Raw genomic sequence first — 68178 nt, forward strand, 5'->3', positions numbered from 1 at the left:
CGGGGACAGGCCCCAGGGCGCTGGGCAGGAAGGCACAGGGAGCGGTTTGTCATCAGCCAGAGGAAGTAAGAATTCTCTCTGAGGGCCTTAGCGGAGGCGGGGGGGGGGGGGCAGGGGCCTTGTCTGTCACCTGCTCTAGAGGGGCAGAGCCAGGTATGCAGCGTGACACCACCCAGAAGCCCTTCCTGCGGAGCAGAGAGCCATGGAACAGTTAGGGACTCAGCCCATGGAGCAGAAGGGCCCAGGGGGGTCAGCTGGGGCTCGCAGTGGGCAAGCCTGGAAGAGAAGCCCCTGAGCATCCCCCTTCTCTGTAACCCCCCTCCGGGGGCTCCACCGGGCGTCAAGGAGTAGGTGCTTGTGACTGATGGGGACAGGTGGGCCCAGGGTCTCCACCTGAGTCCCGGCAGGGCTCTCTTCCCGGTCACACCTGTGGCCTCCGCAACTGTGGCCTCCGTCCTGGAAGCAGGGGATCCAGGAGGATTCTGTGAGGCCCCCAGCAGCAAGGCAGGAGGCCGCTCCCCCAGGGCTGGCATCCCGGCTTCCTCGCTCCGAGGAAGGGCCTAGGCAACCATAAGAGAAAGGATACAAAGTTGAGAGGGGGTCAGGCACAGCAGATGCCAAGCGAAGAAGACACCAAGTGTTCCAAGTGCTCCTGGGACACTGGTCCCAGCTCGGGGTGTTGGGGAGCGATGAGGGGTGCAGAAGCAAGCCCCAACCCCCTCCCCAACACAGCAGGCAGGACTACCACTGCCGGCCCCATGCTCCCAGCACAGCTCGAGCCTCTGGGGGATGCACAGCTCTCAGGGGACCTGTAACTAGACCTCGGGGCTCACAGCATCACTGATGGCCCAGTTCAGCCGAGCCCAGGGCTCAGCCTCTGCCTGGGATCTGAGGGCTAACATGCATGGAGCCACCTGCACCCCAAGGGCTCTCACGGGCTCCAGGCGTGCACGGGGAGAGATGGGGAACCAGGCCCCACGCCAGGGAGGAGCCACACCAGTGTAATCAGTGCTTCCTCCCTCCCCTGTAGGCAGACGGGTGGCGGGGGAAGCTGTCATTGAAACTCAGGTCTGTTCGCTCAAACACAGCGTCCGTCAGACTCACGTGCCGCCAATCATGTGCTCATCGGGCAGGCGCTGGTTTCTGGCAGTGACGCGATGCTCGGAATGCCAGCCTGTGCTTACCAACTGGGTGGCCCAGGACCCATGACACCCTTGCCCCTCTGGGCTCTCTGCACCTCTTGGCGCAGCAGGATCAGCGGCCCAGGCACTCAGGCCAGTGTGGGCTGTGGCCACTCCTGCATGGCCACCTCTCCTCCCTGCGGTGTTTCCTGTCTCATGACCACAAGAAAGGAGTGGGCAAACAGGGCAAGTTGTCTAGCACAGGGATCCACCTGCCCCAGAGGGCTGCCTGACCCCCACTTTCACGTGTTTCTAAAACAGGAAGCACTTCTCCATTGGTCGAAGCATATGCCAATGAGGTAGTCCCCAGCAACCAATTGGGGACTGTCACTGCAGAAACCCGCTCTGCACAGAAGTGGCCAGTCAGGCCCCATCAGCAGGGGCATGGTCTCTGTTTTCCCCCCTCCCGCTCCACTCAGGGCTCCGTGGACTAAAAACGGAGCCCACCCTCCAGGTGTCGACAGCACCCGGGCAGGCAGTGTGGTCAGGAGACCCAAGACACAGCAAGGTTGAGGAGGGAAAGTGGGCAGGCATTCGGGCCGGCAGCAGGGGGAAAGGGAAGAGTCAGAGACCCCAGAGTCTGCAGCACCAACAGCAGGGCCACCGTGAGCCACCCCAGCGTGAGGGGCTTGGGGGGCCATGGCAGGGGAGCCTGGCCCCAGCATTGCACCCCACCACCTGTTTGTGAGCCCTGTGCACTGAACAGCTTGCACACATGTGCCCATGTGTGCACGCGTGTGCAGGATACAAGCCAACACAAGCACACGCCTAGTGCCCTAACAGAAAATGACAGCAGCCCTGCAGCTGTGGCCAAGTCCAGGACGCTCTGTTGACAGCAGCGCTTGGAATCTATGTGGATGGGGAGGAATACAGAGTCCTAGGCCGCGGGCCCCACAGCCGCCCCACTAGCACCCATCAACACCCGTGATGCCCAGGACAGACAGCAGCCTGGAGCTGGGCCTGGGACTTGGCGAGTGTAGGATCCCCGGGTCCCCCCCACCCCGGGAGGAACAGTGGCTCACAAACTGCAAACCCTTCCCAGCTGCTGTTGCCAAAAAAAAAAAAAAAGGGAAGAAGAAGAAGGAAAACAAAAGCCCTGTGCGTTCAAGGAGGCTGACGTGGTGCTGGGAAGGCGTGAGCAAGCAGACGCCTCCTCTCCGTGCCTGCAGCGCAGCCCACGGCCCGGATCTGTCACCCCGTGGATGTGAGAGCCCAGCTTCCGGGCCTGGCGCTGCTCCCCAGCCTGCCCGCCATCCTCTGGAGGGAAGTCCCCTTCCACGGCGCCTGGAGGCGGTGACACACAGAGGTTGCTGCAGGCGTGGGGGAGCTGGCAGGAGGGTGGCAATACTTAGGAGCAGAGAAGGGCACCCCACTCACCCCCCGGGGACCCTCAGGGAACTGGGCAGGGCTGGCTGTGACAGAGGAGCCTGGGACTGAAGCCCATCCTGCAGTAGCCCCTTGCACACTCCTGGCAAGCCAGGGGGATCCAGCAGCCCTGCAGTCTAGGGCACCCAGAGGAGCAGACCGTGCCCAAAGACATCAGGACTCTGGCCAGGGCCAGGTGGCCCTCAGGGATGTGGACCCTGGGCCTGCTGCCCTGCCCCCTGCCTGCCGCCAGTCTGCTACCTCCGTTCCCAAGCTGGAACACAGCAACATGAGGAGACCCACTCGCCAAGGGGCTGGCATATGCTCACCACCCTGCCAGCCTGGGACCAGCTGACTCACCCTGAGCCAGAGGACAAAGCAACATCACTGCAGGTCCTGTGCTGGTGGCACCATGCGTGGACCACCCCCCGCCAGCCCTCATCCATCCCCAAGAGCCCCATTCTCTCCCCAAGGCACGGGCCAGGGTTGGGGGATGGGGCTTCCAGCCTCTCTTCTTAATTCTATTTCTTAGTTCTGTTGACACTGAGTCCTCATGCCCATGGCACCCCAACAGCACTCAGCAATACAAGAGCCAAGGAAGCACTTGCAACAGCCCGGCCACTGGAGCCTAGAACAGGCCTTGGAGACTCCCGCTGGGGTCAGCACAGGTCAACAGGATCTGCAGGGCCCAGCTCCAACACACAGCTCCTGGCTTCACCATCCCGCCACGTGACACCTGACTCACGGCACCCCCATCTGGGGCTGCATCCTGCAGTCCAGGAGCCCAGCCCAGGGCTAGCAGCACCCACAGTTTCCCCCTCGGGCTGTAGGACTCGGCCTGGTCACCAGGACTGTGGCCACCGAGGAACCACTGCTGGCCACAGAGAGCTCTCCTGACTACTGCACTTTGGATTGGAAGTGACAGGTGGATCTGAGACTCACCAGCCGGCACTGGACACCTGTCATCCCCCTTAGGAAACGCCAGGCAGCCACAGCAGGGACATGGAGTAAAGTGTGTTGGTGACCGTGCCTGGCCCTTTGCCCGGGGCCTCTGCCTTGACACTGAGTCCTCATGCCCATAGCACCCCCACCTCATGGTCCTTCCAGCTAAGCTTGGGCATCGGCAGGAGGCCGGGTGCCCGCAGCAGCCCCATTAATCCTCCATCAGAAACTCCAGTAAGATCAATTTGGGGAGTAGGCCGAAAGCCTAACACGGTAATTAAGAACAACTTTCAACTCCTGGCTGCCTTTGAAGGTGGTGATTGCAATTAATTAAACATCCTCACTCCCCCAAGAAATGGGAGGCTGTGGACGTGGGTTGGGGGAGCGAGATGCTGACCCCTGCTCCCTGTGGCCCAGGAACTAAAGCGAGGGGTAGTTTTGCTGAAGGGTGTGAAGTTGCCAGGGGTACCCTGAATGAGGAGGAACCAGCTTCGCCACACCCAGGAGCCTCTGGCTGCCCAGGTACAGGGCCCTAGCAGCCGTGGGCTCAGCAGTGGCCATGCCCAGGCAGGCCAGCCCTCTGGGGCTGCTGCCCCAACACCTACCAACTGCAGTCCCCTGTAGAGCAGTGCACCCCGGGCTCAGGGGTCACAGGCAACCCAGGGGAAGGTGGGGGGCCCATGCAGCAGCCAAGAGCAGGTGCCAGGACGCTGGGGTGCTTCCGACTTCAGCACCCTCAGCTGCCCAGCCACGTCTTGCCCTGACATACCCACAGCTTCCGCTATGGCCCCCTGGGTATCCCATGGGCGCCAGGGCCTGATGTCACAGCCACAGAGCCTCCTCCTGCCCTATAACAGCCATGGCACTTCCGTGCAGGTCACAGGTCTCTGTCAGAGACCTAGCAGACATTTCGCAGACACAACAGGGCAGGGAGACATGGCCACCCAGAGCTCCAACCTCCCCAGCAAAGGGCTTTACTCCAATGTCCGAAACTTGGGCGAATCGCCCTCTTACAATCAGTCACAGGGCAGGAAACCCCAGGGGCGCAAGGGGCTTCAGGCTGTTGGACAAGGAGCGATACCCTCCAGGCGCTCTCACAGGGCCCTCACCTGGGGCCCCGCAGCTGGCCCAGACAGATGCTGAAAAAAGCAAATCTATTGCCGGTGGGTGGCACCTCACCCAGAGGGCTGGACGCCCACCTCTGGAGGGGCAGGCGGCTCCTGGCGGGGCCAGACCCTAGGGCTCACACACATGGCTCACAGTTTCCAGGACTCCCTTTCCTCCCCCAAGGTGGGCGTTGCTGCTACCATCCCTCACCCTGGGCACACCCGGTTCAGCCAACACCAGCCTGGGGTGAGCTGGGCAGGGCATGGAGGTCCCTGGGCCTTGGGGGCTGACTTGGGAACCAGCTGGGGACCCACAGGTTCCTCCAGGAAGTTTCCCCCTTCCCTACTTGCTCAGCCGGCTCAGGCCTTGCTCAGCCTTGGGGTCTGCACTGGCCCGGGCTGGGCCTGGAGCCCCTCCCCCACGGCCAGCGTCCCCCCTTCCACTCCTGGCTTCGTCCCAGCTTCTCCTCTGAGCCCCGGCCAGCCCCTCTGCTTCCTTCTCTCTGCTCGCTTCAGGTGCTGGAGCACCCCATTCCATGTGGGGGTGAGGGCCACGCCCTCTGCCTCTCATCTCCCACAGGAAGAAAACGAGATACCAAAAACTGCCAATGTGTGCGGCCTTCTCTGCAACCTTCAGATGACTCCGCTCGAGTGTCACAAAGCTGCCCGACGGTCACCCTCACCTGCCACTGGGTCTGGCCGATGCGTGCTCACGCCACCTACTCTGCCTGAGAATGCAGCTCCAGGTGGCCCCGCCCCAAGCTCAGGTGGCTGGCCCTGCAGCCTGCCTGGCTGTCCCCAGGGGGCCCTAGCCAGCTAGCCACCTGCTGCCCACAGTGCCAGGTGGGGAGGTCACTTTATGCCCTCCCTGATGTTGTCCCACAACCTCAGCCCCTGCCTGAATGAAAAGGACCACCCTCCCCCACCCACAGACATCCGAATCCTGCTGCTGGGGGCTCCAGCAGCGCACCCCCAGGGCCGTGTCCCCCATGAGGTCACCGCGGCAACACCCACAGAACTCAGCAACAAGACAGCCATGGAAGGAACCGGGCAGGGGCCGAGGCTCTCAGGAAGTCCTGGTGGCGACGGATGGCGCAGGGGAGGTTGCCCCCCTCCGCACCAGCACCCCTCACACAGTGCGCTCTTCAGCAGAGCCAAGGAGGGTTCGGGAAAACCCTTTCTCCCCGCCTGGGAAGCTATAAATAACTCGCGGATTAAAGGAATAAGAAGCTGCCGCCATCTGTACTTGAGCAAGCTGCAGGCAGCCTCCCAGCCCCCAGCTCCCTGCACACCTGGAACCCAAGTCAGCAAGCACAAGAGCCCACGCCCCCACAGACACCCCTACAGGTGTCTGGGGCTGGAGCAGGAAGTCCAGGGTCCCCAGGGTCCCCTGGCCGCCACAGGCCTCTGTGGAGAGGCCTGTCAGCAGTGGCCACCCCGGGCTCAGGCCAGTGGGGAGAGCAGCAGGCACCCCAGGCCCCCTGCTGTCCATCATCCTCGTCCCCCTTCCCCTTCTCGGGCCTCACCACCGCTCCCCTGCAGCCCCCATCCCAGGCCCCTTTGCCTCACAGGAAACAACTGAGCCTGGGCTGGGGGCACTGGTACCCACCATGGGTGGCCCCTGAGGACACAAGGCCACGCCACCCTGGCCTGGCCATCCGCTACACACTCAGGATCCACACGGCCAGGTCACCCCGTGGTCCTTGGCACCGGATCTCCACCGGGGGGAACACAGGGAAATAAAACGGGCAGGCAGTAAAAGACACTTTAGTTGCTGGGTCGCTCTGGCGCTAGCCCATCCCGGGGGCGCCCGGCACGCAGGCCTCCGGCCCAGCGGGCCCCGGGAAGGCCGCAGCGCTGGGCCCGGACGGCAGCAGCACCAGGCCGGGCCGCCGGCCGCCGGCGCCCGCGTAGCTCAGCGCCATCTGCTCCAGGCGCCGCTTGCGCAGGGCCGCCTGCGCCGTGGCGTGCAGGGGTCGCAGCAGCGCGGGCGGCGCGGCGCCCGGGCCCCGCAGCAGGAAGTCGAAGCCGGTGCGGTCGTGCGGGTCGTAGAAGAGAGGCCCGCGGGCCGGGTCAGGTCCCGGAGGCCAGGCGAACGGGAAGGGCAGCGTGAAGTCCTCGGTGAGCACGCGGATGGCGAAGTCCTCCTCCTTGCCCAGCACGCGGTAGGCGCGCCCGATGCCGCGGAAGTGCGCCTCCCACAGCCCCGCGTCGCCGCCGTAGATGTCCGGGAAGGGAGGCTCCTGCGGGGCCCCGGCACCTGCGGGATTGGGGCGGAGCGCGTGCTGGGTGAGCCGGCGAGCAGGGCGCGCCAGGGACCCCAGCCAGCCCAAGCAGGCCCCAGAGCAGGGAGCGCGCGAGTAGGGGCTTCGTGTTGGCTCAGGGAGGGCCTGGCCTGCCTCCCAGCTTTGGACGGAGAATTCTAGAAGGCACAGGTCCCGTGGCAGGTCATATCCTGGTGGCGGTGAGGTCGGGGGAGGGGTGGGGGAGGTGGTCCCTGTCTTGTAGCTGGAGGTGGGGAGGGGCGCAGCTAGAGGGGGCCATGGTTTGGCTACCATCAGGACACCACAGACGTCCATCACTGTCCGTGGAGGCAGCGCCAGCTGCTGCCTGGACACGAGACACTCCCTCATCCTTCCTCCCGTTCCTCACTGGGGGAGCACACAGACGTGAGCCAGCTGCATCTGGGCAAAGATTTGGCGGCTGGCGGGTGAGCTGCCTGCAAGGCCCCGGGGAGGACGAGGCTTCCAGTCTGTGACCGTGGACTCCCGGCCTTGTGAGGTGGCCAGCTCTACTAGCCGGGACGGGGTGTGCAGAGGTAGGAGGAGACCCGGAGGGCTTGGGCCTGGGCAGTGGCGATGGCGGCAGCGGGGGGTGGGCAGGTTGGGCTGGAGGGTGAGAGGTCTAACTATGGGCGGCTTGGTGTCTGTAGGTAGGTGAGGGAAGGGCAGAAGCCAGAGGGCCCTGACGGTCTGGGCAGGCGCACACGTGGGGAGACGGCTTCGAGGGCCACCGTGGGGATGATGTCCCCAAGGGAGCGAGGACAGAGGGAGAAGCGGCCAGAGCCCAGGCCCTCCTTCCAAAGCAGAGCAGGCAATGTACGGCAGGTGGAGGAGGTGCAGAACTGTGGGACACGCGGAGGGGTCCTGAGTGGGCAAGGCAGGAAGGTTGTCCGGGACCTTGTCCTGCTCACTGTGTGGAGTGGTGACCATGGAAGCTCTATCCGTGTGGAGGGGCCTGGGGCGGTGAGACAAGGCAGCTGTGTGTGTGTGTGTGTGTGTGTGTGTAAGCAGAATGTTCCGGAAGAGAGAGCAAGTGCTGAGACAAGGGGACCCAGGAGCAGGCAAGGTCCAACAGAGCCGCCACGGCAGCAGGCAGCTTGCTGTGTCCAGAACAGGACTGGCTTGCTGTGGAAAGCACACCGGTGCCCGCTGTGCCACTGCCATGTCCCCTGCCATGTGACTGCTTCCTGCTCCCCCCACCTGCTCCTTCCTGCCCCCGTCCCTGACCACGCCTCTCACCTGGCGTGGATGCTGGGGGTGGAGCGGCCAGACCTCCGGGGCTGGGGTCCCCACAGCATGGGGAAGACATATCACAGCCTTGGGTCAGGCGTCTGTTGACCTGGCTGCCGGGGAGAGTGGGGGAGGGGCCTCAGACCAGGAGAGAACCCAGCACTTAAAGGGGCCCCTGAATGGAACTGGGGCTGAGGGGGTGTGAGCAGGGTTGGCAGGCTCTGCCTTTGCCATCAGAAGCCCTGGGACACCCCAGCACCTGCTCCCTGGGGACACACCCCAGGCCCAGTCCAAACCTGATGCCCTCGTCTGCCCTGCTCAGGGACCGTGACCAGTCTCCTCTTCCAGGGTCAAGGCCACCGTAGCTGCTCATGGACAGCCACGGCTCAGGCCCAGGCTCAGCTTCACAGTGTGCCCCGACAGCAGGCGTACAGAGCCCCCACCCAGTGTCCCCACCTTCAGCAACTCCCATCGCCCCCAGAACCAGGTCAGATGCCACCATTGGCAGCCACATGAGACCCCGGCCACCTGGCCAGCTCGAGCGTTCAGTGGCCCGGGGCTCGCTCCACTGCTCAGCAGCCAGGAAGTGCTGGGGATGGGACCAGAATCCGGCTTGGGCCGCCAGCTGTGCAGTGGAGGTGGGCTTGGGTTCTCCCAGCCAAAATGATGGCACCCATTCGATGCCCTGTGGTGCTGCCAAGCTGAACAAGCACATGTGGTCAGTGCACCCCCGCACCACCTGCTCCCACATCACAGAAACCCCCGAGTACCCCTGTGCAGGCCCTGGCAACCGCTGCCCTGTGTCGGCTCCTACAAAGCCCAGCGGTGGGTGACGCCTGTGCAGCCGTCAGCAGGTGCTCATCCTTGTGCCACATCTGGGCAGTGGAAGATAGCAAAGCCCCACGCGCGGCCATGGGACTCCGCCTCTGGGATCCTGGGCTCACACTCATGGGGCGCCAGCCTTTCCCTGCCCAAGCCCTGCCCCGTGCCTGCTCGCTCATGCTCTTGTGCTGAACATCTCGCAGAGGGCACCAGCTGCTGGGGCTTTGGTCCCCCACCCAGCGGGCGATGGCAGGTGCTGCTGGCTGCCCACTGGCCCCTGACTATCCTCCTCAGGGCACCCCTCCCTGTCTTCCCCTGGGCTCCCCTGGGTTTCTGCTAGAGAGCTGTGGCAGCTCCCGCATGCTTGGAATGTCAGTCCGTTCTCTGAGAGGTTTGCGGTCTGCTTGTCCCGCCTGTAGGCCGCCTTTTCATTCTGTTGATCCTCTATTGAGAACACCTCACTGGAGCCTGCGCTCCGTGGAGTCCCGCGGCTCTATTTTTGCTGCCTTCGCCTGCACTTTCAGTTTCAAATCCAGAAAATCGTTGGCTCTTGGGTCTCCCTGGGCAGAGAAGGATCCTGGAAGAGGGAGACCCGGGCAGGACCCTGCTGGAGAGTACTGGTGTGCCTGGCTGACACCTCCCTCAGCACCGTAGCCTGCGCCATCCAATGGCAGACCAGCCAAGCGGGGCCACAGCCAGGGAGAAATAGCTCCGGAGCCCCAAGAAATCAGGGGCTGCTTTCTGGAAGCGGCATCCTGAGCTGGAGGCCTCCAGATCTAAGCATAAAAGTAGGGGTGAGAGCAGGTTCCAGGGGCATCCACAAGAGCCTGGTGACAGTGACGCAACCTCCACCCCATCCAACAGCCCCAGCAGGGAACAGGCCTGAGCTGAGGCCCTGCCGAGAGGCGGTAGCCAAGTCTGCAGCCCTAAGGGAGCAGGCCTCCCCATCCCTGCCTGCGTGCCCCTTCTGCAGGGAGGTGGGCCTGCAGGAGGCAGGCCCTGGGCCTCAGCCTGCACCAAGTCCCGACATCCGCAAGTAGTGCCTGAGCACCACCTGCCGGCCACTCGCAGAAGCGGCAGCTCCCCAGGCTGGGGACCAAGGGGCTGCGGCTGGTCCAGGGGCCCCCACTGACTGAGCTGGGGGTCCTGCTCCTCTCTAAGCGTGGATAGGCACAGCCTGCTCCCACGCTACCCTGGGAAGGAAGTGACCGCCCGCGTAGGGGACCGGGCTGGGAGAGTAGCCTGTGCCTGGTAGGGGGCAGCGCTCTCACAGGGCAAACAGGACACAGCATGATCCAGCCTGGAGCCCCGGAGCCCTGATACCCCGCTATTTCCAATGGATGAAGAGTGGGGGCCTAGAAGATCAGACTCCGGGTCTCAGAATGCATTGCAGATCCCCGAGTGGTGTGGGGAGCCTCTCCCTACCTCCAGCAACCCTAGTCTTGCAGAGAGGGACCCCTGGGAGCCCCCTGCCCGTGGTGATGGGCTGTAGGGAAGCTGGCCCCACAAGGGACTGGGTGGGGGTTGGGGGCGGAGGGACCAGAACCTTCGAAGTCCCAGGACACAGTGCCCTGGGCCTCAGCCTTGCTCCGTGCTGTCCAGAGTCCCCAGGGAGAGACTGAGCTCCTGTGGGTTTCCCACTTTCAACCCCAATTCAAATCCCCGGGGCCAGGCAGCTGGACCACCGCCCCATCCAGCCAACCTGAACACCTGGACCTGTGCCTGCTGCTGCCTGGAGCATGCTATGCCGTGCTGGCTCTGTGAGGCTCCATGTGGGCGCCTGTGGTGGGGGGAGGATGGCAGCCACCGGACAGGAACAGCAGGTGCAGGAGGCACAGGTGACACAGGTAGCCAGCAGGTGCACGCATGTGCCAGGGGAGGAAGCTCCGAGTCCACCGTGCCCACTGCCTTAGTGCCCCCTGTGGGCCACTTCTGGCCACTCCAAGTGTCTGGCCACACGCGGCTTCACTTGCGACAGTCCCGGGAACACAGGGGCCAGCCCTGATGGCCACGGAGCAGAACAGCCACCAGGGGCTGGCCTGTCGGGGGGAGCCAGGAATGACCTCCTTCCTGGAGCATGGCATGGGCTCTACCAGCCCCTCCACTCTGAGGGAGGATGGAGGGACACCAGGCTCAGGCCTCAGGGAACCAGTGTCGGCTTGGCCTGGTGAGGGGACTGCACAGCCGGGTGGCTAGGAGGCCACCCACATTGACATGTGATGCTTGGGGCCAGGGCCCAGGGATCCATGCCCAGGGAGAGCCGCCAGGTGTGGGCAGCGCTTCTGTTGGGGCGGCTCACTGGACAGTCTCCTGACCCATATTCTGGGCTGAATCCCACTCCAGCTGTGACTGAGGCATGCACACACGTGTGCCCTCCCCAGGAGACACACATTTGACCTGTTTGACACACGTGTACGCACATTACCTCCCACAGCACACATGTGACCTCCCACCTGCAATGTGTAACCTCCCCACATACGCACATGTGAATTCCCCACATGCATACATGTGACCTCCCAGAACATGTGTGTGACTCCCCAGAACACACATTACCTCCAAGAGCACACACATGATCTCCCAGCACACACACATGACTTTCCACATGCCCATATGTGACTTCCCAGAACACATACATGACCTCCCAGAACATACACATGATTTCCCAGAACACACGCATGGCCTCCTAGAACACACACATGCATGACCTCCCTAGAATCCATGCACACACGTGACCTCCCCAGACTGTGTTGGCCCCTGGGAGGAGTGCTGTGGGCCCTGAGCCATTGTGACCTCAGGGGTGAGGTCAGGGCCAGCTGGGCGGGGCAGGGCGATGGGCAGAGACAGGACTGGCCCGCTGAGCAAGACAGAGCCTGCGCCTGCGGCCTGTGCACCCTCAGCTCCGCCATGGACAGGCAGCGCCCTGGACGGCCGCACAGCCTCACTTCCTCGAGCCGGACTTCCTCAGCCATGTCCCACAACCCCAGGTGGGCCCACGGGCACCCCATGCCCCACAGGGGGGTCAGCGCCTTGCAGAGGGCATCTGGGAGCAGCCAGGGTGACCCGAGCAGACAGTTGGGGCATGGTCCCAGCCTGCTGTGAAAAGGGCTGGGAGGAGGTTCCAGCCCCAGCCCCGGGCTGGGCCCTGGCTACGCACAAGCCATGCTGACTGCTAGGGACAGGAGGTGAGGGTGAGGACAGGCAGTGGACAGACGGACAGGAAGGCCGCCTGCTGCCGCCATGTGCCTGGCCTCAGGTGAGCTGTGTGGAGAGGCCCTGCTGCCTGTATATGCAGAAGCTGACAGGGACAAGCATGGAGGATAGTCCCTCTCCAGGCTGCCCTGGGCCCCGGGGTCCCCCAGAGAACCAGGCCATCACAGGAGGGGGTTGGAAGCTGCCCTGGCTGGCCCCTGCCTCCATCTCCTCTGACCCTTAGCTCAGACAGGCACCAGGAAGGGGGTGGCTGTGGCCACGTTGCCATGGCGCCTACCAGCTGTGGCCACGTTGCCATGGCGCCTACCAGCTGTGGCCTGGTGATGCTGACCCCAAGGAGGTCACGCCAGGCCCAGTGGCTCTGCCATCGCGCATGTGCGCACTGCCCTCCGTGCCCACCATGAGAGTGCTTGCATCATTGATCTATTTTTAAAAATGCTTTTAGCTGTGGCAGCCCGGGGTCTGGCCAGTGTGGGCATGGGGGCAGCAGGCTGCAGCGGGCTCACGTGCCTGTCTGTTCATCACATACCCACCCACTCTGATGTCCAGTGTTCAGGCAGGGCCCCACCCCAGCAGCTCTTGGCCATGCCTGCCCTCCAGGCCTAGGCACCCAGTGTCCACTCCACTCACCCCATGCCCTGATCAGCTCCCACCCACTGTCCAGCTGTGCATCGGCCCACAGCGTCTGGTCCCATGTGGGGCTCACTGCAGCCAATGGGTACAGGGCATCAGGCAGCCATGTTCAGGGCATGGGTGAAGGCAGGAAGGAATGAGAGGAGCTAGGGGCACAGCCCCAGGAAGGGAGGGGACACTGCCACTGGATCCTGGGCATTCACTCACACAGGCACCCTGGCCGCTGTCAGAGGAGCTGGAGCTGTAGGCGGGGATATGGGGGTGCCTGTTCTGGGTTCAGCCCAGATACCCTCCTCCTCCGTGGAGGCTCGCGGTCAGGTTCCCTGCTCCGTGCCTGCACAGCCTGGAAGGCAGCAGTGACAGATCGACGACATGAGTCCTGCCACCCAAGTGGGAGACCCAGGTTTAGGTGTCCCAGCTCCTGGCTTCACCCTGGCCCAGCCCCAGCTATTGCCGTGCACGGTGGGATGGGGCCATTTAGGGACTAAAGCTGCAGATAGGAGCTCTCTCCATCTCTCCCCCCTTGAAATGTAAGGACACGCACATGCACACGCTCGCACATGTGCGCACACACGAACCCTTCCCTTTTGCTTTAGCAGGAAGAGAGCCACAGCGAGAGGTGGTACAGAGGAGGGAGAGAAATGGGCATAGTGAGGCAGGGTGCTATCACCATGAGGGAGAGGAGAAAGGGGTTTACACCTCACCTAGGACCAGGCTCAGGGTCAGGCAGCCATGTGGCAAAGCCACAGCCTGGGGTGGGGGTGCAGAGGCCTCACGGGGCAGTAGGTGCTGGTCATGATGGGCAGTGGGCAACGCAGGTGGAAGAGAGGGTGAGCCCAACACTGCCACTCTCCATTTTTCCTTTAGGATCCCTGCACAGTTAGAGTTGCCACCCAGAGTCGGGCCCCACTGCCACAGAGTGACACAGAAGCCCCTCCCCCCACACCTTGTGGGGACAGCCGCCAGTTGCCCATCCCAGACACAGCTGCCTGGCTTGGCCTTCTGCCAAGCGTGAGAGACGGGCTGCTGACACATGTGGGAGCCATCCATGATGCCAAGTCTCTGCTGGGCTTCCATTGTGGCCAGGTGGTATTGCATGGCCTAGTGGTGTGTTTTGTGGCGCAGTGGTATGTTTCATGACCTAGTGGTGTGTTTCATAGCGGAGTGGTGTGTCTCATAGCTGAGTAGTGTTTGGGGAGTTAATGGTGTCTGCAGGTGGAGCGTATTTATTTGATGTTCTCACAAGCTCAAGGGACATGACTTCTTTCCCTCCAACTTCGACAGCATTTCTGTGGATTTTCATACGAACACAAGTTGCCAGATGCTTAGCAGGAGAATTGAGCCATGCAGTCAACGTGTACCTAACTTTTAAAGACTTTGACAAGCTACTTCCCAGTATCTTGTACTACTTGTAGCTTCCCAGTGGGCTGTGCCTTGTGTTCCTGGCAACACCACGGGAGTACCGGCTGCTCCGTGACCTTGCTGCCTTGCTCGGAGCCATAATCTATTTTTAGTTGGTTGCCATAAATGGAGCGGAGCATGGACTGGGAGATACTTTTTGCATATGTGCACACAAATGTTGCCATACCCTATGCCAGACTGTCTCACCTCAATTTGCACCTATACTGGCCTGATGTGTGATTGTCAGTTGCTGGGCTGTCTGCTCCACACACTCATACTCCTGCCTTGTCCCACTGACTTGAACACCAAGCCTTGCCTTAAATCCTGTAGTAGTCTGGGTATCAAGCTTCCTATTTTATTCTTCAGAATAATTTTGACCTGGCCTAGTTCCTCTGCGTTTCCATTTACATTTTGTTTTTTCTAAAGATTCATGTATTTTTGTTTGAAACACTGATTTTTACAGAGAGGAGGAACAAAGATCTTCTATCCACTGGTTCACTTCCCAAATGGCCACAACAACAAGAGCTAAGTCAGTGCAAAGCCAGGAACCAGGAACTTTTTCCAGGTCTCCCACTTGGGTGCCAGGTCCCAAGGCTTTGGGTCATCCTCCACTGCCTTCCCAGACCACAGGCAGAGAGCTGGATGGAAAGTGGAGCTACGGGAACAAGGACCAGCAGACAAAGGATTAGCTTGCTATTCCACCACACCAACCCCTGCAATTACACGTTAGAAAAGCTTGTTGGTTACTATGGAAAATAATGTTCTGTGGGAGTTTGATTGGAATTACACTGGATATTCGGATAAGTTGGCAATGTAACAATATTGATTTCCCCCAGTTCATGAACATGGTATGCCTTTCTACTTACTAAAGCCTTCATTATCTCTTTCTCCAACATTGTGCAGCTTGTAGCGTGTAGATCATGAACTCGTTTGTTAGATGTGTTCCTAAGGAAGCAATGGTACGTAGTGCTACTATACATTATGTGTCTATTATGTCGGTTCCTACTGTACTGTACATGGTGTGTCTGTTATGTCCTAAGCTGTGGCAGGTGTAAGGACAAGCTCGTAACCTCATTCCCAGTCACGTGAGGGATACTGGCTTTCACTACACAGTATCAGCTGTGGGATTCCTCTAGATGATTGTTGCTGAGTTGAGAAGAAGCTCTTCATTCTTTGGGGCTTTTATGAGCACATCGAGGTTGAATATTGTCCAGTGTTGTCTGCACCTGTCGGAATGTTCATGAAAGGATCTTCTGTTCATGTGGAAAATCACCTCGACTGACTTTCCACCCTCAGGGCTCGCCTTGCAGAGTGAGTGGGGCGTGTCCCTCCATGTCCTGTCGGTGTTATTTCTCCATTCAGCAGCTGGTGATGTTGAAGAGCTCTTTACAGAACAGCCATCTGGTTTTCTTTGCTTAGGTTTCCTATGTTATTCTCCCCCTAGCTTCACTGAAGCCAGACCTTTGTTCCTTACTGAGACAGCCATGAAATTCTATGAATTTCCCCCGAGCACGCCCTCAGCTGTGCCTCAGGGGTGCATTCTGTCTTCCTTTCATTCCACTCATAATTCTTGACCCATGGTTATTAAGTGTCCTGTTGAACTTCTGCACACTGGGAGATTTCTCTTCCTGGCGCTGAGTTCTAACTCCATGCTATGCTCGGCTTCAGTCTCTTCCAGCTTCTTGAGGCTCATGAGTGGTGCTGAGCACAGTCTGTCTTGCTGTAGGTACCAGGTGCACATGAGAGGAGTGTGTGTGTCTTGATGTATCATCAGATCCTCTGAGTGTCACTGAGACCACATTAAGTGCTGTCGAGCTGTCTGCCCCCTCCCTGGCTACCTGTCCCCTGCCGAGGAGGGTACTATAATCTCTCAGCAGTCTGTCCCTTCGTTCAGTTGTTTTGCTTTAAATACTTTGTAGTGTTGTTGCTGGTGCATCAACAGAGCTCACATCCCCTTGACACACAACTCCGTCACCGTGACCAGCGACGCCCTGATCCAACATGCACTTTTTCAGACATTAATGGTCACTATAGTTTCCTTTGGGTTGATGTCAGCACAGTATAGCTTCTCCCATCCTTTTAATTATTTGGTGACCCAAACATATTTCTTACAGGCAGCATATATTTGGTCTGACTTTGATGTTCAGTGGCTGTTACTGTGACTGAGTAGGATATGTGGCTTCAGTTTCCCACCGTTTTCTGTTTGTGCTGCTTGTCCATTTCTCCTGGGCCATGAGCAGTACTGCTCTGTCTGATGTGTTGCCTTTGGGTTTCATGTTGTCTTGCTCCAGGCTCGTGGTGCACAGTGTTGTTCAGTTCTGTCCACTACAGAGTGATGCTATGCCCATAGTGTCGCAGGAGAAGCTGACCTATTTTACGTCCATCCGCTGCTCCTCTCCTGTTCTGCTATTGTTGGTATGCATTTTACACCTCCATTTGTTATAAATGCTATCATTGATATTTCCATTTTTATTTATTTTCATTAGAGAAGCAGACAGGTCTTCCACCCATGAGTTCTTTCTCAGCCAGACTGAGCTGGGACAAATCCAGGAACCTGGAACTCAGCCCAGTGCCCTGGTGGGTGGCAGGGACAAAGTACTTGCCAGCAAGCTGGCTCAGACGTAGCTGGCTGGAACATGAAGCCAGCACTGACCAAGGAGGCAGGTGTCCCCGGTGGCACCTTGAGTGATGTGACAAATGCCCACTCCTTTCAGTTTTACAAGTAAGAGAAGGACCAAACCAAGGGTTAGAGTTAGGGTTAGGTTAGGATTAGCCTCAGCTTAGGATTCGGTTAGGTTTAGGGCCTGTTATGATGGCTCAGTTTTCCGTATGGGCACTGGTTAATATCTTGGCTGTTCTGCTTCCCATCCAGCTCCCTGCTTGTGACCTGGGAAAACAATGGAGGATGGCCCAAAACCTTGGGACCCTGCAACCATGTGGGAGATCTGGAAGAAGTTTCTGGCTCCTGGCTTCAGATCAGCTCAGCTCTAGCTGTTGCAGCCATTTGGGGAGTGTACGAGTGGGTGGAAGATCTTCCTCTCTATCTCTGCTTCTCTCTATAAATCTGCCTTTGCAATAAAAACAAAATTTTTGGGAAGAAAGGTCAGATTAGGTTGAGGTTAGGGTTAGGTTAAGGTTAGGTTAGGTTAGGGTTGTAGTTAGGTTAGGTTTAGCTTTGGAGTTAGGATTAGCCGTTGTTAGGGCTTGGTTAGGGTTAAGAGTTAGGTTTAGGTAAGGGTTATGGGTGAGTTATTATTAGGATTAGGATTAGGTTAGAATTAGGGTTAGTGTTAGCCTTAGGTTTGGGGTTGGGTTAGGGTTAGATTTAGGTTAAGATTATGTTAGGGTTAGTTTAGGGTTAGAATTAGCCTAAGATTAGGGTTATGTTAGGGTTACAATAACAGAGTTATGGTAATGTTAGAGTTAGGGTAACGGTAGTTTTAGGTTAGTGTTGTTAAGGTTAGATATCTGGTTTAAGGTTAGGTTAATGTAGTGTTATCCTTAGGCTAGGTGTTCATTAGGTTTTAGGCTTAAGGATAGGGTAGGGTTAAATTAGGCTTAGGTTGAGGTTAGGGTGAAGTTGGGGTGGTGTTTGTTACAGTCTTGGTTGGCCTGGGCCGGTTTCCTGTCTGTCTGCACTGGCCGCTCAGCGCTCTCCCTGCTGCCGCAGCATCGCGTGCCTCCTGCCACTTTCCCTCTGCCCGACATGCTTCCTCCAACGTGTTTTGGATGTAATGTGGTTCCTGGTGGAAAATTCTAGGTTTTTGTAATTTAACAAGTGTTTATTTCACCTTCAGTTTCTAAATATGTTTTCCCTGAGAGTGGAATTCCTCAGTGACAGGTTTTTCTGTGTGTGTGCGTGCGCGTGCGCATGTTTTAAAGATTCATTTATTTACTTGAAAGATAGTAAAGATAGATTTGGTTCACTCCCCAAATGGTCGCAGTAGCTGGAGCTGGACAGGTCCAAAGCCAGGAGCCAGGAGCTTCCTCCAGGTCTCCTGTGTGGTTGCAGGGCCCGGGCAGCATGCTCTGCTGCTTCCCCAAGTGCACTAGCAGGGAAGGGAATGGAAGCGGAGCCACCTGCTCCGTGGTAGCACAGTGGGTGAGTCAGATGACAGGAGGCATGAGTGACTCATCAGCTAGTGTCTGATACATTCACTGGGGTCCCCGGGCAGAGGGAGGCCCGCCCCTCCAGGGAGGCTAGCAGGAATGCCAGGCCAGGAGGGAGAGTGCAGCCCTGGGCAGCAGCCTCAGCAGGAAGGGCCCTGGCTGTCCCTCCTGCCTTTGTGGGACTTTGTGGCTCATAGCTACGGAAGAGGAGGGGGAGGCAAAGACTGGTTTGATGGGGCCCGACTTCCTCCCCGCTCCTGCAGCTCCCCTCAACCCACCCAGAGATCCCACAGGTTCAGGTAGCCTCCCGTGGCGTACTGGGGAGCTGGTTGCCCCCTAGGCTAGAACTGATGCTGAAGGCCTTCCACAGTCCACATGCAGACACCTCCTGAAGGTGCCCTGGAGGCCTTGGCTGCCACCTGCCTCCCAGGGCCCAGCCATCACTGAGTGGATGGATAGACCCAGCCTGGCCTGCACTCCTAGCATCCATGTCCTTGGTTGCTCACAGGGTACCCCAGGCTGACCCCCAGGCCCTTTGTGTTTCAGAATCCTCCCCCTTATCTCGGCCTCTGAGAGGATTCCCTCACCCCAGGAGCTTGCCCACAGGGACAGGCCAAAGCACCCTGACACCATCCTGCTGCACAAGTCGGAGAGCAGCCAGGCCGCACTGGTGCCCCAGAAGCACGGGATGTTCATGGAAGAAGCCTACAATGCCGGTGAGCCCAGGCCCGCATGCATGCAGGAATGTGCGGGCCCTCGGGGGGACCCGGGCCCCTCCACCTAAGCAGTCCCCACGCAGGACCCGGGGAGGGAGAGTCAAGGAGGATGCCTGGTAGAACCTCCAATGGACAGCCCCGCTCACTCCCCCGCCTCTCCATGCCTCCAGCCAGAGCCCAGAAAGCACCCTCTCCCACCAACCCTGCCCTTCACACCATGAAACCTGTAGCCTGCCCTCAGTATGCTTCCCCCTCTTAGAGACACTGCAGGATGTTGGAAATAAGGGTGGAAGATCAGGTGATGACTGGAAACAGGAATAGAGGGGCTGGTGCCTGAGATTATAAATAGATGGGTGGGTGGATGGGTGAGTAGATATAGTTAGATGGAGGGAGGGAGGGAGAAAGGGAAGGAGAGAAAGAGGGAAGGACGGACTGTGAATTTATGAATAGATGGGTGGGGTAAGTGGGTAGTTGGATAGAGGGATGGGCAGATTATGGATGGGTGAATAAGCAGGTGTATGGGTGGGTGGGTGGAGGGATGGGTGGGTGGGTAGGTGGGTGGATGGACGGATGGATGGTTGGTTGGTTGGGTGAGTGGGTAGTGGGTGGTGCATGGTTGGATGGTTGGGTGGGTGGGTGGGGTGGATGGATGGACGGGTGGATGGTTGGGTGGTGGATGGGTGGGTGAGTGGGTGGTTGGATGGATGGATGGGTGGAAGGATGGGTGGTTTCGTGTATGAATTTATGAAGAGATGGGTGAGTGAGTAGGTAAATGAGCAGAGGGGGTGGTAGATGGATGGATGGGTGGCTTGATATATGAATTTATGAATAGCTGAGTGGGTGAGTGAGCAAGTGGGTGGATGGATAGATGGATACATTCACTAAGAGGTAGCTAGTTGGGGGCAGGTGGGTAAATGAATGACAAACAGGGAAGATGGGTTGATGGACATATACACGAATAGATGTATGCACAGGTGGACAGATGGGTGGACAACTGATGAGCGACTGAATGGACACATGACAAAGGAAGCTGGGTCAGTGCTAGTGGGGACTGGAGACAGGTGAGTGAAGATGTGCAGGCCTGCTCAGGTTCTGCCCGGACACCAGATGAACACTGCACAGCCATGAGATTCTGGGTGTCCCTGGGTGTCCACTTGCTCAATTCTCACTTCCAGCTCACAGCGTCACTCCTCCCAGCCCTGCTGCCTCTGTGTGACCCTCTCGCCGTTCTTGCCCGCTGCAGCCATCTGCTTCAAGATGCTGCGGGATGTGAATACCTCAGACTCTGTCCACCTCAACAACGTCATCAAGAAGCTCACGACCATGGCCCACATGTCCCCCGACTTGGTGGTGGAAACCATCCACAGCTACTTCAGAGACAATCCAGAGGTGAGGGCAGCTCAGACCAGGCACCTAAGGGGGCTCCATCCTGGGTACTACAGGAGCAGCAGCGCCACACAGTGACAGAAGAAAGCAGCCCCCCAGATGCAGCCCACTCTTGCACGCTGTCCTGACGTAGGCACCAGGATCCTCCCCAGTGAGGATGCTAAGGCTTGGGGAGGGGAAGGAATTTGCCAGCAGTCACAGAATCAGTAAGAAGCAAACAGATGGGCAGACAGACAGATGGGGGGGTCGTTGGGTGGGTGGGTGGACGAGTGGGCAGAGACCGAAGCAGGAATTATTGTTCTTCTCAAGTCCTGTGCAGCCTGCTGAGGCCTGGGAAGGTTTTGGTCCTCACAGCAGCGGTAGCACCTGGCCACACAGCACGTGCTCCCCTAGTGAAGACACCCCAGATCCTTTTCCCACATGGCACCCTCGTGTACCCTACCTTCTGTGCTCCCAAAGACACCACCCCCATCCCCAGGCCTGGCCCAGCCCTGAGCCCCTGCCTGTGTGTGGTCCGCAGATCTCCGCCCGGCATACATTCCGGCTGTTCCAGGTGCTAGAGGCCGTCATCAGAGCCAGCGACTCCCTAGAGGAGACCTGGGAAAAGACCTTCATGCAGCTGGCCCTGGAGAACATGACCAAGAACACGGTGGGTCCCCTGCCCCTTCGGGGGGTGCATGTAGCTGTCCCCGGGGACCCGTGGAGGCCCTGGATGTGTGCTGAGTTCCGTGGCTTAGCCGGGGACTTGTGTCCACTCCTCTGTCCTAACCACCACCCCCAGGAAAGCAACGCCACGCACTCAGAGGAGGCGGGTGAGGCTGCTCAAAGGACCCTGTGGGGGCAGCTTTGCCAGAAGCACCCCACTGCACCCCACCCCAGCCCCTGTGAGATCTGCTGCAGGTGTGGCCTGGTCCCCAGGCTGTACCAAGTCTTGAACGCCTGTTTATGCATCCCTGAAAAGGACCCAAAGGGTCCCACCCAGCCATCCCCAGCCTGCAATTCCTGGAGCCACCCCAGCCCAGGCCAGAGTGTGGCAGCTTCCAGGCCTTAAACTCACTGTGCCTTGACAGGCTGTGGCCAGAGAACAGGCACCATCTCACTCAGCAAGGCTGCGTCTCCCTGACCCCGACAATGAACAGCACGGCGAGCCACCAGAGGCACACCCCAGACTTTAGGTCTTCCCTCCCATCCCCTTTCTGTCTTCACCTTGCTGGGAGGGTCTCAAGCCTCAGGTGGCACTGTGGGGAAGGGCAGAGTGGCCCAGGAGATGAGGGATGGCACAGCATCAGGGCTGAGGGTGGACGAGACTCCTCCGGAGGCCAGCTGTGCCGCCTTCGCCATGTCTGCACACAGTGCCGTGGAACAGGCCTGGACTGAGGGCAGAGCCGGCCAGTGTCCCCAGCGCCCCAGCTGCTGGTGCCACGCGTTGTCCTAGGGCCTGCCTCATGACAGACACCTGCACCCTTCCCTCTGATGACAACCCAGTCCCTGGACCCCAAGTCTTCCTCTTGCCCATTTACTGAAAGTTGGAGGCACCCCTCGGCCACGCCCAACCTCTGCCCTTCTGGCAGCCCACCCTGCAGACCCCCAGGCTCCCAGCATCACCTGGCTCTGCTTGTCTGTTGGAAACCTCCAGGAATTCTTGACATTAAGGCACGCAAGTTGCCACGATTCCCAGGACTCTTGTACTTTAGAAGAGTCGCTCACATGAGCTATCTTTTTCATTTTCTTTGTTTAGAAGGTAGAAAGGCCAGGATCTTCCACCTGCCATCCACTCCCTGAAGGCCCAGCACAGCCAGTGCTGGCTGGGCCCGAGCCAGAAGCCTAGACCTCCATCCAGGTCTCCCACGTGGGGAGCAGGGGCCCACGCACTTGCGTGTTCTCTGCTGCCATGCTTCCCTGAGGCCTCCGAGTCACTCACTTCTGAATGCGTGGGACTTGTGGCCATGGGGCCTCGTCCCTCCCCTGTCCCACACTTCCCCTCACCCCGAGCAGCAGCTCTCCGTCTTTCCTGCTGGTTCCAAGGGTTTCCTGGGAGACCCTGACCCAGGGTTCTGTTCCCTGTGGCGGAGCTGGCCAGAGCTGGCTCCGTCAGCGACAGCTGGTCTGCAGGCCCACCCTGCTCCTTGTTCTCTGCAGCAGCGGAGCCACCCAGTATGGCTGCGGTTGGGGCATCGTCCGGGGAGGCAGCGTCTCCACCCTCCTCTTCAGCCGCTCTGCCCGGCCCCCGGCTTCCAGGCTGGGAAGACCCGAGGCCTCCAGCCCCTGGCCAGATAACGGGGTCACAGCAGTGGGGGTGGAGCTCGGCACTTGTCCTCCATTCCCTCTCGGGTCTGGGTCCGTTGTGGGTGTGGGTGATGTGGGTGCCACAGGAATAGCAGGAAGCGATCAAGGTACCCTCGCTCGCCGAGGCCACCAGAGGCCGCACCTGCTTTGCGCTGGGTGGAGATACAGGGAGAGTCACACCTGGAACCCAAGAGCAGCAGCTGAGCGCAACACTGGAGCCAGGCTCCTGGCTGCAACACATGCGTGTGTGAGGACGCCCTGGAACGCTCGGGGGCTCAGCCAGGGTCCGGGCTGGGGTGCCGGGTCCTCAGACAGAAATATGGCTCCAGCTCTGCCCCCTGAGGATAAGAATGAGAGGCAGGGCATAGTCGCTGGGGCCAACCCAAGCGTGGGCTCCAAGGCAGCCCGGGTCAGGGGCGTTCAGGGCAGGGGTACAGCAGGTACAGAGGGCCAAGGCAGATGTCTCGGAGCCGCAGGAGGACCAGTCTGCCATCCGTGAAGTGGGTGGGTGACGGAGGCTGTACTCAAGGGAACGTGTGGGGCCTGGACCTGCCGTCTCACTCTGCCCCGCAGGATCTGGAGGACGCATACCAGGACGCGGCCAGCAATGTGCTGGTGGCCATCTGCAAGCACTCGTGGCAGGCGGTGGTCCGGCTCCTGGAAACAGAGCTCCTGACCGGCGTCTTCCCGCACCGCAGCATCCTCTACGTCATGGGCATGCTGTCTTCCGCCGGTGCGTCCTGCCGCGGCCAGCCCAGGCACCGCTCTGGGAACAGTGGGGCAGTGGGCAAGAGCACAGGCTGCCGCCCAGGACCACCTCTCTCAGCTGCCACAGGGTGACAGCCCTGGCCCAGCTCTGACGGCTGTGTCAAGATGGGCAGTATGGACGGGGAGACAGATCAGGACGAGCAAGACTGCCATGCTAGCCTGGCCATGTGCACAGGCAGCCACACTCCTGCTGGCTAGGGAGGAGGGGCCAGCAGCTGCCAGCCCTCCCTGTTCCCTCAGCCAGCTGTGCATGGCTGTATGTGCTTATCAGGGCCCATCTGGGCTACCCTGGGCACCAGGAAAGGGTGTGGCCATCCCAGAGGGCTTCCTGGGGGAGGCAGCCACCTCCCTCAGAACCTTAGATAGCAGGGGCTTGTAGGAAATGTAGGGTGGGCCTCCAGACCCAGGTGCCTTGTGGCCCCTGCACCGGGGTTGGCAGTCTGGGTGTGAGGGTCCCTCTGCAGCGAGGGCATCAGGCCACACATCTCCACCCCAGCAGGGCTATTCCTAAAGTAGCCCCTCTCTCCAAGGTAGGATTTCCATATTTTTAGTTAGCTATCCAGTCTCCCAGGCCTGAATGATGGACCCCTCCCCCACCAGGGTGAGGCCCCAGCCCAGAGCAGCAGGGGCTGGCTTGCCAGAGGCCACACAGTGCCAGACCCAGCTCCTGCAGCTTCCCCACAGGCCAGGGTCCCAGTGCAGGAGAGGCCCCTGAAACCCACCTCTGTGCCTGCAGAGGGGCTGTTCACCCAGGAGGACAAGGCCTGCTGGGAAGAGAAGCTGACCCAGGTATTAGCCTGCAGGGGAAGGGAGGGGGAGGAAGGAACAGGGTGGGAGGAAGGAGGGAAAGGGGAGGGGAGAGGAGGCACAGGGAGTGGGAAGGAGGGAGGGGAGACACAGGGAGGGGAGGGGAGGGGAGAGGAGGCACAGGGAGAGAGGGGGAGGGGAGGAGAGGGAAGGGGGAGGGAGGGGAGGGGAGAGGAGGCACAGGGAGAGAGAGGGGAGGGGAGGGAAGGGGAGGGGAGGCACAGGGAGGGAAGGGGAGGGGAGGGAAGGGGAGGGGAGGGGAGGCACAGGGAGAGGGAGGGGAGGGGAGGCACAGGGAGAGGGAGGGGAGGGGAGGCACAGGGAGAGGGAGGGGAGGGGAGGGGAAGGAAGGGGAGGGGAGGGGAGGCACAGGGAGAGAGAGGGAGGGGAGGGGAGGGGAGGCACAGGGAGAGGGAGGGAGGGGAGGGGAGGGGAGGGGAGGCACAGGGAGAGGGAGGGAGGGGAGGGGAGGGGAGGCACAGGGAGGGAATCTCGTCTCCACAGCGCAGCCAGCCCACCTGCTGGGGAGGGGACAGGACTTGGGCCACAGGGTTGGTCAGCAGAGATCACCAGGCAGCTGGCACTCCACGCCCTGGTGACTGACTCACTCAGGGGAGAGCATGGCGGATCGCGTGCCGGTTAGCTCAGGGCACAGGCCCAGAGCTTCACACCTGTAGCAGAATGAAGTAGAAAGATTTGGTCACTCGCCTGAGAAACGGTGGAGCCCCAGCACCACCTACCCCAACACGGGCAGCCAGGACGGCTGGACACCCCCACCCAGCCCTGCGGCTGGCCACGGCAGTCCATGCCAGCTGAACTCACTGTCCACCAGTGAGGTGCAGACCGGAAGAAGCAAACACATAGTGTGCCCCTGCACCCGCATGGGGGACCAGGAAGCTCCTGGCTCCTGGTTTCAGATCAGCCTCGCTGTGGCCATTGCAGCCGTTTGGGGAACGAACCAGCAGATGGAAGATCTTTCTCTCCTTCTCTCTCTGTAACTGTGACTTTCAAGGGGGGAAAAAGGATCTTTCTTAAAAGCCACAAGTTGCAAACAGAAGGCTGCTAGATACGAGACTCGATCACAGCAGGAGGCCGTTCGCAAACACGTGTGGGTGGAATCTGCGGTCCCAAGCGAAGCTCTGGGAATGTTGCTATAGAAGTAGAGGGTACCTTGCAGATTCAAGTTTGATGTGCAAATTTGGAAATTGCGAGAAACCTAGAATTGCCGGAACAGTTACAGCAAAGGACAGAGTTGTGAGACATGCCAGTGGACACAGCGTCAGTGCGGCTCACACAGCCGAGGGCCGGGGCAGCCGAGAGCAGAGCAGGAAGCTAGCTGTACGTGCGCAGGCAGGTGGCCTGCAGCTCCGCAGGGAGGGGCTTTGGTAGCACGGGAGGTTCCAGAAAGGTCAGGGTGCTGACAGACGCTGTGATTCACACACTCAAGACCTTCCCGAGAGCTTAACGCTTCGTTCTGAAGGGGCTGTGGGTGCCCCCGCCATGAGCACGCCAGGGACTCCCGGGCGGGGTCTACAAGGTGTGCCATGCAGAACCTCAAGCTCCAGCCTCCCCCACTCACACCCAGCAGTGCCCAGGGGGGCTGCGCCAGATGTGCTGTGAGTCTGAGCCATAGAGCTATGATGTCGTATGAGCAACCTCAGGGCACACGTGTGGAGAGAGGGCAGGCTATGCACACTCCTACAGCCCAGGGTGCCCACCGGGCCTGCTGCACCGCTCTGCCCCACGGACCTGGCAGTTTTCATTCTAACTGCCGTCGTCCAGTTCTCCGCCGCTGGCCTGCAGGCCCACCCCGCAGCTTATCCGTCTGTCCTGGCCAACGCACGCCATCACCGGCTCCCGGCTCCTGGACCTTTGCTATACGACTTTGCACCTCCTCATGGGTCATCCGGAGTTAGGCTCACACCTCAGAGGAGTGCCCCAGCCCAGAAGAAGCTTGGGCTCAGAACCCTTGCAACAGAGACTGGTGCCGTGGCGTACCGTGTTAAACCTCTCCCTGCAGCACCAGCATCTCATACAAGCACCACATCGAATCCCAGTCCTTCCGCTTCCCATCCAGCTCCCTGCCTGTGGCCGGGGAAAGCAGTGGAGGTTGGCTCAAAGCCTTGGGAACCTGCGCCCAAGTGGGAGACCCAGCTTCAGACCAGATCATTACTGGCTATTGTGGCCATTTGGGGAGGAAAACAGTGGGTGGAAGATATCTCCGTGTGTGTGTGTGTGTGTGTGTGTGTGTGTGTGTGTGTGTGTGTCTGTAACTGCCTTTGGTGTAAATAATAATTCTTCAGAAAAAAGCCTAGGAGCAGGTGAATCCTGAACCCAGAAGTGCTGACAACGAGCCCTCCTAAGCAGAGCTCCCAAGGTTTTCATTAGTTCATTCCGTGCCTTCAAACCACAAACAAGGAAGGTGGCATCACCACGCGGGGGGAGGAGCCACGCCCACCCTCCTGGCCCCCAACTGTAGGCAGCACTGGGGCTGGGACCCCTCGGCGGTGCTGAGGACACAAGTCTGCAGCCCAGACCTCCACAGTGCCCTCCATGAGGGCCGCCAAACTGGGTCCTGCGGCTCTGAGACGGTGATGCAATTCAGGGGTGGGGCGGGGACACAGCTCCCAAGGCTATTAGCACAGCCTCCAACCCTCCCTGTCCCTACTGCCAACAGATGGCCGTCAAGTCTGTGTCATTCCTGAACTCTGAAGCGTGGTGCAAGGAGCTGCTGTGGGCGCTGACCAAGCCCAGCTGGACCCAGCAGGAGCAGAGCCCAGAGAAGGTGGGCACCCCTCAGGCAGGCCCCAGGCCCTGACTATGCAAGGGCCAGGGCCCAGAGACAGGAGCCCACGCCTGCAGGCCTGACACAGAGCAGAGTACCAGGGCAGATCCCAGGAGCCCTGGAACTCCCAGGGGGCATAATCGGGGAGGCTGCCCAGAGGAGGACAGTCAGGACATGTTGCTGTCGCCCTCTGCCAGGCCTTCCTGTTCACCTACTACGGGCTGATCCTCCAGGCTGAGGAGAACAGCATCAAGGTCAGGACACACCTGCAGGCCCTCCTGGAGACCTCGCACCAGTGGCCCAAGCAGAGGGAGGTGAGGATGTAGCCCGGGGCAGGCCAGCCCCGAGGAGGCCAGAACCTACTCACACCCTGACCCTGGCCCTGCTCATACCTGACCCTGCTCACACCTGACCCTGCTCACACTATCACTCCGACCCTGCTCACACCTGACCCTGCTCACACCTGACCCTGCTCACACCTGACCCTGCTCACACTATCACTCCGACCCTGCTCACACCTGGCCCTGCTCACACTATCACTCCGACCCTGCTCACATCTGGCCCTGCTCACACCTGACTGTGCTCACACCTGGCCCTGCTCACACCTGACCCTGACTGTACTCACACTCTGACCCTGCTCACTCTGTAACTCTGACCCTGAGCAGGGGCATCTGAAGCCACATCTGGGATCAGGGTGAGGCCCTCCTTCGGGTGAGGTCTGTGCGTGACCCAGTACCGCATGCTCAGTGGCCCTGCCGTCCCTCTCCCGCACAGGGCATGGCGCTCACTGTGGGGCTGGCCGCCGCCCGGCACCTGGATGACGTCTGGGCCGTCCTGGACCAGTTCGGCCGCAGCAAGCGCGTCAGGTGGTGCCTCCACCTCTTCTCTGTGAAGGTGGGGGGCTCCAGGAACCCCAGCCTCCCAGTGGTCAGGGCCTCTGAGCAGAGACCCCGTGCCCCACCCCTTTGGGCCTGCATGTTTTCCTCCTGGCCTGCTGGCAGGGCACTTGCCACTGTGCCCCAGGCCACTGCCACCACCACCTTCTCAGCAGCCCTGTGGGGAGGGGCCTCTGTGTGCCTGAAGCACTTCCCGCACGGAGCACAAGGGAAGTGGGCACACAGAGGCCCCAGGAGTGGGGGGGGAGGGGAGGCACTGCCAGCAGGTGCTCAGCTCTCAAAGAGCCCATCCCACTGCCCACTGAGGAGCACCTGCTGGGCCTGGGCTGCCTCTCTGCCCCTCCCCTACCACAGGGCCAGACCCCGGGGGACCTGCGCTGGAAGTGGGCTGGCAGCACGATCCTGCTCGCGTACGGGCAGGTGGCCGCCAAGGCCAAGGCCCACATCCTGCCCTGGGTGGACAACATCCTCTCCCGGATGATCTTCTACTTCCAGCACAGCTCCTGGGTAAGGGGCCACACCCACACAGCGCTCCCAACAACTGTAGAACCTCCCATGCACACCCAGCTCATCCCAGCCTCACTTGGGGGTGCCAGGGGATGGAGCCAGGCCCGACCACACCTTCCTACCCTGCACTGCCCTGCCGTGGCAGCACGGCCTTCTCCCCTCACAATGACGGCCTCGTGCTCTGGCTCCCTCCCCACCCCGTGCAGGACGAGACCCTGAGGCAGAGCTTCCTCACAGCCACCCTGACACTAGTGGGGGCCATCAGCCGGACCGAGGGCGCCCACAGCTACGAGTTCTCACAGACCTCGGAGCTCGTCGAGTGTCTCAAGGTGCCAGCCGGGGCCACCCAGGGCCAGGGGGAGCTCTGGGGCTCTCACCCCCATGACACAGGGCCTCACAGGATGACACGGGGTGTCATGGGGATGCTGACCTGGCCATCTCTAAGGCCAGCCCCGTCCAGTGTACCTCCCCACCGTGGTCCCGGCTTCCTGGGCCGACCTGAGTGACAGGCAGGCGGGCCTGGTCCTGCAGGTGCTGATGGAGAAGGAGCCTCCGGATGTGCTGAGCATGCCAAGCCGCTGGCAGACCCTGCACCTCCTTGCCGGCCTCTGGTAGGTACCCCGCCCCTCACAAACGGGGCAAGAAGTAGTTCCTGCAGGTGCAGCCGGTTGCCAAGGCCGGCAGCCTCCCTCCACCCCCAGCGTGCCTGCACTCAGGACTAACCCCCACGACAAGAGAGGAAGCGGGCTCAGGGATGCTGGGACCCAGGTCAGCTGTTCCCTGGGCACACGCAGGGCCCAGGACCTGGCACCTAGAAAGAGGAGGCTGGGGGACTATAGGTGCCTGCTGGCTGCCTGCATCAGGGCTAGTGTGGCAAGCAGGTGTACTGGGGTCAAGCAGCCTCACTCAGGCACTGGTGTCCGTGGGTCCCCCCAGCGTTGGGGTCAGGGAGGTGGGCGCAGGCAGGCGTGGGGACAGGTCAGGAAGGCCACTCAAAGCCAGGGACTGAATGGATGGAGCTGGACGGGAAGCCACGTGGTCAGCCAGGTGGAGGCAGAACCCAGAACCCGGAACCTAGAACCAGGCACCACTGCTTGGTCTGCTGACCAAGCCCACCTGCCCCACAGCAAGCTGAGACCACCCATGGGCCTGGACAAGAAGTCGCAGCTGCTCACCACCTGCCTCCACGGCGTGTTCGCGTTGCCGCCCCTTGACACCCTGCAGAAGCATTCCTGCCTGTTCCTGGACCCGCCCGACATTCAGGTGTGGCAAGCCCAGCTCAGCTTGGGAGGGGGACCGGGAGGCCTCTGACGTCACCTGCTGGGAGCGGGGGAGGAGCAGGGCAGATGGAGGGGGGCCCTGACCACTCTCTGCCCCACATACACGCTCCTGACCCAGTCCCTCCCTAACTTCTGCATGCCCACCTGTAAAATGTGTGTTGTGCCAGAGCCAGGGACATAAACCTAGAGCGGTGGAAGGCAGATCCGGGGTGTGTGTGGCTGTTGCGTGCAGGGCCCTTGGCAAGGACAGCCCTTCCCCCAGCAGGCAGGGCTGCCAGCCTTGAGTGGGTTCCTGACGTTCTTCCCAAATTCCAAGGCAGCCCAAAGAAAGGCCATGCCTGCTTCTGTAAGTTCCCACTCCACAGATAGGTCCCTGCAGGTGGGCTCAGTGTGCCCAGTTCATTCACACCGTCACCCCAGAGGAGCTGAGGAAGATGCTCAGGAACTGTTCTGGGACCCCCGAGACAGGCGCGCGCGCGCGCGCAAACACACACACACACACACACACACACACACACACACACACACACACACTGTCCGGGAAAGCCGGCCAGTGCTCCCAGCCACCACCAGAGGGCACGGCGGCCCCACACATCTGCTACCTGCCAGGCCCCAGCAGGGCAGGGTGCCCGTACTTGGCACCCCACTGCATCCCCGGCCCTACTGGTGTCCAGAGAGCCTTGGCAGGGTGCTAAGAGCAGGGAGTCCTGGGCCGGGGCTCCTGCATTGCACCTACATGGGACCCCTGGGAGCCTGGGTCCTCCCCCATCCCGCACGCCAGCCCAGCTGGGGCCTAGAAGCGGCTTCCCAGGCCAGGCTGCCCACACTGCCCTGACCCCTGCCCTGCACTCAGACGCTGTACAGCCGCACCGCCGAAGCGCTGGACACCATGCTGCAGAGCTTTCTGCTGCAGAGCCCCTCGGCCAACGAGCTGCACTTCCTGCTGTCGGTGAGAGCTGGAGGTGCATTCCCCCTGCTCCACTGTGGGACCCGCCCAGGAGAGGGCGGGGCAGCCGGGGATGGGGGTGGGCGCTGGCCGTGGACTCCACTCCAGGGGCCCCACAGCCACTGTCCCCGCCATTCCTGCCTCAGGGGACAGGGGCAGGGTCTGCCAGTCCCAGCAGGGAGGTCTGAGGGAGGCCTATGGCCAACCCTGGGGGGCCAACGGGATCATGGCGGACAGTGCAGGTCTGGACACTGAGCCTCAGGCATCCTGAGGGGCCCTGCACTGGAGGGCCGGGCCCCACACCAGAACAAGGAGCTCTCCGGGACTGGAGTCCAGCCGAGGTGGTGTGACCAGAGTGTGGTGGTTGGGACCTGAGGCGGGAGGATGTGGTCGTGGCTGGTGATAGCCTGGCAGGACCCTACAAGGGTGGACGCGGGGCTAGCTAGGGGCCTCAGGGCCATCCCATCTCCTGCCCCCTGCCCACAGCACCTGTACATGTGGCTGGTGTCAGAGAAAGCCCACGAGCGGCAGCGGGCAGTGCACAGCTGCGTGGTCCTCCTGCAGTTCTTGAACCACAAGCTTGCCCTGGATGTAAGTGTGGGCCCGATCTGTGCCCCACACGCCCTCTGCGGGCCAGATCTCCTGTCCCGGTTTCCCTGGGCCAAACCACAGCTGTCTCCTGCTGGGGGCCTGCCAGGACCAAGGGCATTTCAGCCTCAAGCCTGGTGCGGCACCCAGGCTGCTGGTGGGAGGCAGTGAGGGGATGAGGCAGCAGAGACCCCTGTCCGGAGGCTGCTGGGAGGGCAGCTCCCAAGGGACCAGGCTGGCCAGGTGTACCCCAAGTCCAGTTCCACCCAAAGGGCGAGGAGCAGGCCAAGGATCTTGGTGAATGCTGTGTCTGACCCTCCCAGGAGTCCCCGCAGACATACCCTGGAGCAGAGAGAGGGCCCACTGGGTGCACCCTACCAACATTGGTACATCCAACACCCTCTCACCACAGCCCAAGGAGGACTTGAAGCGTGTCGGGCAGCTGGTGGGCATGCTGGGCATTCTGTGCCAGGACCCCGATGAAGTCACTCGGGGCTGCAGCCTGCAGGGCCTGGGCCACCTCTACCAATTTCTGATGCGCCACAAAAGTGAGCCTGTCCCTGACCTCCACCTTGCCTAGCCCTCCTCCAAGGGTCCCACCCCAAACCCTAAACCAACAGACTAGAACAGCAGGCCTGACCCCTGCTCTGTACCCTCCTAGACGCTGAGTCCACCCCAGCCCTGCCCTGGCTCCCAGCCGGAGAAGCCTTGCAGGTCACAGCCCAGACCCCAAAGGCGCTCTCCCAGCGTGATGTGCATGGGGCCACCCTCTGGAGCAGCGGAGACCAGCGGACCACCACCCCAGTGCCCCCGGAATTCCCAAAAGTCATCCCCCAGGGCATCAAGGTTAGCCCCTAGAATGGGGGCAAGTCCAGTCAGAGTGCCCGCCTCCCATGGGGCCAACACCCCTGACACACCTGCTGGACGAGTGATGTTGTAAAGCCACTAGGACAGTTGGCATCACCACCCACTCCTGCTGCGTCCTGCCCCAATCCTGTTGGTCCCTGAGGACGACAGAGATGGGTCAGTGAGACTCTGGACCCCGTGGAGGGGTGCTGGTTACCCCTGTGAGGTGGGGCTGTCACCAGGGCCCAGTCTGGTCTTCCTTGATCATCCCTGAAGTCAGAGCAGAGATAGAACCGGATGACAGTGACGAGGCGTGGGTCCACAGCTACCATGCTGCCCAGTGGGTGTGTGCCAGCCCCAGGTCTCAGCAGCAGCTGCTGAGGCCCACAGCAGTTTAGTGCCAAAACCTCACACATCACTTGTTGGAGTCAAGAAGCCTGGCCTGGCTACAGCTCATGGGGCACGGAGGGAGGAGGGGAGAGTCGGGGGGAGGCTACAGTGAAGGAGCCTCGATGAGGAGTGAGGTACCAATAGCCTTCTCCCCCTGTGTGGGTAGGAGACTCTGGCTTACCCTGGACAGGAGAGATGATGGGCGTGTCTGCCAGTCACTGGCAGCAGGGCTAGCCAGTTGCCACTGGGGCACAATGCTCAACTCTCAGGCCTGGGGCCTGGCCCCAACTTTGTCCCTAACTCTTCAAGTTGTCCCTAGGCTAGCCCACCCTTCCCGTCCCAGGGTATGCTGATCATCGACTGTGGAACATGGGGCCAGCAAGGGGCCCTGGGAAAATGGGCACAGGAGACTCAGGAGACAGGTGCCAGGCACAGGAACCTCAGCGAATGGCCTCTCCACCACAGCCACAGGACATGATGCAACACCTCACGGTGGTAGAGCTGACAGACCTCGCCTGGACAGCCATTGACAACCTGTGTGTACCCAGACCTGCCCACGTGCAGGCTGCTGCCGAGATCCTGCGCACGCTCATGAAGGAGCATGGTGCCAAGCTGAAGCATGTGAGGGGCCAGATGCACTGTGGTGATGATGATGGTGATGGTGGTGATGGTGATGATGATGATGGTGATGATGATGATGGTGATGGTGATGGTGGTGATGATGATGGTGGTGATGGTGATGATGATGGTGGTGATGGTGGTGGTGGTGATGATAGTGATGGTGATGATGATGGTGGTGATGATAGTGACGGTGATGATGATGGTGGTGATGATGGTGATGATGATGGTGGTGGTGATGATGGTGATGGTGATGATGATGATGATGGTGGTGATGATGATGGTGGTGATGATGATGATGATGGTGATGGTGATGGTGGTGATGGTGGTGGTGATGATGATGATGGTGATGATGATGGTGATGATGGTGATGGTGGTTGGTGATGGTGATGATGGTGATGATGGTGGTGGTGGTGATGATAGTGATGGTGATGGTAGTGATGGTGATGATGGTGGTGGTGATGATGGTGATGATGATGCACTGTGGTGATGATGGTGATGGTGATGATGATGATGGTGGTGGTGGTGGTGATGATGATGGTGATGATGGTGGTGATGATGGTGGTGGTGGTGATGGTGGTGGTGGTGGTGGTGGTGGTGGTGATGATGGTGATGGTGGTGGTGATGGGGATGATGATGGTGATGATGGTGATGATGATGGTGATGGTGATGATGGTGGTGGGGATGGTGATGGTGGTGATGGTGGTGATGATGGTGGTGATGGTGGTTGTGATGATGGTGATGATGGTGATGATAGTGATGATGGTGATGATGGTGATGATGGTGGTGTTGATGATGGTGATGATGGTGGTGGTGATGGTGATGGTGATGATGATGGTGGTGATGGTGGTGATGGTGGTGATGGTGGTTGTGATGATGGTGGTGATGGTGATGATGGTGGTGGTAATGATGGGGATGATGGTGGTGGGGATGATGGTGGTGATCGTGTTGTGGTGATGGTGGTTGTGGTGATAGTGATGGTGATGCTGGTGATGGTGATGATGATGGTGATGATGGTGATGATGGTGGTGGTAATGATGGTGATGATGGTGATGATGATGGTGGTGATGGTGGTGGTGATGGTGATGGTGATGATGGCGATGGTGATGGTGGTGATGGTGGTTGTTGTGATAATGGTGATGATGGTGGTGGTAATGATGGTGGTGATGGTGGTTGTGGTGATAGTGATGGTGATGGTGGTGATGGGGATGATGGTGGTTGTGGTGATAGTGATGGTGATGGTGGTGATGGGGATGATGGTGGTGATGGTGATGGTGATGGTGATGATGGCGATGGTGATGGTGGTGATGGTGGTTGTTGTGATAATGGTGATGACGGTGGTGGTAATGATGGGGATGATGGTGGTTGTGGTGATAGTGATGGTGATGGTGGTGATGGGGATGATGGTGGTGGTAATGATGGGGATGATGGTGGTTGTGATGGGGATAAAGGTGAAGTTTGTGCAGGCCATGCCTCCCCATCAGACTCCTGGGAACAGGACCATCTCAGAAGGGGCTCCACGTCCCTCAGGCCCTCCCTCCACCTCTGGGCTCCCTGGGCTGGCCTCCTCACTCAGACCTCTCCCTCCCCATGCAGGTGGCCAACATGGGCCGGGCTATCTACCTGCGCCTCTACTCTGTCCATGCCTCCCGAGCCAAGGAGACAGCACTGCAGGCAGTCACCCTGCTGGCCAGGAGCCACACGCCTGACCTGGTGGATGCCTTCCTGGACTTCTCCCGGCCACTGGACAGGTGCCCTGCAGCCCCCACCCCCGTGGGTGCCCCCGTCTCTGTCATGGGGCCGGGAGCAGAAGGGGCTGCGCACCTGTGACGTGCCGCACATTTCCTGGGCCGGATGCTGGAAGAAAGGGCTTGGATGGTGGGGGCCCTGGCATAACCCTTTCTCTTCCTGCTCCTGCAGGGAACCTCCCGAAGCATGCCAGGCCTCGAGGCAGACCAGGTCCTCACACCTTCTCCTGGTCACTAGTCTCTCAAATCCCAGCTGGGAGTCCAAGTCCGGCCCCAGGCCTGAGTCCTTCCTCTTCTGCAGTCCTATTCCCGCTCCCAGACACCCCCTCCTGTGTGTGTGCAGGCAGGCCCAGCCCTGCTCTCTGCTGCAAGGCTCTGGCCTGTGTGTGTGTGGAGGCCCAGCCCTGCTCCCTGCTGCAAGGCTCTGGCCTGTGTGCGTGCAGGCAGCGTTTGTCTCTTGAGGAGTTTCCAACCTCATTGCTTTGCCATCAGTGAATGTCACCAGTAATAACTGTTGGAAATTATGTCTGTATTTATTTTTTTTTAAGATTTACTTATTTTTATTACAAACTCAGATATACAGAGAGGAGGAGAGACAGAGAGGAAGAGCTTCCATCCGATGATTTACTCCCCAAGTGACCGCAACAACCGGTACTGCGCCAATCCGAAGCCAGGAACCTCTTCCAGGTCTCCCACACGGGTGCAGGGTCCCAAGGCTTTGGGCCGTCCTTGACTGCTTTCCCAGGCCACAGGCAGGGAGCTGGATGGGCAGTGGAGCTGCCGGAACTCAAATCGGTGCCCAAATGGGTGCTGGGGCCACAGGCAGAGACTTACACCTTGGTGTGGACATGGAACAATGTTCGAAGGGGACACACATTCCCCATGAACCTCCTTGCTTACTTGTCACCCCAAACAGCCACGTCAGTGTCTTCAATACACTATTTCACTTTACAAATGTTCATCCTTGGTCTTGCTCTAAGGCCACCTGCTTCCTCCCCAACTGTGTGGGAGATGAGCGGCTCCCCTCCGCCTCCCCGTGCTCCTGTTGGCCGTGGTGCGGCTGTGCTGTGACCTCACACCCTGCAGCAGGCTTGAGAATGGGCTCTGGTTGGCTGGAGTCGGCTTGTTTGAAAGTGTGGCTGCCTGCCTGCCCAGCCGTTCACCTGTGCTTAGCAGGGTCTCCCTGGACGGCCAGCCATGGCTTCAGGGCAAAGAACAGCTTCCCCTGGCTCTCTGCTGATAGAGACCGGGTACTTTGTCTTTCTCGGAAACCCAAACATTCAGCCACCGAACGCCTCCGGGTCCGTCCTCCTGCCTGGGTCCCAGCACCTGGCACGTGCTTTGCTCAGAGCCGAGGCTCCTGCTGCCCTGGCCGTGGCTCCCGTGGGCTTCTGTCCACAAGAACTTGGTACCACAGCAGTTGCGACTTGTGACTTGCTGGCCCGCCCACCAGTCCCACCACTTCTCTGCAGCCTCCCACATCCTCTCTCCTCCTGTTCTTCCCAGATGTCACCTGGTTAAATATTCATTTAAGAGCCAACGCTGGAGTGCATCATGTGAAGTCCCCACTTGCAACATCTCATATGGGCACTGGTTCAAGTCCCAGCTGTTCTACTTTCAATCCAGCTCCCTGTTTATGCACCTGGAGAAACAGCTCTTGTCCCTGGGTCCCCACATTACACGGGAGATCCAGAATGAAGCTCCTGGCTCCTGACCAGTCCAGCTCCAGCCATGGTGACCATCAGGGCAATGAACTAGCAATAGAAGATCTTTGTCTCTCCTTCTCTCTCTGAAAATATGCCTTTCCAATAAACAAATCAATCTTAATTTTTTATTTGAATCTCCGCTCTCATGACCACTTGGTCATGTCCCTTCCTTCTGAGTTGATTTCTTGGTCACTGTCTTGTCAGACACCTGTCTCTTCAGCCCCAGTTGAAGCTGACAGCCCCGGGTTGGGGACGTCTTCCTGAGCACGCGTCACTGCACTCAGAGCTGGCCCTGTCACCTTCTCTGCCTCCTGGCTCAGCTGGGACGTGTGTTCACACTCGTATTGGTGCTGTGGTGGTGTCTAAGACGCAAAGTCACTGTCGGCCTCTGCCGTTGCGTGCAGCCAAGTCCAGGCGGCTGAGCTAGCAGACTGTCCAGCAAAGGGTCTGATCGATTCTTCATCTCTTGTGAGGAAGACTATGTGTTTTAGAACCTGCCCTTTACATTGGGTGTGCCAGGTGGGTGTTTAGCTGGACACAGGTGGGACCTGGACTGTGTTACAGCCCTAGTCAAAGTCTGGTCTTAGAAGGCGTCTAGGGGGGTGAACCAGCAGGAGGAAGTGCTTCTCTCTCACACACACACAGGTGAGGACATCTTTGGGCTGCCCCTGTCGACTGGGGTGTCCATGGGCTTTGGGCCTGGAAGGGCGTGTGTGTGTGCTGGGAGGCAGCCGGCCCAGTCGGAGTCCTTTCTCCGGGTCCTTTGGGGCATAGGTGGACCTGTAGCCATACTGGCAGATGCATGGTGGCACGAGCAGGCTGTGGCGCTGAATGACAGGAGCTGGGCATCTTTTCTGGGCCTGCTGGCCATGGTTGTATCTTGCTGGAGATCTGCCCAGCCAAGCCCTCTGTCCACTTAGCTGGCTGGCTCGCTGGGCTCCACTTCCTGTGGCTTCTAAATGTCACTGGCCTCGGACTCTGTCACTGCTCCCACAAGGACACCACGCCTCGGGCTACTGGGTCTGATGGATCTCGTCTCCGGCCTCTGGGAAAGGACAGCGCAGTCAGACTCAGGCCACTTCCTCTCTCCTGGAGACACACGACCCTGACTGTCCATCCAGAGTCCCGATGTCCTGGGCCACAGCCCTGCCCTCTGCTGCTCCCACTTCCTGGCAGCCCTCTCTTCCCCGTGGTTGACCTTGGCCCTGGGTCCTCCCAGACCCATCTGCTGCCCCGGATGTCCAAGGCGTCTGTCCACTGCCTGTCCACACTGACCTTCCTGGAGCAACCACCGCCTCCTGCAGACCGTGCCGGGTACTGCTGTGTGTTTCGGCTGTACCTGAGATGCCCAGTGCCTCCTGACTCACCACTTAAGTCCTACCCACTAGGCAATGCTGCCCCCATCCCCCAGCTCCTCTGACTCCTCTCATCACGACCCTCACCCAGAGGTGCTGGCCTGCTTCCAGCTTCCCCCAACACCCAGCAGCCCGGGGAACCTGGGACCCAAAGCCTTCCAAGGGCCCCACCATCCAGTGACCTCCAGGGTCAGGACATGCCCCCCCACTACCATGTGCTCCACTGACATTTCTGGCTGCTCCCCAACACACACACACACACCACACCAGGAATGCCACACCCGACTCAGTGCACCACCAGGTCCCTCTCAGGGCTGGCTGCCTCTGTACCCTCCTCTCTCCCTCCCACCCTCTCTCCCCTTTCAACTCTTACCTTCCTCCTTCTGTCAAACCCAAACAGGCCGTGTGTGTTGTTTGGTCCCCTGGGAACGTGTCCTGCAGGGACAGTGTCCAGCACACCTGCAGTGAGGGACAGCCCACCTGCCTCCGTGGAGAAGCCCTTCACAGTGGCACTGTCCCCACCCTGCAGTCAGAATTGAAGGCCCAAGGTGGGAGTGGGGCAGTGGGGCAGTGTCTCAAGGTCCTGCCACACAGGACAGGAGAGGACTTGAGCCCAAGCCTGGAGTGGTGGGGTCTGTCACCAAGGCAGCAAGGACAATGGGGGCAGGAAGCAGAGGAGCCTCGCAGGGATGGGAAGGTCAGAGGCCTCCTGGACCTGGCTTCTGCCCCCAGCTCCCCAGCTGCATGGCAGGGTCCTGTCCAGGGCTGGTCCCGATTTTGGTCCTCCCAGTGTGCACCTGTGTGCACTGCCACCCGAAAGCTGTGCCTGTGCTGTCCGAACCCCAACTCCACCAGGGCGCCCTGGGGGAACAGACCCCAGAGCGTGGTGACTTCACCAAGAGCCCAGGAGGGGAGGGGTCAGGAATCGGAGCAAGCGGTGGGGAGCACCCAGGGGCCCCTGGAGGTTGGGAGCGGAGGAGATGGGGCAAGAGTGGAGAACAGACCACCAGGCCCCACACACCCAGGATGCTCTCCTCTGGGGGACGGAGGGCAGAGCTGCAGTGCTTGGTTGGCCCCAGGCCCAGTGCGATCCTCACAGCCCCCCTCTGCCCGCAGCCACGCCGTCCGCCTGTGGAGGGCCCTGGGGGCTGAGCAGCCTGTGAGCCGTGTGGTGTTGGAAGTGCTGCTGGCCTGGCTGCAGAAGCGGCCCCTGCCTAGGGGGGCTGGCGGCCCCCGGCGCTCCAAGAAGACCTATTTGCGCTCGCTGGCCGTGAGTGTCCTTCATGTGGGAGACCCCCGTCCAAGCTGCACAGGCCCAGCTCAGCCTCCATGCCCTGCCCCTTATCATTGCTGCTCAGAGCTGTCCCCTGTACACCGTACAACATTCTGGCCTGAATGTCCCCTCGGGCCTGGAGCCACTGTCGTGGACTCTGCCTAAGGGGCAGTTATTGCCCCCAGCATTGTGGCTTTGGGCCACTGCTGGTGTACAAGACAGGCAGCCGGGGGTGCAGCTGGGTTGGAAACTAGGGGCAAGTCAGAGGCGGGGTGGAGCTGGGCAGAGCTGGGGATGGGGCCGGAGAGGAGGGGTGGAGCTGGGGGCGGAACCAAGCCAGGTGCCCAGGTCACAGTGGGATCTGTCCAGCAGTGCGGGAGAGTAGCAAAAGCCGAGGTCACCAGCCTGGAGCCACGCTGGACCCAGCCCACTCAGGTGCAGCCCCGAGGCTGTGGAGTAGCTGGGATGAGAGCCTGGCCACTGCCCACCCCCACCCAGGCCATGAACACACTGCATGAACTCCAGTTTGCCCGCGAGTTCAAGCAAGCGGTGCGGGACGCCTACCCCAAGCTGTTCCTGGCCCTGCTCACCCAGATGCACTACGTCCTGGAGCTGAACCTGCCGGCCGAGGCCCTACCCCAGCAGCAGGCCCCGGAAATGGCAGCACCCAGTCCCCAGAAGTAAGCCCAGGGTGTCTGCCCAGCTGTGCACAGCGGCTCTGAAGCGGGTGCCCGGCCATTCCCCCCACACCTGTGGGCAGGGGCACCCTGCCGCTTCCTTCTTACTCCCAGTCGTTTCCTGGCTTGGAGCTACTTCACTGGAGCTACGTCACAACACCACCAGTGTCTCCCTGAGGGCCTGCGTGTGAGCTACATACTCGTCCCACTTCCCCTCCCTCTGCAAGAACCCTGCATTCAAACAGGGCCACACTCACGGGTGCTGGGGCAGGGAGATCCCCATGGAGCTGTGACCCCAGACACACCCACAGCTTGGAGCAGCCAGCAGGGGGAGCCCCATCCACTCGCTGGGGTGACCACTACCAGACAGGGATGTACCCCACACTGCACCCACCTTCCTCCGTATGCCACCCACACAAGATGGCCTTCCCAGACAGACAGCCAGGATCCCAGGCTGCCCAGAACCTGGGAGGCAGACACCCATCCGGGGTCCCTGGACCACGCCCAGCCGGCCAGCCAGAGGGCACAGCGTGCAGGAAGCCCAGTTGGGACAGTTGGGCTGCACCTGCTGTCGCCCTGCCACAGGCCCTGTTCCGGAAGCCTAGCGAGCACACCTTCCCACTTATTGGGACTGTCTTTGCCCTGTGTGGGTCCCCAGGCACACAGCGTGCCAGCCTGCCCAGTGCTCCCTGGGTGGCACCCAGGAGGCGGCAGCTCCTTTGCAATTCCCATCAGCTGTGTAGAACACACAGCTCCTCCATAACAAGTTGACAAAGCCGTCTCCCACCAGACATGGGGGGTACTTTCTGGAATGTCTTTCCCTGGTGCCAGCCCCATGCAGGGCTTATAACCTGGAGGAGGCCTCCACCACCTAGCCTGGCTGCTCCCCAGCACAACTGCCAACTGCATTTCCCACCCGGCTCCGCCTAGCCTGGCTGCCCCCGAGCACCGCTGCCAGCTGCCGGCCACTGTCTCCACTTCCCACGTGGCCCTGCCTAGCCTGGTGTGCAAACTGCTGCACAGCAGGGCCACCTGTCTGCATCCCAGGGAACTCCCCATCTCCTGGGACCATGCCCCTCACAGCAAGAGTGCCCATCTACGTCCCCTGGGGGGGACCTATCCAGCAAGGGCAGCCAAAGCCCGTGGACAGGCCCCTGAGTGCTCCGCTTCACCACAGCACATCCGTGGAGGCCCTGAAGAGCCTGCTGTCCACCACGGGCCACTGGAACGACTTCGCACACCTGCAGCTGCAGGGGGCCTGGGAAAACTTCACCTCCATGCACACCTACCCTATGGGCGTCGGCCTCCTTGCCAGGTGCGGGCAGGGGGCAGGCTACGTGCCCTGCAGTGAGGGCACCCAGACCTTCTGAAGTCCCCGGGGCCCCTCGGGCATGCTCAGGGTACACTTGCCTGGGTGTGGACATGACCCCCACACCCAACCACAGGCACAGGCACCCTGAAGGCATGCAGGGAGCAGGGTACACTCAGAGGGATGCACGCTCAGCCTCGCTGGCCCCCAAAGGGATGGGACAGGGGGTGACAGAGGGTGCCCCTCCCCAGGGCCATGGTGGAGAACCAGTGCCAGCAGCTCCAGGCGGTGCTGAGCCAGCTGCTGCCCAGCCTGCAGAGCCAGGAGGAGCGGGAGAGGAAAGCAGCCATCCTCATCCTCACCGAGGTAGGGGTGCGCTTCCGCCCCTGCACCAGCGCAGCCCCCGTGGGACCTGTCTCCCTTAATCCTCCCTCCAGGCACACCCAACCCGTGCAGAGGCAAAAGGCTGGGCGAAGGGGGCATCCCAGGGGCAACCGGGCTGCTGGACTTCACTCCAGGGTCGGGAAGGGTGAAAGCCCTGTGCCAGCCCACCCTACCAACACCTTCTGAAGGCTATGTCGCCCTGGCGTCCCAGGAACCAGACTGTCACCCCTTGCTGGGCCTGGGCTTCCCCCACTATACAGGGAGGGTTGGACCCATTGAGCCCCAAGTGCTCCCAACTCAAGACAGCCAAAGGGTGCTGGTCCCCCGCCCCCATCCCAGGGCGCCAGGCCTGAGCGGCCCTCCTCCCCGGGGGTGCCCCAGTTCCTTTACAGCCCCCTGCTGTCGGAAGTGCTGCCCAGGCAGGCCGCCCTGAGCGTGCTGGCACGCAGCCTCAGAGACTCCAGCCCAGATGTGCGCGTGTCCAGCCTGCAGGGCCTGGGCAACGTCCTCTTCCACCCGGAAAAGGTGAGGGCAGCACGCGGGTGGGGCCCCAGCTCATGCCATCCCTTCACCCCTCCACCCACTCACCTCTCTAGCCACCCACCCGCCACCTTGCTCCTTGGGTCTTTGGTTTCTGTCTGTATTTATTCACCCAGTGATCCAGACATCCACTCCCTCATGCCTACCTTCCGTGGCCAGCCGTCCATGCCCCCTTCTCCCGCTGCTCTCCCAAACACCTAATTGGACAGGGACTCTTGTTCCGGGGGGCGGCTTGCGGTGGGCAGGGATGCAGGGTGCAGTGATGGGGCAGGGAATCTGGTGCCAGCACCTCCCATCCTCCCTGCCCGCCCCCAGGGAGCCCTGCTCCGCGGGCAGCTGCCGCCCTTCCTGAACGGATTCTTCCAGAACAGCGAGCCGGTGGTGGTGCGCCTCATGGGCACCGTGTCGGAAGTGCTGCATTGCCTGGGCCAGCAAGGCGCGGGCGCCCAGAGCCTCCGTGTGGCCCTCAAAGCCCGCTCTTTCTTCGACGACGTGAGCGTGCGCGTGGGCGAGACCCCCAGGGGCGGAAGGCCAGGGTGCGCGTCCCCCGCGCAGGTGGGTTGGGTCGGCTGCCAAGTGGCCGCACAGCAGCAGGTGGAGTCCCCCTCTTCCAGGCAGATGTTTCCCCTTCCCTGGGGACCATGCAGGCCGAGCCCGCCCCAAACTGTATTCCTGAGGCCCTGGGGTGTCAGAAAGGAGTGTAGGGGTCCCAAGCCGCGCCGAGCGGCTGGCTGGCGGGGTTCTAAGGGCAGGCGTGCCTGGCTGCGGCTCCCCCCCTACAGGAGCGGGACACGGTTCGGGCAGCGGCCATGGCACTGTTTGGGGACCTGGTGGCAGGGATAACAGGCAGGGAGACCAGCGACCTGCGCAACCAGGTGCACCAAAGCATGGTGCCCCTGCTCTTGCACCTGAAGGACCAGTGCCCAGCTGTCACGAAGGTCAGTGCCCACCTTAGCCAGGGCGCCTACAGCAAGGGACCCTCCCTGGGACAGGCAGAGGCTCCAGCCACCTAGTGATTGCCCTGACCTTAGTGGGCCTGTCCCGTCCCCACAGACACGCACTGCTTTGCCCACACTGGCAAACACCTGAGCCCAAGTCTGTACCCACACCACACCACCTTACGTCCCAGCACATCCACGCTGTCCATGCAGTCAGGACCCTGGTGCCTGACACGTGGCAGGGACAAAGTTGAACCTGTCGGGCAACAAGTGCCCAGGCACAGCGGTCAGAGTGGCTCTCTGCCACAGGGGCGTCACACAGCCAGTCCCCATCCAGCAGGGACTGGGGTGGCTTCCCCGAGAGGCAGGGGTGGGAAGGGACTATGGATGCCCCCCACCAGCTTTCTGATCCCTGGGCCGAGGACTTGGACTCAGACCCACAGGGCTGGCAGTGACCCCTCCCGACTGTACCACAGCAGGCCAAGTTCGCCTTCTACCGCTGCGCTGTGCTGCTCCACTGGCGGTTACAGCACACCCTCTTCTGCACGCTGGCCTGGGAGAGGGGCCTCAGCGCCCGCCACTTCCTCTGGACCTGCTTGGTGAGGTCCTGGGGGCAAGGGCAGGCTCTCCCCGCGGCACAGCGGCAGTGGTGACAGCAGGCCCCCCCTCATCAGATGAGCGGCAGCCAGGAAGAGTTCGGCATCCACCTGACGCAGGCCCTCAGCTACCTGCACAGCAGCCACCGCCACATCAAGACCTGGGCTGCCCTCTTCATAGGTACACGAAGGGCTGGTGGGGCCACCCGGGGAGGGGAGAGACAGGAGCAGGCCTCGCCAGCCCCACCCACGGCATCTGCCCCCCACTCTTGTCATGCAGGCTACACAGTCTGCTACCACCCCCAGGCCGTGTCCCACATGGTGAGCCAAGTGGACCTCAATCTGCTACTTCACAGTAAGCAGAGCCCCCTCCCCACCCCCACCCCCAGGGTCAGGGTCAGCACAGGATGTAACCTCTGGAGCCCAGCCCCTACCCCCACCCCCGCATCCTAACAACCTAAGGGACCCCAATGTGGGTGAAGGGGGCCTCTGAGGCCAAAAGCCCCAGAACATGCAGGCACCGCCCCCCGACCAAAAGGGACCCTGGGGTCACCACTAACTCGTGTCTCTCCCCTGGAGCTTTTGAAGACCTCAAGAGAGACCCGGAGCCGGGCACCCGTGAGTTCGCCAGCAGGCAGCTTTCCTTCCTCCCCAAGGTGTGGGCGCGGACCCAGCCCTGACTGCAGCCCTGCCCCCAGCCCCACCCTGCCCCTCATGGGACAAGGACTTTTTTCCATTTGAAAGAAAGATCTAGATTCACAAAGAAGCCTCACACCTGTCAGCTCCCTGCCCAAACCCCACAGACCTCTCCCCCCCAAACCAAACCCAGTCCCTCCATTCCCGGAGATGGGGGTCCGGCCTGTGCTGGCCTGGGTATGGGAGAGCAGCCCACGGTGCCCACCATCTGGTCCTGTTTGTAGCTCGTGGGGTCCCTGAGGTCCCTCCTCATCTCACTACCCTCCTCCTGGCAGGCAGGGCTGGCCCAGCCTGTTACACCCACACACAGGAGCCTGACCTCAAGGTCTCAGGTAGCCCAGGCTGTCTATCAGCAAAGGGGGTGCATGGAGAGCCCTTGGGTCCTGTCCCTCCCCTACACCAGAATTCCACCCTGTGCGCAGCAGAGACTCCACTCTAAATTGGGGCCCAGAGTGCCTGGAAGGTACTTCCCAGGCTGCCCCCAGAAGAAGCTCGGACCAGGCTGCACACCTGCCCTACCGGACCTGGGCCCCTCCCCCACACACGACACATATTCCCAGCCTGTCTCCACTGAACAGAGAGCCTCTGGGGGCAGGAATACACCTGCCCAGGCCAGCACAACGGAACCATGGGTTGAGAAACTACAGCCGTGTCCAGCAACACAGGGACATGTTTAGCTGAGGCCCGGCGGCCACATGAGCTGCCAGCGTCCCCACCCGACTACAGCCTCCAGCAGGGCACCAGGGGCGCAGCATGGCCTCCCAGCTTCCACCTCATCCCACCTGGGCAGCCCGGACTGGGGGAGTGTGAGCTCCCAGAGTTCCTGAGTGGCTTTGGGGCTCACCTAGAAACAGACAGGCCCGATTCCAACCAGCAGAGAGCTGCCTGGGAGAGGGGAGGTCCAAAGCCCAGCACAGAGGTGCTCCCCGTGGCTTCAGTGGCAACACCCCAAGGCCCATGTGGTGGGTGCCTGTGTTTTGGGGGCAGAGCCTTTGGTGGGAACTGGGATTGGCATGGGAGAGGAGCTAGGTGGGCCTCTCAGGCTCCTGGGGAGGCAAGGGCCAGGCCAGCAGGTGCAGATGGGGTCAGCCAAGGCCCAGCAGGGACTAAGAGCCATGTCCAAGGACAAGCGTCCAGCGGGGGAGGCGGTGGGGGCAGAGGACACCCAGCAGGAGCACCAGAGCCCGAGACAGTCCTGCTTTCCTGCCAGTGGAGGATGGGCCCCTCAAAGGCCACTGGACATTCCCTGCCCTGCTCCCCAGAGACCTCCGCCCTGTCCTACACACGGGAATGGCAATTCCAACAACCAAGCCAGGTAGTCCTGTCCAGAGACACCCCAGCTGCAGGATCTACCCCCAGGCAACGGCCTCCTGGATCCCCGGCCCCAGAGGCCGGCCAGCCCTGCACTCTGCACTCATGGCCACGGTTCCCATTTTATTGCCTTCAAGGGACATCAGCAGCAGCTGGCTGCCAGGAGCCAATAATTTAAGGTGCTGAGGATGGGGAAGGACCGGGGGCTGTGGAGGGGGAGCTGCGCCTAGTGGTTAGGAAGCCGTTCCCCGGCAACAGCCAGGCTAGACAGCAGGCACTGGTGAGATGGCCAGGCCGGGCACAGGCTCAGGTGGGCCACAGGACTCCTTGGCTCTGCCACGCCTGCCTGCCTGCCTGCCAAAGAGAAGGCGGGAGGGAGGCGCCAGGGCCTGTGCTACATCACGCAGCACTTGGCCTTGTGTGCGTGCGGGTCCTTGAAACGCAGCCTCTGCTTGGGCCGGTACTTCTCCAGGTAGGTGAGCTGTTTACTGTTGATGGCTCCACGGCGCTTCCTGGGCAGCGGAGGGGGACAGAGGGGTAAGCCAGCCAGCAGCTGCACCTCCCGCGCTGTCCTGCCCACTGGCTGCCCACGGCACTTACTGTCGGATGAAGTGGATGGCATCTTCATACTTCATCCCGCTCTCCAGGAGGGCCAGCGCCACCAGCACGGGGGCCCTGGGAGGAAGGGGGAGGGTGACAGACACAGGGCTGGGGTTTCCGGGCCTCGGCACTCCCGTCCTCCCGTCAGCCTATCTGCTGGGCGACCTCTGGGCTCAGCACCCAGCTGGTGTGGCTCAGGCCCCAGAGGGATGGCTACGTGGGCACGAGTGACACAGGTGCAGGGAGCTCTGAGTCCATCAGAACGGACTTGAATCAGACACAAGGAGAGACACACTTGCTCCCTGCAGGGCTGTGAGGAAGGGGTTAGTCCTCAGATGGTGCCGGAGGAGTGACACGCAGCGGAACAGGGAAGTAGGCCAACCCCAGGCCCCCAAGCCCCAGCCAAGTGCCAGCAGCCCTGGCCACTTACCGTCCCAGGCCAGCCACACAGTGCACAGCCACGCAGCTGCCCGGGTCATCGCAGAACTTGGCCTTCAGCAGGCTCAGCCAGTCCTCCACCACCTTGCCAGGCGGAGGCGCCCCATCGTCAAATGGCCAGTCCTTCGGCGGGGGAGGGGGTAGGGGAGAGAGGTGTTGGGAGCCCTGTGAAGACCCTAGCCCCGAGGTCCTGGGCAAGGAGCTGGGTCAAGTCAGGGGACCAGCAGACCCCAGAGGCCACGGGGAAGGGCAGGCTCACCAACTGCAAGCAAACTGTCATCTGCTGACCTCAGCAGCCCCTTCTCCAGGCAGCCTTCCTGCAGCCCATCTAGCGCTTTCTCAGGAGAGCCCAGCATCCTGCCCCATAGAGCAGAGGTCACGACCCTGCCCACCTGCATGCCGGGGGGCCACTGGAGGGGTCCCAAACCAGCAAGCCCCATGGGCCCATGTGCATGGTGGCACACACGCCTGCAGCACCCGCCATGGCCACAGCCCGAGGCCAGGCAGGCAGGAAGGAGAAAGGGCTTTGGGCTCCTGTGCCTTGGAGTCCACGGGGCCACCTGGTGCAGGAGGCTGCTGCTAGTCTCACTGCCCCCACCAGAGACCTGTCTCACCCCAGCAGACAGGCTCTGCCTCCCCCACTCCTGTCCAAATGGCCGGACAGGGTTTGTCAACACGGGCCCATCAGAAACCGGGTTCCTGTGCAGCCAACAGGTCCCAGGAATTGGAGCTGGGGGACAGTACAGCTCCACCCACACGCATTAGGACCAAGAGTCGCTGGCTCCACCCCCACCTGCCCTGGGGGGTTCTTCTGGGGAAAGAATCCAAGGGCTCCTCCCAGGCACCTGCCACCTGAGGACAGCAGACCGAAAGAGGCTGAGAGAAGGACCCAGGATGGACCCAGGCGCCTGGGAGCCTGGCAACAAACAGGGCAGGTACCCCGCTGGGCATGGTCTCCACCTGGCGCTGTGTCAGGAACATGAATGGCTCCCACTTGCACAGCACGGGGCTGTCATCCTGGAAGTTGCCTGGCTGAGGCTGACACCAGGGTGGCCCTGCCCAAGGGGTGGACGCAAGAGTTGTGGGGGGCGACTCCTCCCGATCTGGGCACCTCAGACTCTCTGGCCTCCAGCCCTTACCACCACAGTGATGCCATCCTTTTCCAGTGGGGCCTTGTCGTAGGTCACTTCACACACGCGCACCACGGTGGTGGCCCCGTACTTCTTCAGGTCCTGGGGAGTGGAAGGAGACAGCTCAGACACCAGTCCCAGGGACTTGCGAGCCCTCTGCCTGAGTCCTGTCCCACCTGGGAAAGAACTGGGGACCCCAACGTCCTGCAGCCCCCATTTTCCCCCCACAAGGGTTACAGTCTTTCCAACTTCCTCACCACGACAAGACAGGGCCCAACACAGTGCAACCTGCCGGGCACCACGCCTCAGCTGTGTGGGCCTCTGCCCCTCCACCGTGTTCCCTGGAACCAACTGTCCCCTGAGACCCCACCACCCAAGTCCAGTCCCTGGGGCTCAGCCAAAGCCAAGACTCCAGACACAGCCACTGGAGACAGTGCTGGGGTGCCACAAAGGGGCCCTCAGGGGTCCCTGGGAATGCAGTAGGGTAGCTGGAAGCAGGGCAGATGACCATGACCGTATGGTGGCCAGGAAGGGCAGGCACCAGCCCAGCAGAGCTGAGGTCGGGCCCCCACCTGCTGCCAGCAGCTATTCTGGGAGTTGTGTACCACTGGCCACTGGGCCTTGCTGGACACACAAGGGACAGCCGACAGAGTGAGGCCAGGGCCAAGCTATTCTGAGAACATGGGGAGTCCCTCTGTGTTCTCAGCAGGGGAGCTGCCATCCTGGTGGGAACAGAGCCCCGACCCTGTTCACACTCGACCCTGGGTCTGCTCGCACTCTGACCCTGACCACATGCTGGGCACCCACCATGTTGACCTAGAGCCTGGAGTTACCTTCACGGTCCTGACTGTGAGGCAGCACAGCCATGAGGGTCCTTGCTTGCTCTGGGTCCTGGATCCCAGGTCGCCTGCTCTGCACTCACCAGCCCTACACTGTTTAAGTGTGAAGGGCTCCATCCTCCCCCAGCCCCCACCCCATGGGAGAAAAGCACCCACGCTCTGTCATTGCGGCCAGCTCCATCCATAGCCCTGAGTCTGCAGGAAGCCACACAGCCAGCTCTGGGCTCTGCGTGCACTCGGGATGGAAGCTCGCCCTCCAGGACCAACGGCCATCCTGCCCGATCTGACCCCACACAGAGGGCTGGGGCTCTAGGGCTGGATCCCCCTGCAGGCCCTACCCACAGTCAAGGGCTCAGTCACTCCCGCCTGCAGTGGCACCCGCCTGGCCCCAGCCTGGGCTGGTGCGTTTAACCTGGGACTCCCCCTCCCCACTTTGCCTCTGCTCAGAGGTCAAGGGTCAGCGCAGGGCACAGGATCCCTGGCCGCCTCTGCAGTAGCCCACCAGCACACACCAGCTCAGCAGCCCTCAGCCCTGACCCCCAGAGAGCCTGAGGGTTCCCCCAAGACACCAGGGTTGTGCCCCTTGAGGAGGAGTCAGTGTCAACCGTGACCCGTCCCATGCTGCAGGCGGGCGTGCAGGGCACCCTGCCCTCCCTCTGCCCCACTCACCTCGATGAAGGTGCTGAGGGTGGCATTGGTGGGGTTGTGGGTGATAAGGAAACGCATGTTCTTATAGCTGACCTCCACGGGGGCGGGGCGGTTCATCCGCGCCATGGCCAGAACAGGGCTGGCAACACGGACCAGAGAAGCCCCCCGAAACTGAAGAGGTCCCGGAGCTTGTCCCTGACTCCACCTTGGGCACAAATATTGTGCAAATGTCGTGAGGGCACAGGATCAGCCCCCGGCTTCAATGATTGTAAAAAAATAACAATGGACAGAAGAACCCCAGAGTACAGCGGACAGTGCCACACGCCTGCCACTCCGAGTCCGACCACCACGACGATGGCGCCAACAAGTCCACTCAGCGACAGGGAACTTCAAAAACCCCAAGTGGATCCGGCCACTGGGACAGCGGTCAGGGCTGCGGCCCCCACTGGGGATGCCCCCTGACACTGCATCCGTGAACAGACAGAGGGTCGTCTTTCGTTCAGAAGCTGGCTCCAAGCCCCAAGGTCCAAAGGAGAGAGGAACCAGGTGTACTCCTGCGGCCCCAGTGGACGGGCCAGATGGCGTTAGGCGCACAGGATCCCCGTTCACGTTACCCCATCAGGGTACAGCGAGTCCTGGAGCAGAGCAGGAGGCTCAGGCGTCAGGGCCGGCCCCAGGCTGGGCAGCGAGGACCATAGATGGGCGGGGGCGATGGTGACGGCCAGAGGCGCGGCAGTGTTCAGGGCTGCCCCCCGGCAGGCTCTCCACGGACCCCACAGCAGTCGGCAACAGGCAGCGTCTGGGAGGACAAGGGCAAGGGGCGTGAGGGACCCTGAGGGGGGAACGGGCAGGGCCCATGCACACCCCAGGAGGGGCCAAACCCCAGAACCCCAGTCAGCCTTTGGTAGGCCCACCTGCCTTTTGTGTTCTCGGCCACTGTGGGGAATCCACGGTGTCTGAGCCTCCAGGCTGCGCTAGGAGCCACTCTGATCCTGTCCCACAGGGCTGCCCCTCATGGTCTCCGGCCCTCGTCGGCCTCCGTCCCCTCCACCAGCCCAGCCACCCGAGCTGTCTCCCAAGGTTGGTGGGGACAGGAAACACACAGGTCTGCCGTGCCCTGCAGGATGTTCCCGAGCCAAGCAGACCACGAGAGCCAACGGCCAGCCGCCAACATGCGTGGGGATGGTAGGGCAGCCCATCACCTCCGAACCTGCTTCCGTCCCTCTGGGATCGCAGCAGGAATGCCCTTCCTGCTCCTGCTCCCCACCCCCACTGGCCCACCCAAGTCCCAGGAGACTTGCATGTTCTCCCTGGGCTGCTGGGACTCTACGGGCCAGAGTTCCCACAGGGTACTCCAGCTGCAACAGACCTGGGGCCCGCCCGGGCCTATCTGCCCACAGTCCCTACCTCACTCAGCCCGGGTCAAGGGTGCCTCTGGACCCTCCCTGACAGTCTTCCATGCCCCCAATTGCCACATCATCTTACTTCTCTCCCCACCCAGGATCCCATGTCCCATGCCCCTAGGCAGGCTGATCCAGCAGTCTCAGCTCGGGTGCACCAGGGACCTTGGACAGGGGAGGCGGGAAGTGGGGGTCCACTGTTGCCAGTCTGCAGCTGCCTGCACACCCCACGGCCCCACAGTGAGATGTCTCAGTCCATGCTGGACCAGCCGTAGCCCTGGTCTTGGGCAGCTGCACCAGGCAGAGAGAAGGAATCCTGTCCCAGGTGCAGCCCTCCTCAACCTTCCTGAGCACCTGTGCGTGTGGGTGCACAAGTATGTATATGTATATACACTGTGTGCATGTGTGTGGGGGGGGACAGCCAAGGGAAACCCTGGGCACACAGAGGCCTCCCCTGGGGGACGCACTGGTCACCCCCAGCCGGGTGAAGGTCCCTAGGAAGGAGGTGGAGCCTCAGCCACCTCACACTACAGCCCACCTGAGGCCTGATGTGCTCACGTGCCTACAGCGATCAGGAGCTAGACCTGGCTAGGGTCAGAGTTCAGGCTGGAAGGGGCTCAGGGTGAGGCAGCAGTTGAGCTGGGGTTGTCTCCGCAGCCTGGACCCCACAATGCTCCTCTACAGCTCAGCCTTGCCCAGGGACCCCACAGGGGAGACCCCTCTTCCCTGCAGCACCCCAACGGGTGGGGTTCCCACATAACCCAGAGAGCCAAGCACAAGGAGACACAAGCATGGTGCCCATTAGAGCCCTGCCCTGCTCCCAGGCAGGACTGACCAAGGCCTGTGGCCACACAACCAACAGCCATGCCCACCTGGTCAGCTCCGAGCCTGAGCACACCCAAACCTCAAGCTCCCAGCTGTGAAATGGGCACCCTCCTCCCCGGGGGGCTGCTGACCAACCGCTCAGCATGTTGTCCCTCCCCATTCCACAGGGGCCTCTTGGGGCCCGCAGCCCCCTCTCCCTATAGACCCGCATGCAACAGCAAGCGGTGGGTCCCAGCCTGGCCCCTCTGCATTGCCACAGAGCCCAGGGGGTCCAGGGGGTCCTGGAGCGCCCCACTGCACAGCGGAGGGGGGTCACAGCTGGCAGAAGCTTAGATGGGGCGCACGGAGGGCAGTCTTGGCTGGGATCATGGGCAGTAGGGGCTCCCTGCAAAACCCTCCCAGGGTGCTGCCACCTGGGGCTGGGGTCCCAGGGCCCTCCCGCTCTCGGTGCCTGGCCACCCGGCTCACCCGCGCCCTCAGGTCTCCCGCTGCTGCCGCCTCCATGTGCTCCAGGGCCTGGCTGGGCCGCGCTCGCCGGCCCAGACCCAGGCGCGCGGGCCTCGCAGGCGGTGCCCGGGCGGGCCCCGGCTATTAATAGTGCCCGGGCGTCACGTGGGGCAGTGACCGGCGGGCGCTGGGCCGGCCACGGGGGGCTCCCACACCTGCTGCCTAAATATAGCTGCGGGCCGCTGCCCGGAGGCGCGCACACAAAGGAGCCCGCCGCCAGAGGGTCCCGCCTCGGAGGAAAAGGAAGCAGCCGGGGCCGAGCGCAGGAAGGGGAAGCCGCGGCCCTTCCTCCTCCCGTGCTGCCGGCGGCTCCTGTGCACCGCCCCTGGGGCTGCCGGGGCTCTACCATGATGTGCTGCCGGCAGGCGCCCCCTTGCTAGCCCCTCTGAGGACAGCTGCCCGTGCCCACCCCCCAGTGTTCGGGAGAGGAAACTGAGGCACTGCTAGTGACTCAGCTTGGGCCCAGGGACCGTCCGTCAGCAGCCCCTGCATGAGGGCGCAGGTACTTCCAGTTCCCCGAGAGAAGTCTTCCCAAGGCCCTCAGCCCTGGGAGGCAGCGTGCACACTTGGAGGCATACAGGCTCCCCGGGGACCTGGCCTCTGGCTGGGAACCCGACTAGCAGTCCAACTCCCAGACAGCCCGGGCCCTGCAATCAGCAGTTAGCACCGGGGCCAGGGGGCAGAGGGGGGCTGGCCAGGGGCCCAGCCCAGAGCACGGCGCCCCTCCCCTCAGGCTCTCCCCGCCCCGACCCTACCCCAGCCAGAGCTGGCCACTGGCAGGACACGGGCAGAGGCATGCGCAGGCTGCAGCAGAGGCCACCGGAGTCCCACATCCCCTCCAGAACCAGGCAGGCCTGCCCACGCGTTCAGGAGCCCCCCAGCACCCAAGGTCCCTGGCAGGGACCCCTCCTGGTACTCACATCTCACCACTTTTACTCTGGAGGCCCAAGCGGCTCTGGCTGTCGCCTGCACCCCTGGCACAAGGCACCAACATCACCCCACTGCATGGATAGGACCCCAGTGGCTCAGAAGGGCCCATAGTCACCAAGCCAGGAGAAAGAATCGCAGCTGGAGGTCGCTCAGCTTTGCAGGCTCCTGGGAGCGGCTTGCCCCAGCACAGTGCCTCAGCTCCGCTAGGCTGTTTCAGCAAAGCCAGCCCTTCCCACAGCTCTGCAACCCCACACCGGGCCATGGGACCCACCTGTGGCTGTGCCATCCACCCATCGGCACTGCCCCCTTCCTGCTGGGGGCCTCTGCCTAGGCCTGGGAGGGGGCACCTGCTGGGACTGGCACAGCCCCAGGCCTTTCGGAGAAGTCTATTTATATCAGGTCAGGAGTCGTTCCTGGAATCCCTGCCAGGGCCAACCCAAAAATGCCCATGGCTAGGGGGCTGGGAGTGGGGATGCCAGCAGGCCCATCCCAGCCCTCAGCTCCCTGCAGGCAGCTCGGCTCCCTTGTCCCCTAACACACTGCCCCCCAGCTGACCCATCTCCCCCAGCCACGTGCCCACAACAGTAGCATGCCTGGCTTCGGGCGGGAGGCCCTCGCACCGAGAGGGCTCCACGCTTATTTGTGGACAGAGTCAGCGACCCAGGAGTTCTGGGAAGACACCAGAAGCCCTCACAGGTTCTCAGTACCAGAGATCTGAAGGGACCTCCAAAGCCACCATCAGCCCAGTCTCCAGCTCAGGCGGCTCCTGGAGCTGTGGGCCCCTCCCTGCCTCTTAGCTGCCCCAGCCCCTTCCAACACCACACCCAGGTCCTGGACCTAGGACCAGCAGGAGGACAGGTCATGGAAGGCTTCCCGGACGTGACCAGAGGGCAAAGCGTGCATGATCCTAAGGCTGCAGTCCCACTCCCTAAGTGACCCCAGGCCAGCACTGGTGCCAACTGGAGCCAGTCACCTCCCCTAAGATGGAGGCATGGCCCAGAGGGTCACCTTCCAGGGCTGGGTCAGCCCCAAGCAGGTCATGAGGCACCTGCACTGTGACCAGGAGGCAGATCCCTGTTCCCCGGCCACCCCAGGGAGCTCAGGGCTATAGCCAGGCTGCCCTGCTGCCTAGCAACCCAGGCTGCCTGCCCCCCTCTACCAAGAACACCCCCACACATGCCACCAGGCAGTCCCCACACCCGGCCCCTACCAGGACATGAGCATGCCTAGGTTGCAGGCCCACCCAAGCTGACCCCCAGCTCGACAGAGTGCTGGGGCAGGTGGTTGGGCAAGGCTGGCCAGACACCCTCAGGCTCCTGAACCTGCAGCCACTCCAGGCCCTAATGTACCAGAACAGCCAGGGTATCTGTCTCCCCACTCCGAGCCTGCTGCTTGCCTGTGAGGGGCAGGACAAGCCCCGCCTCTTGGGGATGCCAAGGGAACAAAGGGCCAGTGAGCACCAGCAGGTGGGGCACAGGGAGCATGGGCCCCAGGGAAAGCCTGCAAGTCCTACAGACGTCTCCCTGGCTGCCCCCGATGCCCCCGGACCTGGGAGGGCCCCAGACCCAGGCGCTCGTGGCTGGGCAGGCATCACACGGTGCACCGTGGCCTGGCACCTGCAGCTGTCCCAGGCCCCCTGCCCAAAGCTTGGAACTCACCCCACCCCATGCAAGGTGGGCAGCAGAAGCGGGCATTGTTTCATTCCCTTGCCCTCACCCAAGCTGCCAAGTACCCGTGTGGCACCGTCTGGTGCCAGGTGCATGGCAGGTGGGATTATGGGGTTGGCTCCCCAGGCGCCCTGTTCTCCACTCACTTCTCACTGACCCCTCTTCCTCCAGGAGCCCGCTGGGGCCCAGTGCCCAGGTCTCCAGGCAGAGCACGGGTGGGAATTGGTGGCAGCCCTCAGCCACATGGGCACGGGTTGTAACAAAGACAGAAGACGTGGGGGTGGATCTTGACTTCCTTTGGCCACCTTTGGGGAGAGAACACACCCTAAAAGTGGCAGGGTCTCCCAAGTGGGGAACAGCCTCTGCGGACCCCCAACCCGAGACCAAACCCTCACAAGCCCCACTTCACCAAGGGCCCGGGGCAGGCGGGAGCCAGACCAGAGCCAGTCCAGAGCCGGTCCAGGGCCGGACCAGAGCCGGGCCACCTGACCCCAGCAGCCCGGTGCTGAGTCCTGACAGCCCTTCTCCGACCAACTCTCCCCAGCCAATCACGCACAGAACCCAGACCAGCAAAGGGTTAGCACCCACACAGCATGGATACGAGAGGCCCCAGCACCCCAGCCCCAGGGCACACAGCCAGGCCCTCCCCGCCCCGCCTCAGCCCTGGGGATCTGCTGCCAGCACTCCACAGAGCCCCACAGGGAGCTATTAAAACACAAACCAATGACAAGCAAGAGCCCAGCTGCCATGTGACTGCGATAAACAGGGCTCACGCTGCCACCGGCCCCTGGGTGTGGGCACAACCCTAAGACGATGGAGCCAAGCAGACCCCAAAGGCTCCCAAGTATTGGGGGTGGTTCGCCGACCCAGCCAATTGCACCCACAGAGGACTGGTTGCTAGGGGGTGCAAGGCCAGAGGCACGGTGCAGAGGGCGTGGCCAGCATTTGCATCAGGTCTCATAGCAATGCCAACCCATGCCAACCACATAGCCACGAGGGACTGGATGCCTCCACACTTGTGTGGGCAGGGAACCGGGGACACCCCGAGTTATCGCCAGCTGCCCTGCGAAGACCTTCACAGTGCAAGGAGTGGCAACACCTGTGTGCAACACTGGTCACCCTCCCTAAGCCACACAAGGAGACTGAGGGGCTAGGAGAGCCAGGCTGGACCCCATCCTCTGGCCAGACCCCAAGGCCCCTGTCCCAGCAGGGACAGGTCGCTGCAGGGAGTGTCCACGCACAGGACCAGGCCTGCAGAGTGTAGGGCCCCACAGTGCCCAGCCCAGGCTCCACCAGCAGGGCGGCGTCCTCGGCCCACCTACCCTGGGGGGCACACCCACGCGGGCTGGGGAGCAGGCCTGGACCCCTCCCTCGCAGCCTCCCACACCCAGGCCCGTCGGGGCGGGGGCGCGCACACACTCACCAGCACTGGGCGCTCCGTGCTCCCTTTGCACCGCCGCTGGCTTTATCCCGCCGCCCTCCGCCCTCCCCCGCGCGTTAAAGGCGGAGGCAGGCGGGGGTGGGGCAGGCTGGAGCGCCGCGGCGGCGGGGCAGCCCAGCCCGAGCGCCCAGGGAGGCTGGGGACGCGGGGTCCCGAGCGGGGCGGGCCCCAGGCCCCTGAGGGCGGAGCTCGGAGGGCCCCTCCCGCGCTGGGCTGGGTCCCCAGGGCGCGAGGGCGGCGGGAGCGAGGGGAGGGGCCGCAGGGCTGCCCGGGGCAAGCATGCTACAGGTGGAGGGTGGGCTACAGGTGGAGGGTGGGTGCCGTTCACGGCACCCTCAGCCACCTACCCGCCCCCACCCTGGGCAGCCGGCCCTCTAGCACCCCATTTCCTCCTCTAGGAAGCCGGTGGCCCACCTCCCCCCCCTACACACACAGCTTCATCCGCAGGAAGTGGAGCCCACCGGGCGCGGGGTGTGTTCCTGCCTCCCGGGCAGGGACCACTTGCCCGCCCTCCTCCCTCAAGGGGCAGGGACCACTTGCCCGCCCTCCTCCCTCAAGATGCGCCCCAGCCCTGGTGACAGCAGGAAGGGGGCGGAGCCTCAGCTCCACCCAGGCCAGTCCAGGCTACACCCCATAAGAAAGGAGAGGTCCTGGTATCTTGCTCCCTTCAGTGGCCATTCTTAGCTGCCATGACCCGGGTCCAAGGGTGCCAGTTCACCAGCAGACCAGGCCGCTGCCACCCAGGGGACCCCCAGCCACATGATCAACCCCAGGGTGGGCTCCAAGACCCACGTGGCCCTTCCGCCCATCTTGCTGATCAGGAGGCGTCTGTTGAAAGTTCTCTCTCCATGAGCAGAGGGAGGCCCCAGGTGACTGCGTGGCAATGGAACAAAGCAGCCCTGGGGAGCACCACTGGGCTGGGTTAGGCCCTGAGATGGCCCCCAGGCCCCAGCCCTGATGCTCTCAGACCTAGGATGGCCCAGGGCCTCAGCCCTAAGCCCCCTTCCCACCCCTGGACCTGGGAGGACCCCTGGACCGTGTCCCCGATGCCCCCAGACCTGGGAGGGCCCCAAGCCACAGCTCCGATGCCCCCAGACCTGGGAGGGCCCCAGACCCAGGCCTGATGCCCCCCTGGACCTGAGATGGCCCCTAGGCCCCAGCCGTGGCCCCCGGCCCTGGTGCCCTTGGATCTGGGACAGCCCAGGCCTGGCCCCAAAACCCCTGACCCAGGAGGGATCCTGGCCCCGTCCTGACCCCTCGGGGGCCTCTCCGGTCACTGACAAGTGTTGGTCTCCAGCAGCCATCTCAGGGTGAGAACACCTGACAAGGGCCTTCAGGCCACACGGCTGAGGTGGTGCGGCACCCAGACATGGCACATTCAGCAGCAAGGGTGCACGCGGAGCACTTTCCACAGCAGGACCCAGAATCTGACCAGCTTGCCCAGGCCTGCATGGGTTGAGCAGGACATAGACCCACATGTTCCTCAGAACAGAGGCCAGGCCCTGGACCGTCCACCTTCAGTGAGCACCAGGCCGGCCACACCACTCCCAGTCCACACAACCCCAGCCCTAGGAGGGGTCCACTCCCACCCCCAGCACTTCCACGGGAGCTGGGGTTCTGCCGTCAGACCAGGAGCCAATCTGCCTTGCCCACCCTGACCTACCTGGACCCCTCGCTTCCTTGGTGGGAGAGCCAGGCTGGCCTGTCCCTCTGTGGCAGGACCCCCGTCCACGATGGGCAGGAAGCTGGCAGTGCTCAAGGTGCCTGGGCCTCAGGGCAGCGTGGTGTGGAGGACACTTGCATCCCCAGCAGCCAGCTGGAAGTGCCCTCAGGGAGGCATGTCGCAACACAGCAGGAGCCCAGGTCGGTGGGGTGCCCAGAGCCTGGGTCCCTGCGCACTCCACCAACATCCCCTTCCCAAGCCTAGGAACCCCACCTGCCCCTACAGGAATCCGCAGAGCAGGCCAGCACTGCCACCCCATTTTATGGATGGGGAAGCCAAGGCTAGGGCCAGACAGGGGGTGACAGCCTGGAGGGACTGAGTCAGGGCTCACAGCCGGCTCCCTGGTACCCGCCTCCGTCCCCAGGGGCCCAGAATCTTCAGGGTCAGGTAGCAGGAAGAGGGTTTGAGATCACGGAGGTAGCCAGGGCCACTGGCCACGCGTCACAGGGCCCTGTGGGGGCCACGGAAAAGCACACTGACCTGCCCCATTGGCCACATCCAAAATAACCGGCCCGGTAAAAGGACACAGTGGTGCACATAGGCCCAGGCCTGGTGCTGCCAAGCAGGCCACAGGGGGCCCCGGCTATTTCTGGGCAGGCCTGCTGTTGTGAGGCAAGCCCAGCATGCTCAGGGGACAGCCTTCAAGGGGCGACAGCCTCGCCCCCACCTCAGTGATGAAGGGCGACCCCAGGCACAAGCCCCAGGCTTCATGTCCAAGCAGCTGAAGTCACAGCCGGGCCCCCTTCCCCACAGACAGCTGGAGCTCAGGGATAGTCTGAGATGTACCTCAGGGCACCCCGTCTTTCATGCTGGCACTGAGGTGTCCTGGCCACCACACCCAGTCTGGGCTGCAGCATCCTCCACCTAGTGGGCTCCATGGGGATGCAGGGTCAGCCAGTTGGATGGAGCCTCTCCCCCTGGGGACTTGCAAGGATGTGCTTGACATGGGGAGGGGACCACCCCATGCCCCTGGCCTCCTGCTCTGTGACCAAGGTGGGCAGCAGAGGGGCTCAGGTAGGGCCAGGCCCAGGCAGGCACCCCGCTAACCTGATGCTCTGTGCATGGCAGCCACAGGACCGTGGCCCGAGAGCAGCAGTGAGCTCCTGGCTCCAAGCATCAGCTGCCAGCACACATGGGCAGCAGGCAAGGGCAGGGGCATCTGGCCATGCCCCCCTCCCCACTGTCCCTCGCCAGCCCTGAGCCACATGGGGAGCTGGGCCTGAGGGCTTCGGGGGAGCTCACAGGAGCTGGTCTGGACACCACCTCTTTCCAAGGCTCCGGCTCCGCCCAGCAGCCAAGAACTGCCACACTGGGCAGCACTTCGGGGGGCCGTTCACAGGGTCAGACAGATTTTGTCTTGTCACTCAACAAGGCTGGGTGACTGGTGGGGGGAACTCCAGAGTCCTGGGCTCCCGCCCCAGGACCAAACATGGAGGCCCCTCAACTGCGTGTGGCAGGATGGGGAGGCTGTCCGTGTGTGTGTGTGTGTGTGTGTGTAAACCAAGATAAATGTCACAAGCTCACTGTCATGGCCTCACATCCCAACCCTGACCCCTAGACACAGCAGAAAGCTGCCCTCCACCAGCCCCTGCAGCCAAGCATGCACCTGCCCAGACACTCCACATACAGCTTTGGCCCCGCCCAACACACACACCACGTCGCATGCATCAGCACGTCCTTCCTGCTGCTAAGGTCCCCTTTAGGTTGTGCCATGCTTGGCTGAGGGGTGTCCAGGCCTGCCCCCACAGAGGCCGAAATGGACAGTGCCCAGTGGGGGGCCATCTGTCCTGCCAAAACCCCACTGGGCAGTGGGAGCCACTCCAGGGTGCCTCCATGGGTGCCATGCAAGGTTCAGGAAACTCCACAAGGACGTGGCCCCTGGAGGCTACCCTCATCCCTCAGGGGCTGGCAAAGCTGCAGGGGTCATCCCGGCAGGGATGTACAGGACAGAGGGAGAGTGTGGCCTCATGGTGGCCCTGTGGGCTCTCACACAGCCAGCACACACATCCCCAGGGAACCGGGTGACACTGCACTGGAACAGAGGGGTCAAGCCATGTCCACTGCTGAGAGGGGGCGGCCAGCCAGAGGCTTGTGTGCAAACCCAGGACGGCTGCAAGGTATACCTCCAGTTTTACTGTCCCCAATCCCCGCGCAGCCCCAGGGGCAGGGCAGGGCAAGGCCCAGAAACCCCAGGAAGAAATGACAGCAGCAGTGAGCAGCTCTCAGGTGCCGGGGTACTGCCCCAGAGCAGGGCACTGAGGCTGACCGGGAGCTGTAGAGCATCAGCATCTGGGGTCCCCTCACCCTGGGGACATCAAGCACTGCCTGTGTCCTGCCCTCTGAGCCGCATGACCGGATCTTGGGGTCGGGGGCCAGGGACGCCCCCTGCCTACCCTCCACCTGCCTCCCACCTGCCTCCTGGCCTGTCTCCCCGCTGGACAGAGCCAGGCCTGCCTGCTGCCATCCTTGTCTGCCCAGCTCCCCGCAGGCACAGCACCCACAACGGGTCAGGTACGCGTTGCTGCCCTGTGAGAGAGAAGTGGACAAGGACATGCAGTGCCCACCAGCCAGCCCTGCAGGAGGGCCGGGAGGACCTGCGGGAAGTGGCATCGCCCAGGAACCCAAGTCCCATCCCGCCGAGGTTCTGGGTACACGGAGAGGCCAGTGGACAACCCTGATCCTCCGGGCACAGCCCGCTAGGCGAGATGGGTGTCTGGAATGGAGGTATCCCTGAATCCCCAGGGTGCCCAGTATCAGTCCAGTTTTGACAAGGAGGGTTCTGGGCTGTGTCTTTCATGGGCGGTGAGGGCAGTTGCCACGGGATGCTTTCCTGTGGCCTCCCTCAGGAAGCCCTCGTGGCCCTGAGGGCTGGAAGACCCCTGTCAAGCTGCTCTGAGTCATAGTGCTGGTCTACCCACTGGGCATCCAGGTACCCAACTTGCGGGCAACATGGGGCACTCTCCATCGCTGTCAAGGTGCAGGGTGGGTCCTACACTTCGGGGACCAGCATGCTGCGTCAAGGTGCCCCCACATGAGACTTTGCATCCGACCACCATGCCTTTCCCAGCACAGGCAGCTGGGAGACTCTCCTGGCTCCCCTCCAAACCCCTCTTCCTGGAAGGGCCTCTTCTGAGTCTAAGGAAGAGAATTCTCAGTTCCTGGCCCAGCTGGCGGGGCCTATGGGAAGCACCCAGGGCAGTCAGTGGACACTGGGCTGCCCTGATGCAAGGACTACTGGCCATCTCCCTCAGGGAAAAGGCAGCTGGGGCCACTGAGCCCACCAGAGGCACCAGGCTCTGTCAGTTCTGACCCAGGGGCAGGGGGAGGGCCTGGAGAAACCAGAAGCCAGAAGGCCTGCAGGAGCAGGATCACCCCTGCTGAAATGTCCCTACAGCCTCCCCAACTGGGCCTGACACACCTACACTGCCCCTTGCCCCCCACGTTCACCATGCCTCAGCTGCTCGCAGCCACACTCCCCAACTCCCCATCCACCCCGGCTGGCACCCAAGGACCCCACACAGACCCCCAGCAACTTGCCCCGTGTCTCAGGCTGGTGCGTCATGCTAAGCCGAGCCTTGTCTGGGGTCACATGGCGGGGAGAGGTGCATGCCCAAGTGGCCCAGCCCCCATCCACCTGGCGTGCCCCACCCCCACCGGGGACTCCACAGCACAGACCCCAAAGCTGCCGGCTGTCCTCACAGGCTGGGGGGCCCCTGGGGACGGCCCTTCCGGTGACTTCCTGCCAGCAAGGCTGGGAGAGGGTGGGCAGGGCCTCCAGATGCCTGGGCAGCGTGGGAACAGCCTAGCACAGCCAGGCCACCGAGGGACGGGGTGGGAGTGCGATGGGGGAAGCTTGCTCCCCCCCGCACACAGCAGCCACTGCATACAGGCCCGCTGCCCCCTCCGCCACAGTGGGGGACTAAGGCACAAGACCCCACACCAGCGTGTGCTATTGGGGTGGGGGCAGTTCTCCGGTCAGGGCCACAGGAGACCCCTGGGACACTGCAGGGCTGGCCATTGCAGGCCTTGGAGACGTGCCTAGCACATGCCCTAAGCCCAGGGCCACGGCAGTGACGTCCTTGTGGCCTGTTTCCAGACAGGGCTGGGGGGACCAGAAGGGGAACTGCCCCCTCGGGGGCCCCGCCAGGCCAGGTCATGCCGCCTGCAGGCCCCTCAGCACGTCCTACTTCACAGACGGGAAGCAGGCAGCCGGGGACAGCACAGAGGGAGGCAGGCCTGGCTCCACCCCTTCTGTCCTGGAGCCCGAGCACCACCGCAGGCCTAGGGGGGCCAAGCTGGGCCCAGGGCCCCCACGAGGACTGGCCAGGGTGGGGGGAGAGAGAGGATGCTGGCTGTTGACTCCCCAGCGCCCTAGGTGGGGCACAGGGGGAGAGGCAGCTGGGAACCCCGGGGACCCTTGGGCAGCCCCTGACCTTCCCGAGGCGATTCCCAGCAGCTGGACTCCTGGCAGCCGGCCAGAGAGAGGCGCCACCCGAGCCGAGGGGCACTCGCCACTGACCCCAGAGGGCACTTCGGAGGAGACTCCATGTTTGCCTTGGCAGGGCCCTGGGTCCAGACAAGGGAGAGCGGAGGGTGCTGGCATCCAGGGTGGGGGTGCCAGGGGCAGAGCAGACACAGGTGAAACAGCCCCAGCGGGCAGTGGCAGGGGAGCGAGGAGGGCAGCAGGGAATCCTGGGAACCTTCACGAGCCCCTTCCAGGAAGCCTGAATCACAGGAGAACCCCAGGAGTGGGGGCTGAGGGGAGGTCCGGGGAGCAGCTGGGAGGGTTGGTCCCGTGGGAAGGGGCCGGGCAGGGCTGCTCTCTCCGTCCGCCCCTCCAGCTGGCCCAGCCCGGCTTTGGGGTCTCTGCTGCGGGTGAGGCTGAGGCCGTGGGAAAGGACTGCTCCGGGGTGAGGGCGGGGTGGGGCGGTGGAGAGGCTGGGGAGGAGCAGAGACCGCCCCTTGCTGCCGAAAGGGGCACCGAGGCCCCAGATCAAAGCCCCTCAGCCGTGGCCTGTCGAAGGCCAGTGTCCCCGTATGCTGGGGAAACCGAGGCACAAAACCTGGGCTCTGCACCTTCATCTACAGCAGTCCCCGCCCCGGGAGCCCAGATGGGATTCCCACAGGCTCAGGTCAGTCCATCGCACCAGCTCTGCTCACCACGAGGCCAGCACACAGAGCCAGGATGGAGAGGGACTGACGCCTGCTCGGACTGGGAACCCAGGCTGCCAGAGGGCCCCTGGTTCAGCTCGAGCCCTGGACAACCCCCAGCCCCAAGAGACAGCATGACAGTGCCCCACACTTGCCACCTTAGAAGGTCTGGGCTGGACGCCCCCCGAGGCCCCAGACCCCAAGGCACAGGTGCCTGTGTCTAAAGGCCTAGCCTACCCGTTCCTTGCCAAGACTCACAGGGAATGCACACCCCAGGCCAGGCCACCCCTCAGCAGGGAGCAGCCGGGCAGCCCAGGGCCTTGGGTTAGAGGCCCGAGCCGGGTGTGCGCTCTGCCTGCTCCCAGCTAGCAGGCCTGGCACACGCCTTGCTACTCACCCCACAGATGCACCCCGGGAGCCTGGCCCAAGAGCAGGAAGTAGGAAATACCATGCGCCTGGCTGCAGGGAGCCACCTCGGGGGACCCACAGCCGCTGTGCCGCCAGGACCACTCTGTGGCACCACAGTGACCAGGATGGATGGCAGACCTGCACAGCTGGCATTCAGCTCCCTGCCTTCTTGCCAGCACAGGGATTCCACACACAGCCCCTTCCTGGGCTCTAGGGTGGGGCGGAGAAGGGCAGCATGGACTCACAGGTGCCAGCCCTCACCCGGAGTGTGCGGTCAAGTCCACCGCAGCAAGTGCCCTCCTGGGGCGGCAACAGTGACTGCACACTCCAGGGTTAGGGTTAGGGTTAGCCACAGGAGACACCCCAGACTGGGGACGGTCCCAGCCCCCCACACCCTCACATTCTTGGCAAGCCCAGCCACCCTCTGGCTTCCCTGCTCCCAGCACTCACCATCAGCTAAATCCTCAGCCAGCCCCAAGGAGACGCGAGCTGGAGGGTCCCCCACCACATACGCGGGCCAGGCACAGGGTGAGTCCCAGACAAGCACACTGGGCACTGTGTGGGAGGGCTGTGGGCAGCGGGCCAGGCACAGGGTGAGTCCCAGACAAGCACACTGGGCACTGTGTGGGAGGGCAGTGCCACAGATGGCAGCTGGGGGCAGCCGAAGCCCAACAGCAAGGCAGGACTACCCCGCGCCTGCAGTCTTGGGGTGCATGTCCCAAGGTCTGCGGGGCAGGCCAACAGTACCCCTCCAAAGGGGAACCCCAAGGCTCCTGGAGTCAGGGCTGGGGGCAGGCCAGGCTGGCAAGGCAGCAGCACCAGGCAGCATACGTGTGTATTGGGTTGTGGGGTGGGTGGGCTAGCTAAGCTGCAACACCCATAGGTGTATACAAGAACCCAATTGGGACGCAGCATAGACAGAGCTAATCTACTGCACAGGAAGCGGGGCTAGGTTATTGGGGGCTTCCCAACTAGGCTGTAATTCCCGCTGGTGTGCATGAGGGCCAGGTCTGTGGCACGCTGGGGTGGCCCGCAGCCCCCATCAGATCACATGGGATGTGGGGCTGGGGACTGCCCAGGCAACTAATTAGCAGTGTGCGTGTAGGCTGACATGGGTGACGGACTGAACTGGGTCCTGCACTGGCTGGCACGTGCAAGTCAGGTCTGGGTGGTGGCTGCACTGGGGTGGGCTCTTCTGCCAGTGGACCTGGGCAGGATTTTCTCAGCCTTGGAGCAGTAAAACCGACAGCACCTCAGAACCACCAAAACTACTCACGCAATACCCTCAGAACATTCTTCTCCACATTGGGGTCTCTAAGATGACATCAAGTGGATGTCCCCATTCCTGGGGACTGATGGAGTTTGGCGACCGGAAGTGGCCCCCTTCCCCGTTCCCCTCACCTCCTACAGGAGAAAAAGGAACACTGGGCGCATTTGTCCCACCCACCTTCCCCAGGCCTCGACCCTCCCCACCCTATTCAGCGGTCCTCCTGAGCTTCATTCTATGGCAACAACATCAAAAATAAAACCAAACTTTTTTTAAAAAGAAAGAAATGGCCTCGTGGACCTGAAGTGGCAGGTGCAGCCTGCGGTAGCGCGGCGCGGCCCAGGGGCCTCTGTTGGAGCTAGGCCTCGGTTGGGTGGGTGTCCCACCCCCCAAAACACACACTGCTGCAGCCTGGGGGCAGGGCTCCCTCGGAGCAGGTGAGAGGGAGCGTCCACAGGGCCGCGCCAGGGGTCGCCCGTTTGGTCCCTGTTGGTCCCTGCTGGCGGGGCTGGGGACGCGATGGCCCCGTCTGCACGTGGCAGCCGCCAGTCCCGGCTGGCGCAGGCGCGGTGGCCAGGCGCGAGGCGCGGGTCCCGAGACGGGCGCGCGCGGCGCGCTCGCGCGGACAGTCCCCCAGCAGGCAGCCCAGCCCCAGCGGCGCGACGCGGACACTGACCTGGGGTCCGGGCGCGGGGACGGACTCCAGGACGCGGGCAGGCGCGCACGCCGGCCAGCCCGATCACGTGGGAGCCCGGCCCAATGGGAGCGCACTCCACGCCTGCCGGGAAGGAGCTGTGGGGCGCGCAGTGAGGTCTGGCCTTGGGCGCCTGGCCTTGGGCGCCTGGCCCTGGGCAGGCGGAGGCCAGTGCGGCCTGGGGTCAGTGGGGTGTGACCAGAAAAGAGGATTATGAGGCTCCCCAGACCAGGCTGGCACCTCTGGCCCGGGGTGGCTCTGGCCGCCTTGCTGCCTTGGGCACCCCCTCCAACATCAACCGTTTCAGGGGAAAACTGTGGGCACAGCCAAAATGGGTACAGGGGGCAGAGGTATCTCACCAGGCTCGTCCCCAGCACCCAGACCCGTATCTGGCACCCAGCAGGTGTGTGGCAAACCACAGGCAGGTGGCTGAGTAAAGGGACTGGGGGAGACTGGGAGGGCAGAGCCTTGTCCCTCCCACCCCCGCTGTGCACACAGCCAGGGCAGCAGGGCAGCAGGGGCTGCATCTCCCCATGTTCAGGTGAGGCACGGGGGGTGGGAGGTTGAGCACCTTCCAGAGGTCCCCCAGCAGGTGAGCATGAAGCTAGGGTCACAGCACAGCCCAGACCAGTTCCTGGAAGTCCCAGGGGAAAGACCCCTCTCTGGCTGGCGGTCAGCAGGTGTTCCCCGTCACAGCAGCCACTCCTCCATTTTACCGTGGCGTTAGTGGGTCCAGTTCAAGAACAGTGGGTCTGGCCTATTGAGAGGCACCTGTGCGCAGATGCGTTTCCAGAAAGGCCCAGAGGCCACTCCTAGGGCAGGGGGTCCAGCAGGATTGAATGGGAGACAGAGGAACAGCAGGGAACAGCTGAGCCCGGAGGTGGCGGGGCCAAGGTCCCAGCCCCCTCAGTGTGCCCTGGCGTCGGGGTACTGTCCACAGAGAGGCTCCCAACATCTCCCCTCTGAGCTGCCCATCCCAGGAGCCCTTGGCAGGAGCCCTGGGGTGGTGAGGCCAAGGCCAGCTGGGCAGGATTAGCAGATTAGCAACCCAGAGGACGCTGCAAGGTGAACACTAAGTGGATTTTAGGAAGGCAGCCTGCAAGCCCCAGGCCTGGCCCCCCGGAGAGGCTGGGGCTGCAGACAGCATTCAGTAAGCGGCAGAGGGTGGGCCACACACTGAACCTCTCTCTCCCAGCCCAAGTGCGCCCCCTCCCTCACTGGCAGCCACAGGCACCGTGCCAACCCCACAGGGCCGAACGACATAGGGCAAGGGCTTCGTCCCCTGCACCGCGCTGGTCACACACCACACCGACCCGGCCTGCAGCCCTGCAGCTGAAAGTGGGCAGGAGAGTCAGAGCTGCCGAGTCAGGCAGAGGTAGCTAGGTGCAGGGAGCACAACCCGTGACAAGAGGAATGGCCAGAGATTCCATGGGTAGGCTATAGCCCCTGCGCCCCACTCCATGGGTGTGTGCAGCCTGGGCTCTCCTGCCCCCCAAAGGCAAGTGCCCCCCGTCCGGCTGCAGCTGCTGAAGATGCAAATGGCCCCCTAAGGGCACCCCACATTACAACTGCCACCTGGACGCTCCTGGCTGCCACTGCCATGGGCATTGGACAAATGCTGATTGGATACTTGTGGCTGCCGCCTGAGGTGGGGATCCCACCCAGATTGCACCCCCAGTTACAGAGCATCCCTGGCGGGCAGACACAGCCTGAGGTCAGGGGAGCTAGGGCCCAGAGATCTGCATTTCAGCCACAGCTCAGGCTGAGCAGGTGGAGGCTGTGGCAGCGACTGGAGCAAGGGCCCAAGCGTGTGCAAGGCTGGCGTCGGTGACCAAGGACTGGGGAGACCAGATGGCCCCTCAAAAGGAGTCACCAGGGACAGGTGGCTGGGGTGCTAGAGACCTAGATGGGAGCTGGTGTGTCCGAAGGTGACCAAGGCTGGGCATTCCGAATCCCAACCCATCACAGCCTCTGGCTGGCTCTGGCGCCTGCCGCTGGACCTGCTGACCGACACTGCCTGGGGAGACTCGGCCTCATGTGGGAGGGGCAGCAGTGGCCAGTGCCAGGCCCACGTGGTGGGAGCGCCCTCTGGTGGATTCTGAGGCAGGGCCTGGAGCCCAGTGGGCCACAGATGTCCCCAGGAGGACCCCACACCTACTGCCTCACCCCTCCTTGCCCTGCCCTGGCGGCAGGGATGCAGCTGGGTAGGCTGGGAAGGGCCAGGGAGGAGGATGCCGGCAGGGGCATGGCTCAGGCCTGGTGCATGAGGGAGGCCCATGCGGGGAGCAGTTGTGGGTCACAGGTGGGGTCTGGCGGGAGGAGCTGCTGCGTCTCAGCTCCCACCCCTCGGTGCAGGGGCCCTGGGGGCTCAAGGTTCTAGGTGTGGGGAACCAGAAGGAGCACCGTTGTCCTGTTGGCTCTCACTGCCCACCTGGCTAGAAGCACCACCACCCTGTCCCGTCCAGTAGGATGGCTCCAGAGTCTTCCTCCTGCCCTTCCTTCCCCTCCCCTGCCCCCAAGAGCCCACGAGACTGAGACTCCTCTGGGCCAGAGTAGAAAAACCATGCTGATTGTCAGCCCCAGCCACCAGTGCAAGGGCGGTGGGGGCACTTGGCACCCTGCAAGCACACGGGGTGGCGGTGGCCTCGGGCTGCTAGCTGGGCTCTGTCCAGGGATACAGAGCTCCCTGGGCAGACGGAGGACAGGGCTGCATGGGACCAGAGGAACAAGCAAGCAGCCTGAGGTTCGGCCCTATCCTCCACCTGCCCCTGCCAACACCCTGCGGGGCGGAGCGCGTCCCAGGGCCTGAGACACGGTGGGGGACAGCTGGCCACCACCCAGAGGGGTCTGACAGGAGCACTGTGCCGTGTCCAGCA

At 62.2% G+C, this 68178-nt stretch overlaps 3 protein-coding genes across 4 annotated transcripts; 1 reads left to right on the forward strand and 2 right to left on the reverse strand.

Annotated features, from left to right (window-relative positions):
* Positions 1 to 6384: 6384 nt before the first annotated feature.
* On the reverse strand, positions 6385 to 8230 carry C9H8orf90 (chromosome 9 C8orf90 homolog). The gene is made up of 2 exons (XM_058668885.1): positions 8116 to 8230; positions 6385 to 6854 (listed from the first exon to the last, which is right to left on the reverse strand). The coding sequence occupies exons 1-2, from the start codon at positions 8183 to 8185 to the stop codon at positions 6385 to 6387; spliced, it is 540 nt and encodes a 179-aa protein (XP_058524868.1). The 5' UTR covers positions 8186 to 8230.
* A 3506-nt stretch (positions 8231 to 11736) lies between these two features.
* On the forward strand, positions 11737 to 44332 carry LOC101516001 (maestro heat-like repeat family member 5). 2 transcript variants are annotated; one of them, XM_058668358.1, is made up of 30 exons: positions 11737 to 11912; positions 18829 to 18998; positions 20242 to 20387; positions 20905 to 21033; positions 23244 to 23403; positions 24175 to 24227; positions 26923 to 27030; positions 27228 to 27344; positions 27805 to 27924; positions 28281 to 28433; positions 28640 to 28762; positions 28965 to 29044; positions 29561 to 29696; positions 30567 to 30662; positions 31146 to 31250; positions 31660 to 31795; positions 31909 to 32093; positions 32949 to 33104; positions 34698 to 34852; positions 39027 to 39180; positions 39682 to 39863; positions 41038 to 41175; positions 41421 to 41535; positions 41935 to 42078; positions 42409 to 42585; positions 42876 to 43031; positions 43508 to 43630; positions 43706 to 43808; positions 43908 to 43982; positions 44207 to 44332. In XM_058668358.1, exons 1-30 carry the CDS (start codon positions 11833 to 11835, stop codon positions 44305 to 44307), a joined length of 3876 nt encoding a protein of 1291 aa, XP_058524341.1. In that variant the 5' UTR covers positions 11737 to 11832; the 3' UTR covers positions 44308 to 44332. The 2 variants fall into 2 exon arrangements, with proteins under 2 accessions (XP_058524341.1, XP_058524342.1); XM_058668359.1 differs by having other exon boundaries at positions 42460 to 42585.
* A 1412-nt stretch (positions 44333 to 45744) lies between these two features.
* PTP4A3 (protein tyrosine phosphatase 4A3) lies at positions 45745 to 49785 on the reverse strand. Its single transcript, XM_004580750.2, has 5 exons — positions 49311 to 49785; positions 47812 to 47904; positions 46665 to 46795; positions 46235 to 46309; positions 45745 to 46146 (listed from the first exon to the last, which is right to left on the reverse strand). The coding sequence occupies exons 1-5, from the start codon at positions 49413 to 49415 to the stop codon at positions 46029 to 46031; spliced, it is 522 nt and encodes a 173-aa protein (XP_004580807.1). The 5' UTR covers positions 49416 to 49785; the 3' UTR covers positions 45745 to 46028.
* Between the last annotated feature and the right edge of the window lie 18393 nt (positions 49786 to 68178).

This window comes from Ochotona princeps, chromosome 9, assembly GCF_030435755.1.
Source record: "Ochotona princeps isolate mOchPri1 chromosome 9, mOchPri1.hap1, whole genome shotgun sequence".
In the NCBI taxonomy this organism is placed as follows: Eukaryota; Metazoa; Chordata; class Mammalia; order Lagomorpha; family Ochotonidae; genus Ochotona; species Ochotona princeps.

Coding starts and splice junctions, on each gene's coding strand:
- C9H8orf90 (XM_058668885.1), bottom strand. CDS start 8,185: ATGTCTTCCCCATGCTGTGGGGACCCCAGCCCCGGAGGTCTGGCCGCT. Junction 6,855..8,115: donor ACCCCCAGCATCCACGCCAG/GTGAGAGGCGTG, acceptor CCAATCCCGCAG/GTGCCGGGGCCCCGCAGGAG.
- LOC101516001 (XM_058668358.1), top strand. CDS start 11,833: ATGGACAGGCAGCGCCCTGGACGGCCGCACAGCCTCACTTCCTCGAGC. Junction 18,999..20,241: donor GGAAGAAGCCTACAATGCCG/GTGAGCCCAGGC, acceptor TGCCCGCTGCAG/CCATCTGCTTCAAGATGCTG. Junction 41,176..41,420: donor GGCGTCGGCCTCCTTGCCAG/GTGCGGGCAGGG, acceptor GCCCCTCCCCAG/GGCCATGGTGGAGAACCAGT.
- PTP4A3 (XM_004580750.2), bottom strand. CDS start 49,415: ATGGCGCGGATGAACCGCCCCGCCCCCGTGGAGGTCAGCTATAAGAAC. Junction 47,905..49,310: donor CCCTCAGCACCTTCATCGAG/GTGAGTGGGGCA, acceptor TCCACTCCCCAG/GACCTGAAGAAGTACGGGGC. Junction 46,796..47,811: donor AGGATGGCATCACTGTGGTG/GTAAGGGCTGGA, acceptor CCCCCGCCGAAG/GACTGGCCATTTGACGATGG.